This window comes from Nicotiana tomentosiformis, chromosome 2 (genome assembly GCF_000390325.3).
Source record: "Nicotiana tomentosiformis chromosome 2, ASM39032v3, whole genome shotgun sequence".
Taxonomy (NCBI): domain Eukaryota; kingdom Viridiplantae; phylum Streptophyta; class Magnoliopsida; order Solanales; family Solanaceae; genus Nicotiana; species Nicotiana tomentosiformis.
The window spans coordinates 180,339,334-180,411,422 of record NC_090813.1 but is presented as its reverse complement, the minus strand read 5'-3'; the positions used below and the strand labels follow the sequence as shown (position 1 = coordinate 180,411,422).

Below are 72,089 nucleotides of genomic sequence, written 5' to 3'. Positions count from 1 at the left end.
TTTTTAATTCCCATCCGAAATTTGTTTTAAAAAATAATAATAATAATAATATAAAAATTTTATTTATTTTCGGTTTTTAATTCATTTTATTTAAAAATAAAGATAAAATAATAATAAAAATAATACTAATAGTAATAATTGACCTTTTAAATTATTAATAATTTTCTCTCTCTCTCTCTCTCTCTCTCTATATATATATATATATATATATATATATATATATATATATATATATAAGTGTAACAAAGCTAAAAAATATATATTAAATTCTGAAAATATTTACATTGTAGAAAGTGATAAAAATTCAAATATAGTCAAAAATTGGGTGCTCACAGCGGTACCATCCCATATACTCATGCTCACCTTTCATACGGTCAGGTAGAGGGGGTGGCAGAATCAGGTCATGCCGTTGGTCCCAAATATCGATCTGCGCCTCTAGCCATGCCACATATGTCTGGTCAACCATGGAACGATCATCCCACTGGTAATGTGTGATATGCCAAGCGGGCGGTGGCGGTACAAGATGCAGGCGACCAAACTGGCGAAGTACTCGCTCGGTGGCATGATGCTCGACAATATCGAGACACATCAACGGGACGGAAGAGCTCCACATAATTCGGCCGATCAAGCAATAATCGGGAAACCAGCTATTAGCTCCTCGCTATATGGCTTCCAAATGAACTATTAAGTAAAAACAGGAAATGTGAGTATACACAACACATATAAAGCCAGGCCAAGTAAACTTAGGTATACATTTACCTGTGCGCCCTCCAGCAAATCCAACAAATCCCTGCAATAGGGGAGATTATGTCGAGCCTCATACTCCCGTCCATATCCCCGCCTATCAACCCACCTCCTAGCTAAAGGGAGAAACGAAGGTGGTGCATCCATAGCTAAGGGTGGTAGAGGTGGTTGCAACTGCAGGAACCGCTCCCAGGCCCAAACCTAATATATAACGTGGACGTAAAATTTAAGGTATATTCTTACTAGGTATGTTATAATGAAGAGAGTATTCGACTATGTTTTCACCTGCAGTAGCGGCAAAAATCCTGCAACGTATCGCTGGATGCCCATGCTCGCCCGATACATCTGCCTGTACAAGTAACCGAGAACAGCAGAACCCCACCTGTAATGATGTAAATCATTTAGCCGCTCAAGATGATGAAGAAATATCAAGCTGACTAGGTTCCCTAAAGTGTTCGGGAACAAAACCCCTCCAAACATAAGCAGCATCAGCAACCTCGTGTACCGGTGAATATGAAGCTCCGGTATATCATCTGTGATGTCAGCGTGCATCACCTCCAAATGCTATTGGACGGGCGTCAACTGTAGACGACTAGCCCCAATCAATACAGTCTCATCCGATGGTTGGAAACCGGTGAGCCGCTGCAGCATCTCCAGGTACTGCAAACCCGTATACTCTTTGATGGCATTCGGTAAAGCAACAGGGTGTCCATCAACGGGATGCCCATACAGGACCTCCACGTCCTGAAGCGTGATAGTGGCCTCGCCAATGGACAAATAAAATGTATGCGTCTCCGGTCGTCACCGCTCTATCAGGGTCGTAATCAACGACCAATCCAGCTGCAGCCGGCCGATCTCCACAATCCTATAAAAACCCGTATCCTGGAGGCGTCTGACTATACGGGGATGGAGAGGGTGGGCCCTACGAAAGTCCCACATATCATCTACTCTCCTGGCGCGGAACGTCTGGGCCAGTAACTGTCCCTCCCATATGTAGGACGACATATGCTCGCCCTGTAGCAGCAGTAGCTCTAGCGTGGCACGTCTGGGATTCAAAGGCAGAACCTTCATGTCGGCTACTGTAAATTGAACAATATTAATTACATTATTTTACTTTAATATGTTAGTTTTATTATTTTATATGTTTGTTTGTTACTTACCTATTTTTTACTATAATAAAATTAAATAATTAATTTTTATAATCATACAAGATTTAATTATTAAATATTCACATATGGGTTCCGGGCTCAATATTTGAGGCCCAGTAGTACCAAGGTATCCTGAATTCTTGTGTTCGTGATGAGAAAATTTTCCCGATTTGTTATTTTAAATGTTAGTTTATTATTTATATGTTAGTTTAATATATTATATGTTAGTTTTATTAAATTATATATTAGTTTTATTATTTTATATGTTAGTTTTATTATTATATATTTTTGTTTATGGCTCACTTATTTTTTACTATAATAAAATTAAATAATTATTTTTCATAATTATACAAGATTTAATTATTAAATATTCATATAACAATACTTATTCCGGGAAATATTATTATTTTTTCATGTTATTTTCTTACGATCGTTGACTAGAATTGGACAGAGTTTGTGTTTGAACTATTAGCTTTTTTGACATATTTTTGGGTATAAGAGATACTTAAATGATTAATTTCAATAAGTACAAGGATACTACGCTAAATGGCACTACAATTTACTACGCTAAAAGGGCACTACATTACAAATACAAGCACTACATTAGGACACAAGATACCACTAGAGGGAACTAAAGTAACAATTTATATATTCTACTAGTCTTTAAGCAAATAAATAATCTAAACCAGATAAAAATAACAAATAAATTTAATCACAAAACATTCACGAAAATACATATACCACAGTAAAAAGTAACTAACTAACATTTTTTTAACAACAACTAATAATATTTTTTCTAATTTTTTTAGCACACTAATACTATAGTCCGGATAAAAATAACAAATTAGTTAAATCGCAAAACAACATAGAACACATTAAAAACAACTAATATGTATTTTTTATACGAGTTTTAACAAAAACTAAGTCGGAATACCTCGATTTTAAGTTTTTGAAAAATTAAAGATTTGGTGATTTGGAGCCGAAACAAGCAATCCACTCCGAGATAAAGCCTTAGCTAGGATGTGGGACCGAGAATCTATACTTTTTGTGGGATCGGTGGGCTCCACTCGAGTTTTTTTTAATTAAAAATTTTAAAAATGGGGGAGGGGGCGCTGTTTGTATTCTTTAATGGGGGAGGGGGAACGACACTGGTTTGGTGGGGAAGGGGACTGGACACCCTTTTATATGGGTATAGCGCCCTTTATTAAGGCGCTATACTATAACGTCTTAATAAAGAGCGCTATACCTTCTCGCTCATTTCAGGTTCAAATATAACGCCCTTTTAAAGGGCGCTATACTTTAACGGGCAAACGACCGTTAAGGTATAGCGCCCTTAAAAGGGCGTTATATATATTTTGGTCACTATATTTGTTTTTCATACATTTTGGTTCTTTGAGTCCAAAAGAACCACATTGTGGTTCCGGATTCATTTTACTGCTACTATACTTCAAGAATAACACTGTGCTAATCATTTAATTTAGACTGATTTTCTGATTTAGTTTGCCTCTGCCATTTAATTCTTCTTTCTTCTGCCTTCAATTCGGGCTTTGCCTAGTTTGGGCAGTGAAAGTACATTTCAGACCAAAAAGAAAAAGAGACGATACTTGTAACTAAATAAAAAAGAGAATATTTTTGGCATATGAAATAAACAATGATGTATCATTTGTGCAAGTTTAGGTGGGCAAAATCATTTTTTTGTGCCAGTGAAAGACATCAGCTATTTGGCGTGAAATATTCATTTTATGGCTCTAAGTTTTGATGGATAAAATTACTTGTACCCATGCCGTTGAAAGATAATGTATATTTAGTGAATTAGTCAAAATACGCCCACAAAACTAACCATATACTCCATCTATTTCAATTTATGTTAACCTATTTTTTTTTGGTCCGTTCAAAAAAGAATGACACATTTCTGAATTTGGAAATAATTTAGCTTAAACTTATCATTTTACCCTTAATGAGAAACTTTTATAACCACACAAATACTCTGAACCCCTTTTTGACTTGTTTAGGACCACAAATTTCAAAAGTCTTTAATTTTTCTTAAACTCCGTGCCTAATAAAACAAATTCACATTAATAAAAACGAAGGTAGTTCTTAATAAAATAATCAAAATACGGGCGAGCTATGAAAAAGAAGCAGCTAATGGTCAAAGGGTGATTCCGGAAGATATCAAATTTCTATGCTGATTTGCTTGTTACCTAATTCAATTCTTGTCTCTACTATTTGAAATCTCCTTAACGTAATGAGGTTTACCGAAGATTAGCTGGAAATTAGTGGCAGTTAACTTTTGAAAAGATGTTCCCAAAGCAAGGGAAAATGGCCAAATACACCCATATACCTTTCAAATACTATCTACATTTAACCTCTATTATACTATCCGGCCAACTAACTCTACCGTTATACTATCCGGCAAAATTTACCCCTACTATCAGCAAACTATTAAATATTACCCTTTGATATGTTAGTTAATCCAAAATCTTTCGATTTTCTTTTATTTAAATCACTTGTTATTCTTCTTGTTCCACTATTTTCAGAAATTAGTATTGATATGAATGCTAAAAATACTGGACTACATAAATTATTCATGAATATTTTTAATTGCCAATGCACCCACTTTTTTTCTTGTGATAATGAATTTGGAATTGGTTTAAAATTTGCTGATGGTGAAAATAAATTTGACCGAATAGTATAATGATAGAGATAAATTTAGCTGAATAGTATAAGAGAGGTTAGATGTAGACAGTGTACAAAAATAAAGAATATATTTGGCCTTTTCCCAAAGTAAACCTTTTTTTCTTTTTTTTTTTTAAAACAAGTCTTGGGATGCGAAAAAAGTGAAAATGATGCTGAACTTTCAATGAAACAACCTTATTGGACAGATAAATATCTTGAAATCGGAGGTTGTTTCAAGGAAATTACAATAACAATAGTATAGAAAAGCTTCACCACATATTCAGGTTCAGGCTAAGCAGTTCGAGGTGTTTGTTTGGGCCACCATTTCTACTTGTACAAAAGCTGTTAATGACTTGAAAACCATTTATTTTTTGTCTTTTCAAAATATATGAAAATTGACAAGTAATTGTTAACTTCGTTTTATATAGTGGTGTTCCATCGAAAATGTAATATAATAAGATTTGATACATAACTTAAACTTATATTTTTTTGGTAATTAAATTTTTATTACCACGTGAAAATATTTACAAGTATAAACAGAAAAGCTCCTAAGTTTGGACAGAAGGCCCCAAACTCAGTATACTACTCATTCTACCTATCTTCATTCATGCTATGGGTAAAAATTGAAATGTTTCATTTCTTTCCTCAATCTACTCTGCCTATTGCCTATGCAATGTACTTCTTGGATTATTTGCCTAGTGATGTCTTCACTACATCTCCTCTCCTGCTTAAAAATCCTTCGATTCCTTTCCATCCACAGTTGGTATACAGCTCCTGCAATGCTCATTCTATAAATCACAGCTTTTGGTCCCTTGCCTGTGACATGTTTTGTGGCCCACTCAGCCTCCTCATCCCACCCATATATCCGTCTTGTAGTCCCCTGCCATGCTAGTAATTTCTCCCATGTGTCTGTTGAAAATGTACACGCAAAGAAGAGATGTTGATGACTTTCCATCTCTTGATCACACAAGGGATATACTTGGTTTACTTGTATCCCCCACTTACACAGTCTGTCTTTGGTATACAACCTTTCCTGTAATGCTAGATATAATATGAAACTCCATTTTGGGCAGCCTTTGTTATTACATATCAATCTTCTCCAGCTTTCTTTTGGGAAGTCCCCTCGCAATTGATTGTATAGGACTCTGATGGAAAATGTACCTGTCATTAGTACCTTTTCAGTTTCCAAACCAGCTTCAACCAGGTATTTTGCTGCATGTAATATCTTCTTAACTATCCAAGAAGCTTGCTTCGCATCCACTGACCAAGTAACCCTCCCTTTTATGTAGTAGACATGTACCCATCGAATCCATAATTTATCCTTCTTTTTGCATACATTCCATAAGTGCTTTAGCAATGCTGCTTTATTCCACACACTAAGATCAATAATGTTTAAGCCCCCTTTTGATTTAGGTCTGCAAAATTTATCCCATGCCACCAAAGCTTTCTTACTTGCATTAGCATCACCTGTCCAAAGAAATTTCCTGCAGATAGCTTCAATTGAACGAATGACTTTCTTTGGCAGGGAAAAAATCTGTGACCAGAAGGATTGTATAGCTATCAGTACACTCTTTATCAACTGCAATCTTCCTGCATAGCTTAAGAACTTCACAGTCCATTGCTTAACTTGTAAGGCCCCGGAAATTTTTTCTAACGATTTAATATTTTAAAGTACGCCAACGGTATTTGGGAATAACGTGTTAGAGTATTAAAGGAGACCCATGTGATAGAATCACATTATTTCGAAATAAAAAGTATATGTTTAAGGTATGTTGAAACATACTAAGGAATTTTGTGAATGGAAAGAATTCGTGTGGAACAAGTAGGATACATTAAGTGGAAAGGATGTCTCAATTTGCACAAGATCCTACTCCAAACGTATGCTGGTATCAAACTATAACAACTTATGAGGTGATCTATCTCTAAAATTAAAGCCCTTTGAGTCTAGTTTCTAACGCTTCAAACCGTTCATCATTCGGACATTCCTACAAGACGTTATGATCAAACACCCAAAGGCTGTCCTGTAGCTCGCTACAGAGCTCGCAAGGCCAGGTGTAATACCAGGCTTTAGACTGGCGAGGCCAGGCCTGTCGCGCTCTAAGATCAGGCTTTAGCCTAGCGAGGCCAGGTCTGTAGCCTGGTCAGAAATTTTTGGAGTATCCATCCTTCTATTGTTATAACCCGACCCAACTTCGATAAATAAGCCTTGAAGCTCATTTTGGAGCAAAGATCCGATATCTTTAGAGAGAAGTGAGAGTGTTCTAGAGAGAAGAAGAAGCTCAAGTACTTTGTTCATCAAGATCTTGTCCAAGCCTTGAAATCCAACAAGAAATCCCTCAAGTTCTTCATCTAAGAGGTAAGGTTCCATACCCTAGTTTTTAATTTCGAATTTGGCTAAAAGATGGTCGATTTGGAGTATGATTCTTGGGTGTGAGAGTATTATTTATACATTCATCAATAAATTTTATGGGGAGATTGTTGAGCTCAAATGGGTAAACATTAGGTTGTGAAGTGAGAGATACCTTATGGAAGAATCTTGTAACCAATTTTCATATATATTGTTAGATAAAATGCTCAAGTGAGTTGAGACCATGGATATCTTCCTAATAATGGTTCAATTTTGTTATGTCTCAAAACAGATTGGGATTGCTAGAATTTTCAGAATGTTGTAGTAATTTAAGGAAAGCTCAAAGCAAGGTATGTTGGCTAAACACTTCTCTTAGAATTGAATCCTACGATATTCATGTAAATTATGTAAGTCCCGAGTGATTCATTATGAAACTGGCTATTCCTAGTAAGATTGGGTTGAAAGATATATATTCAACAAGCATCCCAAATGCTTTATTCATGTTATGTTACCAATTGAGGATGTGTTAAAATATGGGTTGTGCATTAATAATGTTTCGACTTTAAGTCAAGTTCAAATGAAGGCTAATATGCCAAATTTTGTGAAATATCTTTATGTGCCTTAGACTCTAAATTGCTCATATATGTACCTAAAGTCTGGATTGGAAATGTATTATTGTTGATAGCCTATAAAGGTGGTTGGAAATGAAATAAGTGAATTGGGATATAAAGTGTGGCCAATGTGCAAGAGTGAAAGTTATACTTGTGGCCAATGGTGCCAATGAAATGATGTGAGAAAGGTTATGAAATGAGTCTCGACTCAAATGTTTTAAAATGACTTCGAAAATAGAATTGCCTAAAAGCTTTTGTACTCAAGTCATGCCATAAGTGGATGTTTTAACAAATACTATGCATTGTGAGTATTTCCAACGTGTTTTGCGTCCTTACATATTCGTGAGTGGAAATTATGTATCGCCCCTTGTGGGGAAAAATGTGTCAAGAATAAATGGTGTGTTATTTGCTGATGATTTAAACTTGCACATCAATTGCCAATCATTTTACTCCACTTCTCAGAAAGAAATCTATGGTGCTTAAATTGGTCATTTCAAATGAACTTAAAGTTGTGATTTCCGGAATATTATATGTATGTTGATATTTATGATGATGATACATGAAAGGGAAGAAATAAAAGTGTGGAATAACAAATATGGCCACCGTGCCTTGAATAAAGAATCTTATGAATGGCCAAAAGAGCCAAAGAAATATTGTTGTTATTATTGGTCGAAAATACTAGTGGAGATTTATACAATGTAGAAGATGATGAGGTAAATACATTTGTACCTATATTATTTTTGTGAATTATTCCCCTTATTTGGGATGAGATTGATGTGATAAAATTATTCCCCTTATTTAGGATGAGATTGATGTGATAAAATTATTCCTCTTAATTGAGATTGATTGATATAAAAAGGTTGATGTCTCGAATAAGACAGCCTAGCCGATCGGGTCGTGATCGGATACCATATCGCACACATGGAAATTGTAATTGAAATTGAGATTTTGGTCGATGCCTTCAAATAAGATAGCCTAGCTGATCGGGTCATGATCGGACTCTGTGTTAACGGCGGTGGTACTGATATTAAGAGTAATTTTGATTGATGTCTTCAAATAAGACAGCCTAGCCGATCGGGTCATGATCGAACTCCGTGTTAACGACGGTGGTACTGATATTAAGAGTAATTTTGATTGATGTCTTCAAATAAGACAGCCTAGCCAATCGGGTCGTGATCGGACTCCGTATTAAATACGGTGATACTAATATTAAGAGTAATTTTGGTTGATGTCTTCAAATAAGACAGCCTAGCCGATCGGGTCGTGATCGGACTCCGTGTTAAAGACGGTGATACTGATATTGAGAGTAATTGTGGTTGATGTCTCTAATGAGATAGCCTAGCCGATCGGATCGTGATCAGACTCCGTACTTAGAATATGGTGGTACTGGTATTGCGAATAATGGTATTGTGGATAATGGTATATCGATGCTAAATAAATCTCCCAATGTGAGATATGGAAATTAATTTGAACACTGTCTTGATCCTAAATTGAGGTTTAATATTGATTAAGGTTTTCATTGATATTATGATAATCTTGTTTGTATAATTTTCATTATATTGAGTGGGTGTTTAGTTATACATACTAGTACTATTCGACAGTACTAACGTCTCTTTTGCCGGGGGCGCTGCATCTTTCAATAGATGCGGGTGGTTCCACAGCATGAGACATTGATCAGTGATAGCAGTGCACCTTCTTCCCAGCTGACTTGGTGAGCCCCACTTCATCCCGGGGTCATATATCTTTTGTACCTTGTGTATTTTGTTTGAGGTATAGCCGGGACCTTATTGCCGGCATTATCATTGTACTCTTATTTAACCATAGAGGCTCCGTAGACATAATGTGGGTTGTGTATTGGTGCTGGAAAAGTCAAAATATATATATTTTATGTTGTGGTTGTATTACTGTCCAATTGAGACTTTAAAAATGATGAAACTATTGGAAATGAATTGGTATTGTAGACGTGAATACCTTTTGTCTAATTTAGGAAAATATGCATTATCTCCATTCGTGGATGAGTTTGGATAGAATGAAATCTAACAGGCTTGCTCGGTCGGGTTCACTCGGTTGAGCGCCGGTTGCGCTCCTCGATTTTGGGGCGTGCCAAACTTAGTATTAGAGCCTAAGGTTTTAAAGTATCCTAGGATATCTCGGAGCTGTGTCTAGTAGAGTCCTTCTTATCGGTGTGTTGTCGACCACATCTATACGTTGGAGGCTACTTGGACATTTAGGAATAATACCTTTCTTTGATATTCTGAATCGTGCGATGAAACTGGTTGTGCAACTGTTCTTCCTCCAACTTGTGTGTTGAGGTTCAAGGTAAGTTTAAATGCTCTTTTGGTTTATTCCAAGTAATGTTGTCATGTGACATGACGAAGGGGAAAAGGCCTGAATATTAAACAGATGGCACATGTATCATGTTGAATGAATAGTATGACCATACGAGACAAGTATATAGTACCACGAGCATACTTTATATGAGAAGAGTACTAGAAGTGATTACCCACCTCCAAAGAGGCTTTGACGTGATAAATGAGACCTAAGTTTAACTAGTATAAGTGGATAGTGTGGGAACCATGGGTATGATTATAATATGTAGATTTGTTACATAGGCACGTGATATATGAAAGGCATGGCCTGGGGAGTAATGATAAATGTGTACGTCTTTCACGGGAGACAAGAAGTTATGAAATGAGAGTCAATTGAACCCACAATGAGAAGACCCTAGCACTATGAATATTATAAAAATCCCAGGAATGTGCGAAGTGGTGTTACACTCCAAAAAGGATATTGACACGAGGGATTTGGATCCCAAGCCTTTGTGGCTGAATACGAGTAGAGAACTTATGAGGTTAATACCATGGGGACTTAAATCTCCCTAATAGTCAATCATATACAGGAGGACTAGAGATGTGAAACATGTCTCCCTCAAATTTCTATATTCAAGACGTGTCAAAATGTGAATCATTCACCCCAAGTGGGGGGAGGGGGGGCATGGTGAGGCTACTTAAGCTCGATAAAACGAGAGTAGGGCCATATAGCTATAATGTTTTGGATATTTTGTTGAAGACATGTGTAGTATAGAAAAGTGGTAAGGGGTAACGTGATTCTCTTATATGGTATGCAAATGATAAACCACTAGTACGAAAATAATGTGGAAGGTTAGGAAATGTAAATTCTTCGTACGTGGCAATATACATGACAAGGTCAATGATACTAGAAACTAAGAGTAAGGTTTGCAAAAGGGTTTTATACTTGTTAGAGAGTCAGGGACAATGGAACCAAAGGAAGTACTACAGATCAAATGTGAAAGGCTTGCGAGTTCTTAGAATGAGTTAATCACGGATTTGCGATTTAGCTAAAGTTCCAAGTCTTTAAGAAAGACAGAATGAGTGGGAGAGATAAATGTGATGTTATAATAACCCAAGAGTGCATCGGGACTTGATGGAGAGTCTCTTAAGAATCTTACAAGAAAGGAAGTGTTAAGTGATACACGAATGAACACACTTTCCCACGGATATCCCAACAAGTGCGAGAGGCGAGCATGATGAATTACCAACTAAGGGAAAAGACCACGTAACATATGGAAGAACGAATGGTTATTCACTAACTAGGAAGAATGAGGCGAGAAGAGTTGGAAAAGAATGAGCAAGATGGTTATCGCAAAATAATTTGTATCAGAATGATAGACTCGCCTAGAGCACAAGTGTTAATAGAAGCTATACATGATCAACTGTAATGGAGTCAACTTGAGTAATACTGAATATCAACTAAAAGGATATATAGGGAGTTCATGTCTACATATTACATTGGAAAGTGAGACTACTAGTGATGAAGTGGTAGTGTGATAAACTCAACAAACCAGGCACAATGATACTACGAGTTCATGGGAGGCAAACACGTGTGTGGCACAATAAGGTTGGCAACTATGAATTAAGGGAAAAATGGGATGGGAGTGAATATTCCAGTAACAAAGGAAATATAGTACCAACATATTGTCTAGACCAAAGGGGAAATGCTCGAAATAGATTAAGAGAGGATGAATACTTGTTACAAACCAAACATATTTAATATGATAGCTCTTACGTTGCAATACCAGGAAACACTATTGGTGACTACAATACTGGAAATAAGGTGAGTTACTCGTCGAGGATGGAATCGGGTGGACTAAGTCCTACACTTATAAGGAAAACAAGAAGGCGTCGTTGAAGAATTTAGGAGGATCTCAAGTTTTAGAAAAGGCCATGTTCGGGCCAATGATTTTTGTTGAAGTAAATATATATGAAGGGTGTTGATATGTGTTTTGGGAAGTATTTCACAGTAAAGAGGGATAGTGAGAATGTTCACGAGGGAAGTAGAGTGATTTCTTAAAATCCTATAAGACTTATAAGGAGAAAAAGGGTGGCTAAGAAAGGTATGAGAACGATGTTACTTCACATATTGAGGCAATGCCATGCAAGTTGATGTTATCAGGGTGTGTGCGCAAGCTAGTAGATGTTATTCATTTGAAACAGATGGTCCCATAAGAAAACTGACCTAGTAATGGGAAAATTTTGTAGAACTCAATTCCTAGGAGGTCATATGAAAGAGAAATTTGATATAGATGTTCCACTAATGATGAAATATGGCAAGATATTCATTTATGCCTCTAGGCAACTCTGTGCCTCATGTGTCGAATCAATGATGTCATCATAATGATTAACAATGTAAGTACTATTGGTAGTAACCTTCATGTCTCTTAGGATATAACCTCCTAAAATTCCGTGCTCAGTACCTTGATGGATTTTTGAATAGTTTTAGCCAATCTTGAACCTCGTTGTTCATAATTATAGAAACTAGTGGGGGTTGAAGGCTCAAACATGTCAAAGAAGCATCATCATCCAGTGATCAAATACAATGAATAGGAAGTTTTATGCTCATATTCAAGCTAGCACATCTTAGAGTGATTATTGGAGGTCTCCAAAGGTTTAGTTTGGGTGTTTGGCGTAGGGATTTAGAGTTGAAGAAAGTGAACGAGCTATTCTAAAGATTTTCTCTATGAATATATTGGGTGAATTGTTAAGGAAGGTAAAGTATGTGTAGTCACATTAGGCCTTATGAAATCTTGAAGGAAATAGGCCAAACTAAGAGTATGATGTATGTAATATTGAGATTAATGTTGTTGATATATATATTTCTATGCTTTGTCGAGTTATGGAAGTGATGTTAGGGTGGTTTTGGTGTTACTCTGGCAGGTGGTTAGGCCCAAATACAGGAGAGACTCTGTCGAAATTTCTGAAAAATAATTTGGGAGTTAGTCAATTTGGGGACTTGAGGTATGTGAGAAAAGAGATAAATTATGTTAAATGTTTGTGACGGACACTACTCATTCGAGGACGAATGATCCTAAGCTGGGGAGAATGTAAGGCCCCAGAAAATTTTTCTAACGATTTAATATTTTAAAGTACGCCAACGGTATTTGGGAAAAACGTGTTAGAGTATTAAAGGAGACCCATGGGATAGAACAATATTATTTCGAAATGAAAAGTATATGTTTAAGGTGTGTTGAAACATACTAAGGAGTTTTGTGAATGGAAAGAATTCGTGTGGAACAAGTAGGATACATTAAGTGGAAAGGATGTCTCAATTTGCACAAGATCCTACTTCAAATGTATGTTGCTACCAAACTATAATGACTTATGAGGTGATCTAACTATCAAATTAAAGCCCTTTGAGTCTAGTTTCTAACGCTTCAAACCATTCACCATTCGGACATTCCTACAAGACGTTATGATCAAACACCCAAAGGCTGTTCGGTAGCTCACTACAGAGCTCGTGAGGCCAGGTGTAAGACCAGGCTTTAGCCTGGCGAGCCCAGGTGTAATACCAGGATTTAGCTTGGCGAGGCCAGGTCTGTAGCTTGGTCCGGAATTTTTGGAGTATCTATCCTTCTATTGTTATAACCCGACCCAACTTCGATAAATAAGCCTTGAAGCTCATTTTGGAGCAAAAATATGATATTTTTAGAGAGAAGTGAGAGTGTTGTAGAGAGAGGAAGAAGCTCAAGTACTTTGTTCATCAAGATCTTGTCCAAGCCTTGAAATCCAACAAAAAATCCCTCAAGTTCTTCATCTAAGAGGTAAGGTTCCATACCCTAGTTTTCAATTTCGAATTTGGGTAAAACATGGTTGATTTGGAGTATGATTCTTGGGTGTGAGAGTATTATTTATACATTCATGTACCAATAAGTTTTATGGGGAGATTGTTGAGCTCAAATGGGTAAAGATTGGGTTTTGAAGTGAGAGAAACCTTATGGAAGAATCTTGTAACCAATTTTCACATATATTGTTCGATAAAATGCTCAAATGAGCTGAGACCATGAATATCTTCCTAATAATGGTTCAATTTTGTTATGTCTCAAAATAGATTGGGATAGCTAGAATTTTCTGAACGTTGTAGTAATTTAAGGAAAGCTCAAAGCAAGGTATGTTGGCTAAACTCTTCTCTTAGAATTGAATCCCACGATATTCATGTAAATTATATAAGTCCCGAGTGATTCATTATGAAACTGGCTATTCCAAGTAAGGTTGGGTTGAAAGATATATGTTCAACAAGCATCCCAAATGCTTTATTCATGTTATGTTACCAATTGAGTATGTGTTAAAATATGGGTTGTGCATTAATAATGTTTCAACTTTAAGTCAAGTTCAAATGAAGGCTAATATGCCAAATTTTATGAAATATCTCTATGTGCCTTAGACTCTAAATTGCTCATATGTGTACCTAAAGTCTAGATTGGAAATGTATTATTGTTGATAGCCTATAAAGGTGATTGGAAATGAAATAAGTGAATTGTCATATAAAGTGTGGCGAATATGCAAGAGTGAAAGTTGTATTTGTTGCCAATGGTGCCAATGAAATGAAATGATGTGAGAAAGGTTATGAAATGAGTCTCGACTCAAATGTTTTAAAATGACTTCGAAAATAGAATCGCCTAAAAGATTTCGTACTCAAGTCATGCCATAAGAGGATGTTTTAACAAATACTATGCTTTGTGAGTATTTCCAACGTGTTTTGCGTCCTTACATATTCGTGAGTGGAAATTGTGTATCGCCCCTTGTGGGAAAAAATATATCAAGAATAAATGGTGTGTTATTTGGTGATGATTTAAACTTACACATCAATTGCCAATCATTTTACTCCACTTCTCGGAAAGAAATCTATGGTGCTTAAATTGATCATTTCAAATGAACTTAAAGTTGTGATTTCCGGAATATTATATGTATGTTGATATTTATGATGATGATACATGAAAGGGAAAAAATAAAAGTGTGGAATAACAAATATGGCCACCGTGCCTTGAATAAAGAATCTTGTGAATGGCCAAAAGAGCCAAGGAATTATTGTTGTTATTATTGGTTGAAAATACTAGTGGAGATTTATACAATGTGGAAGATGATGAGGTAAATACATTTGTACCTATGTTATTTTGGTGAATTATTTTCCTTATTTGGGATGAGATTGATGTGATAAAATTATTCCTCTTAATTGGGATAAGATTGATTGATATAAAAGGGTTGATGTCTCGAATAAGACATCCTAGCCGATCGGGTCGTGATTGGACACCATGTCGCACACATGATGGTGATTGTGCTGAAAATTATTATTGAAATTGATATTTTGGTTGATGTCTTCAAATAAGATAGTCTAGCTTATCGGGTCGTGATCGGACTCCGTGTTAACGGCGGTGGTACTGATATTAAGAGTAATTTTGATTGATGTCTTCAAATAAGACAGCCTAGCCGATCGGGTCGTGATCGGACTCCGTGTTAACAACGGTGGTACTGATATTAAGAGTAAATTTGATTGATGTCTTCAAATAAGACAGCCTAGCCGATCGGGTCGTGATCGGACTCCGTATTAAATACGATGGTACTGATATTAAGAGTAATTTTGGTTGATGTCTTCAAATAAGACAGCCTAGCCGATCGGGTCATGATCGGACTCCGTGTTAAAGACGGTGGTACTGATATTGGGAGTAATTGTGGTTGATATCTCTAATGAGATAGCCTAGCCGATCGGGTCGTGATCGGACTCTGTACTGAGAATATAGTGGTACTGGTATTGTGAATAATGGTATTGTGGACAATGGTATATCGATGCTAAATAAATCTCCCAATATGAGATATGGAAATTAATTTGAACACTGTCTTGATCCTAAATTGAGGTTTGATATTGATTAAGGTTTTCATTAATATTATGATAATCTTGTTTGTATTATTTGTCATTCTATTGAGAGGGTGTTTAGTTATACATACTAGTGCTATTCGATAGTATTAACATCCCTTTTGCCGGGAGCGCTGCATCTTTCAATGGATGCAAGTGGTTCCACAATAGGAGACATTGATCAGTGATAGCAGTGCACCTTCTTCCCAGCTGACTTGGTGAGCCCCACTTCCTCCCGGGGTCATGTATCTTTGTACCTTGTGTATTCTGTTTGAGGTATAGGCGGGGCCTTATTGCCGGCATTATCATTGTACTCTTATTTATCCATAAAGGTTCCATAGACATAGTCTGGGTTGTGTATTGGTACTGGAAAAGTCAATATATATATATATATATATATATATATATATATATATATATATATATATATATATATATATATATAATGTTGTGGTTGTATTACTGTCCAATTGAGACTTTAAAAATGACGAAACTATTGGAAATGAATTGGTATTGTAGACGTGAACACCTTTTGTCTAATTTAGGAAAATATGCATTATCTCTATTCGTGGATGAGTTTGGGTAGAATAAAATCTAACAGACTTGCTCGGTCGGGCTCACTCGGTTGAGCATCGGTCGCGCTCCTCGGTTTTGGGGCATGATATAACTCTCCCCAGCATTTTATCCAGTAGAGGTTGACATTGATTAACTGACAATCTTTTTGAACTCAAAGGTACTCATAAGTATCGAAAAGGTAGTTCACCTATTGTAAAGCCAATTTTCTGAATGATCTCTTGCTGCACAGCTATTGAAACTCCGCCAAAATACACACAACTTTTGCTTTGATTTGCAACAAGACCTGAAGCTTTTGAGAAACTCTGGAAACATTCATATAACAATTGTATGGATATCACATCCCCTCGACAGAACAAGAGTAAATCATCTGCAAAACTGAGCTGAATGATTCTCAATTTTTCACACCTAGGATGGTAGTTAAAGTCAGGCTGCTCTTTCAGCTTTTTTAGAGTCCTAGTCAAGTATTCCATTGCTAAAACAAACAGTAATGGTGACATTGGATCGCCTTGTCTTACCCCTCTCTTAGCTGCAAATGGTAAAGTAGGACTTCCATTGATATTTATGGAATATGACACAGTTCTAATACACTCCATAATCCACCCTATAAACTCTTTGGGAAAGCATAGCCCTACAAGCACTTGTTCCAGAAATACCCAGTCAAGGAAGTCATATGCTTTTTGCATGTCGATCTTGATCATACATCTAGGTGAAATCCCTTTCCTACCATATCCCTTTATCAACTCATGGCTAAGTAATATGTTATCTGTCAAGACTCTTCCAGGAACAAAAGCTGCTTGGCTTTCATCTACCAAAGTATTCATCACTTGCATCAATCTACCAGTCAACATTTTGGAGATAATCCTGTACAGATCGAAAAGGTAGTTCACCTATTGTAAAGCCAATTTTCTGAATGATCTCTTGCTGTACAGCTATTGAAACTCCACCAAAATACACACAACTTTTGCTTTGATTTGCAACAAGACCTGAAGCTTTTGAGAAACTCTGGAAACATTCATATAACAATTGTATGGATATCACATCCCCTCGACAGAACAAGAGTAAATCATCTGCAAAACTGAGCTGAATGATTCTCAATTTTTCACACCTAGGATGGTAGTTAAAGTCAGGCTGGTCTTTCAGCTTTTTCAGAATCCTAGTCAAGTATTCCATTGCTAAAACAAACAGTAATGGTGACATTGGATCGCCTTGTCTTACCCCTCTCTTAGCTGCAAATGGTAAAGTAGGACTTCCATTAATATTTATAGAATATGACACAGTTCTAATACACTCCATAATCCACCCTATAAACTCTTTGGTAAAGCATAGCCCTACAAGCACTTGTTCCAGAAATACCCAGTCAAGGAAGTCATATGCTTTTTGCATGTCGATCTTGATCATACATCTAGGTGAAATCCCTTTCCTACCATATCCCTTTATCAACTCATGGCTAAGTAATATGTTATCTGTCAAGACTCTTCCAGGAACAAAAGCTGCCTGGCTTTCATCTACCAAAGTATTCATCACTTGCATCAATCTACCAGTCAACATTTTGGAGATAATCTTGTACAGAATGGTGCAGCATGAAATTGGCATGTATTCTCTAATTGAAGTTGGATTCTTGACTTTGGGTATTAAAGTCACTGCTGTAATGTTGATTGGTTTAAACATTTTTCCTGTATTGAAGAAATCCAGAATTGCACTTACAATCTCTTCACTAGTAATATGCCATGATTCTTTGAAAAAATATGAATTAAAACCATCCCCTCCAGATGCCTTCATGTCATTAATGCCCTTCAATGCTTGAATTACATCCTCTTTTGTAAAAGGAGTTATAAGCTGCATCTGTTGACTTCTTGTAAGGACTGCTCCATTCCTTATCCATCCAGGGTGAATAGCAGGTACACTTTGATTTGCAGTTCCTAATAATTTTTTATAAAACCCAACCACTTCTGCTTCAATCTTCTTTGGATTTGTCATCACATCACCATTACTGTCTATGAGTTTTGTTATCTGATTCTGCACCTTCCTGCCCTTGATGCTAGCAAAGAAATAAGCACTATTTGTATCTCCCAATTACAGCCATTGTACTCTTGATTTCTGTTTATAGATGGATTCCTCAATTTTATCCCATTTCTCAAGTTGTAACAGAAGGTATTTTTCCTCTTCAAACAAACTACTTGGGGTATTAGAAATCTTCATTTTCCTTGTATGTCTTTCAGCTTTTCTCTGATAGTTCTAATCTTCTCTGCAACATTCATAAATTCCTTTGTATTTAACTGTTTCAAAGCTGATCTTACATTTTTTAAATTTTTCCATATAGCTTCCATACTTCCTTCATGCAGTCCCCAGTTATCCTCAACAATCTTCCCAAAATCCGGGTGATCTGCCATACAATTGTAAAATTTGAAAGGCCGCTTCGTTTTATCACAGCTTCCCTCTACCTCAATACCCAATAGAGAGAGATCAGAGAATAGAGAATTCATTATATGCACTTGTAGAGGAGGCATATTGATCATCCAGTTGTCATTTACAATTGCCCTATCAATTCTACAATAAACATGGCCATTTGTCCATGTATATGACTTGCCAACTATTGGTAGCTCTGTCAAACTACAGTCTTCCATCAAAGCTCTGAAATTTTTTATTTCATGGTTTTGCACTTCTCTACCAAGGACTCTATCTTCAGCCCCCAAAATTGCATTGAAATCCCCCATTATCAACCAAGGTCCCATGATTTTCCCCTCCATGTCCCTAAGCATATCCCATAGAGATTTCCTATCTTGCACATTATGTAGCCCATACACTGCTAAAAATTGAAACTCCTTATTGCTATGCAGAACTTTAATAGTTCCATGAAAGATCTAGGCAGATCTCTCCATAACTGTGTAACTTAGAACATTTAGATTCCAAATTACCCATATTCTCCCCTCACATGAAGTTGACACATTATGACACCACTTCCACCCCGGTAGAATCTTCTTTATAATCTTATCAGCTTTTGCTTCATGAATTCTATGCTCACTTATTGCTATCATATTCACCTTATTTTCCTTCATAAACACCCTTAACTCCTTGTGCTTAAACACTTTGTTGAAACCCCTTACATTCTATGTGATTATCATATTGATATTGTGGTATTATTTTGTGGTAACACCTCTACTTGAACTATATTCAGCTATTCCATTTCCTCTTAGATTTTGCTCTTGCCATGCTTCTACTAATGTATTAAACCCATTCAGAACTGTGATGTGCTGCCCAGATATTGGTAATTTCTACCCTTTTGCTGCTGATTTACTCTTCACTTGTTGCCACATATCTCCACCCTCCATCGTTTGATCTTTTACGCTTTGGGTCTCATTATTCTTTACTAGTATGTCCTTTTGATGTAGGTTTTGTATTTTACTTTCAATGTTAATAGGCTTCCATTCTGTCCTCTGCCTTGAGATTTTCATGTGTTGTTGTTGGCCTATCTTCGTCTCCACCCCTGCTATATGGACCTGCTGTTGTTGACAATTATGGCCAATTTGCATACATCTTGAGCAATAAGTTGGCTTCCAGTCATACCATACTTCCTACTCAATCATTTTGCCTTTTGGATCTTTAATTTTGGTTACATTTGGGAGCTCCTTGGTTACATCTATCTCTACCAGAAACCGTGCACATGAAATTCTCTCTGCATTCGAGGTACATGCATCAACATATATGGGTTGGCCTAAACCACTCCCAATTCTGCTCAACGCATTTGCACTCCAACAACTCAAAGGTAGGTTAGGCAATTTTATCCAAATGGAAATTGTTTTCAGATCTTCAGCATCAAAATCAAAATCAGCAGTCTAGGCCTTGATAATGTGTAACAACCCGACTTGTCATTTTAAGAATATATGCCTCGTTCAGTGACTTAAGGTCTCGAGTAGCTTTGCAATATGTATTATGACCCACGGGTATGGTCGAGTTTGATTTACTGAAGATTCGGAATTAAATTAAAAGAACAATCCTTATTTAGAAGCTTAAATTGAAAGAGTTGATCGGAGAGTTGACATTTGAGCAAATGACTCTGGAATGGAATTTTGATGTTGTCAATAGCTCCGTATGGTGATTATGGACTTAGGAGCATGTCCGAAAAATTATTTGGAGGTCTGTAGTGGAATTAGGCTTGAAATGGCGAAAGATAAAATTTTGAAAAGTTTGACCGGGGGGTTGACTTTTTGATATCGGGGACGGAATCCGATTCTAAAAATTTGGAATAGGTCATTTATGTCATTTATGACTTGTGTGCAAAATTTGATATCATTCCAAATTGATTTGACGTGTTTCGGCACAAGATATAGAATTTGAAAGTTTAAAGTTCATAGATTTTTTATTTGAAGTGCGATTCATCGTTTTGATGTTGTTCGATGCAATTTGAGGCCTCGGGCAAGTTCTTAATGTGTTATGGGACTGGTTGGTATGTTTGGTTGAGGTCCCGGGGGCCTCGGATGTGTTTCGGGATGGTTTCAGATCATTTGGAATTGTTTTGGAATTGCTGATTCTGGAGTCTGGTTTCCTTCTTCGCGAACGCGAAGGAAGTCCCGCGTTCGCGAAGAAGAAATTTTGGGGGTGCTGGATTTGACCTTCGCGAACACGAAGCAGTGGACACGAACGCGAGGCAAGGTCTGGTCAAGCTTACACGAATGCGATGTAGTGGTCGCGAACGCGAAAAAGGTAGGGGAGCCGGGACCTTGAGCCATTAACCCTTCGCGAACGCGAAGCTGTGAATGGTCAGGCTTTCGCGAACGTGACACTGGTCACGCGAACGCGAAGAATAAAAGCCTGGGCAGTGAGTTTAAGTTCTGAAAATGGGACTTCGTCCCATTTTCTATTTTTGACGGATTGGAGCTCGGGATGAGGCGATTTTGGGAGATTTTTAGAGGAAACAACGGGGTAAGTGTTCCTAACTCAATATTGGTTAAATTACCCGAATCCATTGTTGTTTTTAACATTTAATCGGTGAATTAAATTGGAAAAATTGTGAAAACCCTCTTGGTTCAATTTAAGATTTGGAGGTCGAGTTGTTATCGGAATTGGATAAAATTGGTATGGTGGAACTTGTATCGGAATGGGCATTCATATTTTGTAACTTTTGTCGAGTTCTGGGACATGGGCCCCACTGGCGATTTTTGGGTTAAATTTTGAATTTTTGTTGAAAATTTGTATTTTCATATTGAATTTATTCCTATAATTTGTGTTGATTGAATCTAATTAATTATGACTAGATTCGAGTCGATCGGAGTCGGAAAATAGAGGAAAGGGCATACTACTTGACTGATTGAGCGCAGTTGAGGTAAGTGTCTTGCTTAGCCTCGAGTGGGGGAAATACCCCTTAGTCATTGAGTATTATGTGCAAATTGTGTAAATTGAAAATCATGTACGCGAGATGATGAGTACGTACTTGGTTTATATGTGCAAATTTCGTTGATTAAAATCCTTAGACGCCCTTATATATTAAGTTGGAAATTATTGGCACTTATTAAAACCTCTATTTGTGCACATTATGGCTGAGCCACGGGCTCCTTATTGTGGAAAATGATGTATTGTTGGTTTCCGTAGCAAGTTAAAATATTTGAGCACTTGATGAGCCATTTATGATATGTGAGCACTTAAGGTGCAGTTGTTGAAGTCATATTTTCTTTGGGACTACGGAACGGTATTCCGGGAGATCCCCCTGCCCTGCATATTTACTTTGGGACTACAGAACGGTATTCCGGGAGATCCCCCTCCCTTGAATATTTACTTTGGGACTACGGAACGGTATTCCGGGAGATCCCCCTGCCCTGTATATTTACTTTAAAACTACGGAACGGTATTCTGAGAGATCCCCTTGCCCTGCATATTTACTTTAGGACTACAGAACGGTATTCCGGGAGATCCCCCTGCCCTACATATTTAGTTTGGGACTACGGAACGGTATTCCTGGAGATCCCCATGCCCTGCATATTTACTTTGGGACTACAAAACGGTATTCCGGGAGATCCCCCCTGTCTTGCATATTTACTTTTGGGACTACGAGGCGGTACCTCGGGAATGCCCTTTGTTGATATTTTTCTATGGATGCACTTGCCTTTGGTTATTTTGTTTTTCCGTGATATGTAAATTCTTGTGTTCTTCCGTGATGTATTATTTGATTTTATTGTGTGTTTGTATTCCTTGTTGTAATGTGTTGGCTTTGGCTCTTGTACGAGACTCTGAGGATTTGTGTTTCTAGTTTTTACAAATTTTTATGGTGAAGTTGTTTTGAATAAAAGAAATTGTTGTACGCTTTCATTCTTATAAGTTTCACATCCAAATCAGCAACTATCAGGTGTTTCGTTTTTATTAAAATGTTATTTTCTCCGCCCAAATGATTTCTAAAATAAATTCATTTTTTTGTTGATTTTCTACTTTATTTAAGAATTTTAAACTTACCTTATTGGGAATAAATTGATCATGTGGATTTTATATACCAATATTATTGGCACGTGAGTAGTCCATACAGTTGTGATAGAAATATGGGCACGAGGTGCCGTGAAAAAATAAAGGTGGGTTGAGACCCGTATTTGATGATTATGAAATGAGGTGTCGTAGGGTGACTTTTAAATTGAAGAATTATATTTTTAAAGATATTTATTTGAAAGAGTTTTATATTCGAAGGATACTTATTTGAAGAAATATATATTTGGAGGGTATTTTATTTGAAGGGTTATTATGTGAAAGACTTGTTTAATAAATTATACTTGTGTTCTTTCTTATTTGTCGGATTAATAATTGTGGTGTTCTTGTTGCCTTACTGTTTATATCACAGCTATTTGTTCTCGATTATTTTAGTATGACACAGGTTATTTTACTAGTGAGTATCTCGAATGTACCTCGTCACTACTCCACTGAGGTTAGTCTTGATACTTACTGGGCACCACTGTGGTGTGCTCATTCTACACTTCTGTACATTTTTGTGCCGATCCAGGTATTGTTCGTTAGTAGTTGTGCGGGTCGTTGCTGTGGAGACTCAAGGTAAACCTGCTATTGCGTTCGCAAGCTTCGGAGTCACTTTCAAGTTTTTATTTTGCACTTTTTATTCTTATTTCTGGACAGTTGTATTTAGAAGATTTCTAGCAAACACTTTGTAGATCTTATGACTTGTACTACCAGGTTTTGGGACTCGTAAAGTTTAAGATATTTCTATTTCAAATTGTTAGATGTTGCTTCAATTAATGTTAGGCTTACCTAGTCCCTAAGACTAGGTGCCATCACGACATCTGTGGTGGCATTTTGGGTCGTGACAAGTTGGTATCAGAGCTTTAGGTTCATAGGTGCTACGAGTCATAAGCGAGTTTAGTAGAGTCTTGCGGATCGGTACAGAGACATCTGTACTTATCTTCGAGAGGTTACGGAATTATTAGGATAATCTCACTTCTTTTATTCCATCGTGCGAGTTCATTGATCTTGAAGTTTGAACTTTTATCATTCCATGCTCTCACAGATGGTGAGGACACGAGCTGCAGTTGCTGATAATGTTACCCCTGGAGCGGATGTCTCTATGGGCAGAGGCCGATGAGGAGCACGTGTCGCTGCCATAGTAACTCTAGAGCAGCAAGTTCACATTGGTCAGGTTCCGGGTATAGTACCAAGTACAACCTATTATTCTGGTTCGGTCTGAGGTCAGGCCTGAGGCATCAGAAAAAGAACAAAAGAGACTTGAAAGGTTTAAAAGGTATAGTCTACCTACTTTCAGTGGCACAACTACCGAGGATGCCCAGGGATTTCTAGAAAATTATCACCGTATTCTCCGCACCGTGGGTATTGTGGAGGTGAGCAGAGTTGAATTTACTATATTTCAACTGTCAGGCACAACATATCAGTGGAGGAAAATCTATGAAGAAGGTAGACCAGCCGATGCAATGCCACCAACTTGGGCTCAATTTTCGGAAATGTTCTTGAAAGAGTTTGTTCCCCAGACTCTCCGAGATGTGTGGGGCACAGAGTTTGAACGGTTACGTCAGGGCACTATGACATCATCAGAATATGCTATCAGGTTCAGTAAGTTAGCCCGTCATGCACCTATCTTAGTTCCTACAATTAGAGAACGGGTCCGCAGATTCATTGAGGGGCTCGATTATGATATTAAAATATGCATGGCTCAAGAGTTGCAAACTGATACTCCATTTCAACAAGTAGTGGAGACTACAAGGAAGATTGAGGGTGTTTTAGGCGAGGAAAAGGAGTCTAAAGAGGCCAAAAGGTCTAGAAGATTTGGAGGGTTCAATGGAATTTACTCTTCAGCTAGGACCCATTATAGCGGAGGCTCGAGCAGTCAGCCAGATCAGTCCGCACATCAGATTACTCGGAGTGCTCCAATTTTACAGTGCACCACCGATACGAGATTCTTACAGTGGGTATTCCAGTTATCCGGCAAGACTCAGTACGAGCAGTCGCGACCTCATAGGGGTTGTTATGAGTGTGGTGATACTAGGCATATCATGAGAGATTGTCCCAGACTTGGAAGGGGTGGATTTTATAAGAACACTCCAGCTACAAGCTTTATTCTAGCTGATACTCCACGTGCACAGTCAGCTAGAGGTGGAGGATAGGAGGGTAGTGGGCACCTAAGAGGTGGAGGCCCGACTCATTGATATAATCGCTATGATTTGGCTGAGGCCAACACACCAGATGGTGTTGTCACATGTACGATCCTGATTCTATTATAAAAGGATATTTTCCTTAAATTGATTCGATTATGAATATTGAGGCGAGTCATCCTATTATGCTCCACTTATGGGTGAGCTTCGAAAATTTATGACCCACTTATATGTTTATCCCTGTTCGGAGATTTGAAGGTGTGAGCCCGTGTGTGTCATTTATTTTTGTACATCATTGAGGGTTATAAGTCCAAAAGCAATTTTTTGTTATTCATTACAGTGGGTTTAATATGTTTCGGAATAATTGATTCCAATTTTTATGAATTATATGCCCTACCGGTATGAGGGTTCATTATGTGTTGTGAAACCTGTTTATGAAATATATTGAAAAGAAGAAAGAAAGGAAATTGAAAATTTCAGTTGGCCCAATGTGCAAAATACTTGTGATTCAGAGTTGAGGATGGGATCCTCGCATTTTTATATGATGTGAAATATTTAAAGCGGGCTACAAGCCATGGTGGAATTTATATAAGGACGAGGTCCTTGTGGTGAAATATTTATTAGTTTAAATTCTCCCTTTGTGAAATTTAATTTGTACAATAGTATTAATAGGGAGTCATGCATGTTAGGCTTATTTGATAATTCTTTTATATTTTCTGTTCATATTCAGCTATTTTCGTGTTGTAAACATTGAGTTTTAGCCTATGAGGTGAGTGTACATATGGCGTTGAATGTGACTCATTAATCAGAGTAAGTAATCATGAGGTCTTCATGCCTCACATTCTGTTGTCAGTGTTGTGAAAATTTGAAATGAGGTGGTGGTTAGTATGAGATTAATTGATGATGCTGAAATTAATTATGAACAGTTTTTAAGACCAGAGATGTGGTGATGAGCATACATATGATATGCTTCATGTCCTGATATCATTATGGTAATGCAGTGCTTGTGATGCCAAAATTAGTGTTATTGATATATACCCTGTAGTATTTTGTTGGGTTGTGGATGTGTCGTTAGGAGTTGTTTTGGTGTTACTCTGGCAGGTGGATAGGCCTATTTACAGGGGAGACTCTGCCAAAATTTCTGAAAAATTTGGGAGTTAGTAAAATTTGGGGGAGTGAGATTCGCAAAAGGAGAGATAAGTTATGTTATGTGTTTGGGGGCGAATGATCCTAAGCGGGGGAGAATGTAACACCCTAGAAATTTTTAAGTATGTCAACACTATCAAGAAAGTTGATGTGTGCGTAGGCACGAATTGCTATAGCCAGTTGAGACTAATACCGTGCGTTGTCGTGAAAAAATATCAGGACTTTTGAAAATGTTTGGAGTGTCAGAAATTGGTCTTAAAGTTTACAAATATGGATAAAAGAAATAATCTCAATTGAGATGGAGTTGTCGATCTTATCTCAAATGCGGTAACGGGGGATCAACCGTGAGTATATGTGTAAAAGTAAAATCATCAATTTGGTAACCTCAGAATAATTCATAGCACGTTCGAGGACGAACGTTTGTTTAAGAGGTAGAGAATATAACAACCCGACTTGTCATTTTAAGAATTTATGTCCCGTTCAGTGACTTAAGGTCTCGAGTATCTTCGCAATATGTATTATGACCCGCGGGTGTGGTCGAGTTTGATTTACTGAAGATTCGGAATTAAATTAAAAGAACAATCCTTATTTAGAAGCTTAAATGGAAAGAGTTGACCGGAGAGTTGACTTTTGAGCAAACGTCTCCGGAATGGAATTTTGATGTTGTCAATAGCTCCGTATGGTGGTTATGGACTTAGGAGCGTGTCCGAAAAATTATTTGGAGGTCTGTAGTGGAATTAGGCTTGAAATGGCGAAAGATGAAATTTTGGAAAGTTTGACCAGGGGGTTAACTTTTTGATATTGAGGACGGAATCCGATTTTGGAAATTTGAAATGGGTCCGTTATGTCATTTATGACTTGTGTGCAAAATTTAAAGTCATTCCGAATTGATTTGACGTGTTTCGGCACAAGATATAGAATTTGAAAGTTCAAAGTTCATAGATTTTTGATTTGAAGTGAGATTCGTCGTTTTGATGTTGTTCGATGCGATTTGAGTCCTCGAGCAAGTTCTTAATGTGTTATGGGACTGGTTGGTATGATTGGTTGAGGTCCCGGGGGCCTCAGGTGTGTTTCGGGGTGGTTTCAGATCATTTGGAGTTGTTTTGGAACTGCTGATTATGGAGTCTGGTTTCCTTCTTTGCGAACGCGAAGGAAGTCCCGCGTTCACGAAGAAGAAATTTTGGGGGTGCTGGATTTGACCTTCGAGAACGTGAAGCAGTGGATACGAACGCGAGGCAAGGTCTGGTCAAACTTACGCGAACGCGAAGCTTGGACTGCGAACGCAAAGAAGGAGGTCAGTTGGCTACCGCAAACGCGAGAGCTTGAACGCAAACACGATGCTGTGCATGGTTAGGCTTTCGCGAACGCGGAGAAGAAAAGTCTGGGCAGTGAGTTTAAGTTCTGAAAATGGGACTTCGTCCCATTTGCTATTTTTGACGGATTAGAGCTCGGGATGATGCTATATTTGGGATATTTTCAGAGGAAATAACGGGGGTAAGTGTTCTTAACTCAATATTGGTTTAGTTACCCGAATCCAAGGTTGTTTTTAACATTTAATCGGTGAATTAAGTTGGAAACATTGTGAAAACCCTCTTGGTTCAATTTAAGATTTGGAGGTCGAGATGTTATCGGAATTGGATAAAATTGGTATGGTTGAACTCGTATCCGAATAAGCGTTCATATGTTGTAATATTTGCCGGGTTCCGAAATGTGAGCCCCACGGGCGATTTTTGGGTTTAATTTTGGATTTTTGTCGAAAATTTATATTTTCATATGGAATTTATTCCTATAATTTGTATTGATTGAATCTAATTAATTATGACTAGATTCGAGTCGATTTGAGTCGGAAAATCGAAGAGAGGGCATACTACTTGACTGATTGAGCGTAGTTGAGGTAAGTGTCTTGCTTAACCTCGAGTGGGGGAAATACCCTTTAGTCATTGAGTATTATGTGCAAATTGTATAAATTGAAAATCATGTACGCGAGATGACGAGTACGTACTTGGTTTATATGTGCAAATTTCGTTGATTAAAATCCTTAGACGCCCTTATATATTAAGTTGGAAATTATTGGCACTTATTAAATCCTCTATTTGTCATGCCTAGCTCCCTATTTGTTGAAATTGTTTTTCTATGATTATTTGATGTGATTGCCACCTTGAATTTATGTGAAATATTATTTTTTGAGTTGTTCACTCCCGGATATTTTTGTTAAGATTTTTGTGCACATTATGGTCGAGCCATGGGCTCCTTATTGTGAAAAATAATGTATTGTTGGTTTCCGTAGCAAGTTGAAATATTTGAGCACTTGATGAGCCATTTATGATATGTGAGCACTTGATGTGCAGTTGTTGAAATCATATTTACTTTGAGACTACGAAATGATATTCCGGGAGATCCCCCTGCCCCGCATATTTACTTTGGGACTACAGAACGGTATTCCGGGAGATCCCCTTGCCGTTCATATTTACTTTAGGACTACAGAACGGTATTCCGGGAGATCCCCCTGCCCTGCATATTTACTTTGGGACTACGGAACGGTATTCCTGGAGATCCCCATGCCCTGCATATTTACTTTGGGACTACAGAACGGTATTCCGGGAGATCCCCCCTGTCTTGCATATTTACTTTTGGGACTACGAGGCGATACCTCGGGAGTGCCCTTTGTTGATGTTTTTCTATGGATGCACTTGCCTTTGGTTATTTTATTTTTCCGTGATATGTAAATTCTTGTGTTCTTCCGTGATGTATTATTTGATTTTATTGTGTGTTTGTATTCCTAGTTGTAATGTGTTGGCTTTGGGTCTTGTACGAGACTCTGGGGATTTGTGTTTCTAGTTTTTACTAATTTTTAAGGTTAAGTTATTTTGAATAAAAGAAATTATTGTACGCTTTAATTCTTATAAGTTTCACATCCAAATCAGCAACTATCAGGTGTTTCGTTTTTATTGAAATATTATTTTCTCCGCCCAAATAATTTCAAAAATAAATTCATTCTTTTGTTGATTTCCTACTTGATTTAAAAATTTTAAACTTACCTTATTGAGAATAAATTGATCATGTGGATCTTATATACATTGATATTATTGGCACGTGAGTAGTCCGTGCAGTTGTGATAGAAATATGGGCACGAGGTGCCATGGAAATATAAAGGTGGGTTGAGACCCGTATTTGATGATTATGAAATGAGGTGTGGTAGGGTGACTTTTAAATTGAAGAATTATATTTTTAAAGATATTTATTTGAAAAAATTTTATATTCGAAGGATACTTATTTGAAGAAATATATATTTGGAGGGTATTTTATTTGAAGGGTTATTATGTGAAATACTTGTTTAATTAGTTGTACTTGTGTTCTTTCTTATTTGTCGGAGTAATAATTCTGGTGTTCTTGCTGCCTTACTGTTTATATCATTTCTATTTGTTCTCGATTATTTTAGTATGACACATGTTATTTGACGAGTGAGTGTCTGGACTGTACCTTGTCACTACTCCACTGAAGTTAGTCTTGATACTTACTGGGCGCCACTGTGGTGTGCTCATTCTACACTTCTGCATATTTTTGTGCAGATCTGGGTATTGTTCGTTAGTAGCTACGCGGGTCGTTGCTGTAGAGACTCAAGGTAAACCTGCTGCTGCGTTCGCAGGCTTCGGAGTCACCTTCAAGTTTTTATTTTTCACTGTTTATTCTTATTTCTGGACAGTTGTAATTAGAAACTTTCTAGCAAACACTCTGTAGAGCTTATGACTTGTACTACCGGATTTTGAGAATGGTAAAGTTTAAGATATTTCTATTTCAAATTGTTAGATGTTATTTAAATAATGTTATTTCAATTAATGTTAGGCTTACCTAGTCCCTAAGACTAGGTGCCATCACGACGTCTATGGTGGGATTTTGAGTCATGACATAATGACTGGTCGATAGTTCAACATATGAGGCCCTGAGTACATCACCAAATTTCTTTCTTCCAAACATGAAAAATTGATCACAAAATACCCTGCATTGTGGTAAATTACTTTTGGTTTTGCTGAGAAATTCCCCTGTGTTGCTAGAAATCTCTCCATAGCCCCAATTGTAGGTGAACCACCAATAACATATGTTATTGTAGCATATTTCCATTTGTCAATCTCACTATCTATATCCTCTTGTACCAATTCCACAATCATCTCACCCTCAACAATTGTAGTAGGTATATAAGTCAGATCCATACCTCGCGCTGCCATTTTTTTTCTCCTCAAATAGCGCCGACCATGCCTTCCTTGCTGGTTGTTCTGGTTCCAGTTGTAATTTACGCTGTGCACCTCCATTCTGATCTACTGTTTCATTGACTTTGTCACTTTGATCTTGCTTCGATTGTGGATTTGCAACCTTAGTCTACTTCTGCCCTGGTTCCTTTGAGCTTAGATCAGTCTGCATGTGTACCAGAGTTATCCATGTAGTTGCTGGGGTTTTGATACCTTCACTGCGCACACGTAGGGTTGGCCAAATCTCCAAATTAGTTGTTGCATGTTCCTTTCCTTTAGTGCCTGTAATTTTCTCAATCATTTTCCTTGCATTAGTGGCGTTATTACTCTCATTGACCCTTATTTTGGTCGATAAGCTAGAAGCGTTGCCTTCGGTTGCTAGGGGCTTTGGTGTTACCATACGTAAAGGTTCTGAGATCCTTCCTTCCATGGAGTTGCTGTCTTCCTCTATCAGTTGTTTTGTAGCTTTGCACGGCCGACCTCGTGCTCTTCCCATTTCCGATGAGCGCAGATTAGCATTTCATGCTAAACGTGTGCCGAGAGAGACGAATTCTTAATATCTAGTAAGAGACGAATTCAGAATTTTAAGTCTATAGATTCTAAATTCTAAAATAGATAATTTACTTAGGTTATATACACAGTAAGTAGATATCTTAGCGCAAACACAATGATCTTCATTATTGTTATTTCCATTCTTTTAAAAGCTCCACTGAAGGGTTGGGATGGTTAAAATTGTTTTACTCTTAATTAAGAGTCTCGAATTTGAGCTCCAAATGTGAGCGTTGAACACCTCTCGATGAACCTACCTAGCACGAATTGAACTAATCGGGTAAGTGAATTTTAGATACCGAAAGTCTCGACCAATTTTTTTATAAGTAAACCATTACATTAAAGGGCAGCCCGATGCACAAAGTATCCTGCAATCATGCAGGTCGAGAAAAGGGCCGCATCCAATAGGTGTGATGTAGACAATCTAACCTAATGCAAACATTAGTGATTGCTTTCACGATTCAAACTCGTGACCTAAGGTTACACGGAAATAACCTTACCGTTACTTCAAAACCTTTTGTAAGTAAGCCATTCAAGGTAAAAACAAAAATGTTGAGGGGGTAACGTGTACATAAGAGGTTCCCAATTTTGCATCTTTACAATTGAAAAGAGTAAGATGTACGTTGAAGAAGAAGTGGGGCCTAATTCCAATTAAGCCCAAGAAAGTTGAAATGTGAAATGGGGTGCAGTCCTTTTCTTTGAATAGAGAGTTTTAATGGAGTGTTTTGACTAAAGAATTACTCCTATGAAGTTATTTTCATACGCATGACAAAATAGGCTTTGGATCCCTTCAATATACAGTTGGATTTTTGCGCGTGAAATTTGACTCTACTTTTGTTTGCCTACTCAGTCAATAGTTTCTGTACTCTCACCATTTTTTTTATTATTAAATAAGATTTACAAAATATCAGAAAATCTTTTGTATGAACCCAAAACTCTGAATAATTTACACAGATCTTGCTAAAATCGACCTTGTAGTCAACCATATGATGGAGATATTATACAGTAAACAACAGTTTTTTGGCTTCTGCTTCTAGAAATGTCAAGGTTGTCAATTGCTTTCATATGGTATTTTTTTCCATGTGATTGAGAAATTGGGAAGATTGAACTTTATCCATTATAATGTATTAATTTTACAAAACAACATTATATCATGCTACTGTAATTTTTAATACTATAATAATAAAATTATTAAACTTTACCCATATATGGAGATTGAACTTTATACATTAGAATTATAAATTCACAAAATTAATTTTGTCACGCTAAAGTAATTAAGCTTTATTTATTATAATAATAAATTTATAAAATTATTTTTTGTCAAACTACAGTAACTGAATTTTATCTACTATAACAATAAAGTCACTAAACTATTTGTTGTCACATTAAAGTGATTGAATTTAACCCATTATAACAGTTTAACAGTAAAGTCAATATTTTTACATATTATAACAATAAAGTCATAATTTTTTTATCACATTAAAATGGATAAACTTTCAAGGAAATGGAAAAATTGACGAGAATGTCGCACATCGTATTGGAGCGGAATGAATAAAATGGAGTCTTAGATCCGATCTTCTATATGATAAGAATGTGCCACACAGAATACCGAGGACATGACCATTTAGGAGGGTGTGAAGGTCGAGATTTAAGGTAGAAGGTTAGTGAGCAGACGTGAGTTTTTCGTGTCCATATCAGTAGTATTAGTGTTAGTCTCGTACTTTCTTATTTTTAGATTTCTATTACAACCTGTTATTTCTTTTGCTTCGACTTTTTTGCTATCTTGCTGTCATTAATTCATGTTGCTACTGCTTCTTTTTTCATCTGTCATTGAACCGTGTAGGGGTGGATATCGGTCGGTTCGGGTCGATTTTGTAGAATTTCGGTTCAGTTTATTCGATTTTTGGTTTGTGATTTTAATAACCAAATCCGAACCATAATAACTTCGGTTCGGTTTGGTTTGTTCATGTTCGGTTCGGTATAATCGGTTCGATTTTTCGATTTCAAACCATGGAAAAAATAGAACGAAACAACGAAAATATATTACTTGTTGACAGAAAAAGACAAAAGAAATAAGAAATCTCATCAAATACATAAAAAAGATAAGAATCTTTGTGCAAGAGTTATGGATACACTTAAAACGAATACCAAAAATACATTTGACAGTTCGAAAATTCTTTTACGAATTCAATGAACAATTAAACATATTTGAATCGTTGTATATTTATCTTTCCCTCTTCATGGGATTTATCTTGATTTAACTTTATTTTTTTCTCACCCTCTCTCGATCGCTACTTCTTCTAATGAGTCATTAAGTTCAAACAAGTACTTATGTTATTCTTTGCTATTGTACTGTTCATGTTGTTGTATAATGACTTATGAAATGACGGTCTAACAGCATAAAAAAATTACACCTTAATATAGATGAAAGAAAAAAAAGTTTAATTTGTAGGAGCGCCAACCGAATTACAAGACTTAAAGGAGCCCCTCATATGTTTTTACATTTGTTCTCTCTACACCTATGATATTATTTTTATCATATACAAGTTGTTTGTAGTATGATTCTTATGCTTGGTTGTTTTATTATAAACAGTCTATACCCTATGTTTCCTTTTATAAACATATCTCATTTAATAATAGTTAACGTAATTAACGGTAAGGGACTAAGAGTAAAAAAATAGGTAAAAAAATTTGGTTTTTCGGTTTAACCGAAAACTGAACCGTTAAAATCGATTACCGAACCGAACACCAAACTTTTTAAAACTATAAACCAAAACCGACCGATAAACCAAAATTTTCGGTTCGGTCGGTTTTTTCGGTTCGGTCGGTATTATACCCACCCCTAGAGCCGGGTATCTTTTAGAAACAACATATCTATCTGCTCAAGATAGGGATAACGTATGTGATGTTAGGCTAAAAATCCATATTTTTGCATGTAATTTACCTTGCATTATACCTCAATCTTGTTAACTTTGGTGTAAATATTTGTGACTCGAGCTTAATAATGATGTTTATATGTGTAGGAGTCAATTTGAAGTGATTTGGTAAGTTTGCATGCAAAGTGAAGTAAAAACGGAAGAATTTTGAGAGAGTATGAGTTTGGTGCCCAGGTTGGAGCCAAGCACCAACCAAAACGCCAAAGGTAGAATAGTAAAAAATTTCGGCGTCTTGATTGGCGCCAATTGAGACGGCTAAGGCGAATTTTATCCTATTTTGGGTAGGACTTGGTAGTTTCGACCCTACACTCCCCAACATGTATAAAATGGGCTAAACCTATTTCTTGGAGGATATACATTATTGGGGAGGAAAAAGGCGACTGGAACACTTAGAAACATCGAATCCCAAGAGTTTTTCTCTTCCATTCTTCCTTAATCTATATTTTCATGCTTTCAATTATTATCATGATTGTTAGTATGGTTATGCGTAGAAAAACCTTCCCATCTAGAGTTTGATGGAACCTCTTGAAGGATGATTTTTTCAGTGCGTTTAATATGAATTTGCCATTTACTTTTCTCTACTTGTTCAACTATATGATTATTGTGGTTGATTGAAGGGCCCTCAATTGATTGTGCCTATTTAGTATGTATTGCTTGGAAAATGGTACATATTTAGGTAGTTGTTGACCAACATCACTCCTAACGTATATGAAAAATCAATACGGAGGGTTTAAAGGTGGGATTAGGAATAACGAAACCTTGGTGCGATCTTAGTGAGCGGTAAACTAGTGCTAGCTAGCGTAGTTCAGAAGAATACGTCTAGTAAATTATTGTATTTGCTCGGAAGAGAATTACGACACCCAAAGTGCTCATGATCTGTAGAGAATATCTAGGTGAATTTATATGAGATGTGGCGGGGAGGATTCCGACGAGAGGGAAAATCGTAACCTTAGACCTTTCCAATCTTGTCTACAACATTTGCCTTGTTAGTATTAAAATTACAGTTTTTTAATTACCTTGCCTTTAGTTAGTAAACACTCAAACCATTATTTAATATTTCTGAAGGTTAATTACTTGAATTCGTCCGAATCTAGTGGTTATAATTAGTAGGTTAATTCTCTGTGGGATTTGACTCTGAACTTGTAAACCGGATTATATTTGCAATGACCGCTAGACCTCTTAGGAGGCATAGTTGGGCGTGATCAAATTTTGGCGTCGTTGCCGGGGAGTTAACGCTGTTATTAATTACAGCTAGAAGAATTGCTAGGATTCTTAGTTTAATCAATTTTCTTCATTTTAAATTAATTATATTGAAATCCTAATATTTGTAGTCTTGGGTATTACAGGTGCATGCCTAAAAACTCTTCAAGAACTGGTGAATTGTTTGAAGCATTATCGGATCCTGAGAAAGCTTTCAAGGCATTAAATCGTGCAAACAAGAAGGACAAACGACAACAGAACTCAACAGAACGAATTGAACTAGACATGGGTGATGTCATAGATGACCAAAACAACCAAAACAATGTGAATGATCCGAGCAATCAGGGTGCGGCACCTCTTATGCTAGAAGCGACCTTGTATGATTTGGCACAACCCACCGCTGAAAATCTGGCAACCGCAATTGCAGTCCCTCAGATACAAGAGGAGTCATTTAAAATCACAAACAACATGCTACATCTGTTGCAGAACAAGGGACTATTCTCCGGGTCTTACATTGAAGATCCACAACAGCATCTGAAAAACTTTTTGTCAATTAGTGTCACTCAAAGGCAACCGAATGTGACACCGGAAGCAATCAGACTGTTATTGTTTCCATTCTCAGTGACTGAAGAAGCTTAGACTTGGTTCAATTCGCTCCCCATAAACTCAATCACCACTTGGGAGGAATTAGTCAAGCAGTTTTTGAACAAGTTCTACCCACCAAATAAGACTGCCAAGCAAGTTGATGAGATATTGAGCTTCAGGCAGAAACCAACTGAAACACTACAAGAAATGCGAGAGAGGTTCAAGGGGATGCTGGTTAAGTGTCCACATCATGGCATTCTAGATCAGATGTTGGGACAAAGGTTTTACAAGGGATTGGCAGATAGCTTGAAGGCCAACGTTGATGCTTCAGTAGGTGGAGCATTTTTTAGCAAATCATTTAGAGAGTGTAAGGTCTTGCTAGATAAAATGGCTCAAAACTCAGGATGGATGACAATAGACATTATAATCACCCCTGTAGTTCACTCAGTGGCTTTGGACCCAAACAATTCTATAGCCAAGAATATGGCCACTCTGATGATGCAAATGAGTAGCCTCACCAAGAAGATTGATGAATCAGGCCAGAAGCAGGTACACATAGTTGACACGACTAATGAGGGATTATGTACACCATGCATTAACCAACCGTATGTGTGCTCGTGGAGTGGTGAAAGTGACATCCATAACTAACAGGAAAATATGAACTATGTGGGCAACTATGGAGGAAAGAGGCAAGGTGGTCAGAATTGGGGGCAGCAGAACCAGCAGTATAGACCAGCACAACAACAGTACAATAATAGCAACAATCCTGGAGTTATGTGACCACAGGGTCAAGTTGTGCCTTACCAAAGGCAACAGGGATACAATCAGCAAAATCAACAGCTAGCTTATCAACAGCCTCAATAACAGCAGATAGTGAGACAAGGTGATGGGTTATCTGAAATTAAAGGAATGCTTCAAGAATTGATTGGGTCCAATGGAAAAATGCAAGAGAAGTTTGAAGCACACGACTCAACGATAAAAGGCATTGAGATTCAATTAGGGAAGATATCGATGGCGCTGAATAATCGCCCCCAAGGGACATTACATGCACACACACACATTTCAATCCAAAAGAGCAGGGTCCAAAGAAGCTTATGGCAGTGAGTCTAAGAAATGGTAGAGATCTTGATCTAGAGCAAGAAATTGCTCGCGAAAGCTGACCAACTGAGATACTTTTGCAAGTACCAATTGAGGTGGATAATTCAACAGAGTTAATAGAGGTAACGGTAAAACATGCACAAGAGGACCAAACAAAGAAAAAGAGGTTGTAAAGGAGACTGATAAAGTGCAAGAGAAGGCATTAGAAAAAAGTGCCCGAGCAGGATATAACTCAAGTCACAGGAAGGAAGCGACCTCTAACATCCTTCCAGTAAAGGTTGGCTAAATATCATAAGGATGAGCAGTACAAAAAATTCATGGAAATATTGAAGCAAATTCAGGTAAACATTCCTCTAATTGATGCTTTGAGGGAGATGCTCGGTTATGCAAAAATGATGAAGGACTTGATGTCACACAAGTTTGACTTTCAAGACTTGGTAACTGTGACATTGACTCAGACCTGTAGTGCCGTTGTGACAAGACCTATAGTTGAGAGGCTATCCGACCCTAGAAGCTTCACAATTCCATGCACCATAGGTAGCTATGCATTCGCCAAAGCATTGTGTGACTTGGGGGCGAGCATAAATATGATGCCATTAGCTATCTATAAAAAGTTAGGCATTGGAAGAGCAAGGCCCATATCCATGTTACTACAGCTAGCTGACTGAACAGTGAAAAGGCCATCTGGTATACTTGACAATGTACTTGTGCAAGTTAGAAAGTTTGTGTTTCCGGCAGATTTTGTCATTCTAGACTGCCAGGTTGATGAGGAGATTCCCATAATTTTGGGAAGGCTGTTCTTTGCCACAGGAAGAGCTCTGATTGAATGTGAAACCGGGGAGCTGAAAATGAGGCTAAATAACGAAGTAATAACATTTAATGTGAAAAAGTCTATGCGGCGACCCAGCGAGTTTGTAAATTGCTCTTTGATAGAAGTTGTGGATGTGATCATGGAGGAAGATGATGAGGCACTTAATGCAAAAGACCCTCTTGCATTCTGCCTCATGAACTTAGAGGAGGTAAATGGTGAAGACTTAGCGGAGTGGGTGTTCGCTCTTGAAGGCCAAGGGTACTGGAAAAGAGAGCTCGAATTCAAGTTTTTACACTTAGAAGAAAGAAAGACTCCTCCAGCTAAGCCATCGATCGAAGAGCCACCACAGTTGGAATTGAAACCGCTACCATCTCACTTAAGGTATGTTTTCTTGGGACCTAACTTGACTTTACCTGTTATTATCTCATCTAATTTGTTAGATGTGCAGGCAGAATAGTTTCTGCAGGTGTTAATAGAGTGCAAAACTACAATTGGTTGGACCATTGCAGATATTAAGGGTATCAACCCAGCCTTCTGTATGCATAAGAATTTACTGGAAGATGGGCACAAACCTTCCATAGAACATCAAAGAAGGTTGAACCCCAACATGAAAGAAGTCGTGAAAAAGGAGGTGATCAAGTGGTTAGATGCGGGAATTATTTTCCCCATCTCTGACAGCAACTGGGTTAGCCCAGTTCAGTGTGTGCCAAAGAAAGGTAGAATGACTGTGGTGCAAAATGAGAACAACAAGCTGATCTCAACAAGAACAGTCACGGGATGGCGGATTTGTATGGACTACAGAAGATTGAACATGGCCACCCGAAAAGACAATTTTCCCTTTCCGTCCATTGATTAGATGCTAGATAGATTGGCAAGGAGGTACCACTTTTGCTTTTTGGATGGATTCTTGGGGTATAATTAGATCTCTATTTCCCCGGAGGATAGAGAGAAAATGTCATTCACCTGTCCATATGGTATCTACGCTTTTCGGAGAATGCCGTTTGGCCTATGCAATGCACCTGCCACATTCCAATGGTACATGATGGCCATCTTCCTAGATATGGTAGAGGAAATAATGGAAGTCTTCATGGATTATTTCTCAATGGTGGGAAACTCATTCGATGAATTCCTTAGGAATCTGAAAAGAGTGCTGAAGATATGTATGGAGACTAATCTGGTGCTAAACTGGGAAAAGTGCCATTTCATAGTACATGAAGGTATAGTCTTGGGGCACCTAGTTTCAAGTAAGGGCATTGAGGTGGATCGTGCAAAGGTTGATGTAATAGAAAAGTTACCACCACCCACTTCCGTCAAGGCAATAAGAAGTTTCCTTGGCCACGCCGGTTTCTACAGACAGTTTATAAAAGATTTTTCCAAAATTGCTAACCCTTTTGTGTAAACAGCTTGAAAAAGATCTCCCTTTTGTGTTTTCTGATGAATGCAGGGTAGCTTTTATGGAATTGAAGAAAAGTTTAGTGACTGCACCTATCATAGTGGCACCTGACTGGGGGCAATCTTTTGAGCTGATGTGTGATGCAAGCGACTATGCTGTGGGAACAGTTCTTGGGCAGCGAAAAGATAAAGTTATGCATCCAATCTACTATGAACCTTGATTGGTGCCCAACTAAATTACACAGTGGCCGAGAAAGAGATGTTAGCAGTGGTGTTCGCATTTGACAAATTCAGGTCATACCTGATAGGCTCGAAGGTAATTGTGTATACTGACCATGCTGCTCTCAGGTACCTAATTGAGAAGGAGTCAAAACCACGCCTGATTCGATGGGTGCTACTACTGCAAGAATTTGACTTGGAAATCCATGACCGAAAGGAAACAGAGAACCAAGTGGCTGATCATTTGTCTAGGCTGGAAGGAGCAGAGAAGAAGGTTGAGGTGGAGGAGATTGTGGGAACTTTCCCTGATGAACAACTGTTGGCTACGAGCCTTAAGATAGCGCCATGGTATGCAGATATTGCAAACTACCTGGCGAGCGGTATTGTCCCCTATGACCTATCCTCTATACAAAAGAAAAAGTTCTTCCGTGATTGTCGTATGTACTTTTGGGATGAGCCTTATCTGTTCAAGATTTGTGTTGACAACATGATCCAGAGATATATTCCCTAGATAGACCAATCTTCGATTTTGTAGGCTTATCACACATCCCAATATGGTGGCCATTTCGGGGGAGTAAGGACAGCTGCGAAAGTGTTGGAGTCAGGCTTCTACTGGCCGACATTGTTCAAAGGTGCACACTTCTGGGTGAAGGGTTGTGATGAATGGCAACGAACCGGGAATATTTCCCGCCGACATGAGATGCCCATGAACCCAATTCAGGAGGTGGAAGTGTTTGATGTATGGGGAATCAATTTCATGGGGCCTTTTGTGAGCTCATATGGCAACAAGTACATACTCGTAGTTGTGGACTATGTGTCAAAATGGGTGGAAGCTGTGGCACTCCCTACAAATGATGCAAATGGAGTCATTATTTTTTTGAGAAAGAATATATTCACCCGGTTTGGCAGTCCAAGGGCAATAATTAGTGATGAAGGCACTCACTTATGGAACTGAGCCTTCGCAAAGATGTTAGAAAAATATAGTGTGCGCCACAATGTTGCCACCCCATATCACCCACAAATGAGTGGGCAAATGGAAGTTTCGAACAAAGAGATAAAGAGCGTTTTGACAAAATCCGTGAATGCTACAAGAACAGATTGGGCGAGAAAGTTAGATGATGCAATCTGGGCCTATCATACTACTTTCAAAACTCCAATTGTCATATCGCCGTATAAATTGGTGTTTGGGAAGGCGTGTCACTTACCCGTGGAGTTGGAGCATAGAGCTTTGTGGGTATTGATGCAGCTGAATCTCGATATGGAAGTTGTGGGTACAAGTAAAGTCATAGAGTTGCATGAGATTGATGAGTTTCGCTACCATACTTTTGAGAGCACAAGACTATACAAGGAGAGAATGAATATGATGCATGACAAAAATATTCTTGAGCGGAGTTTTAAACCTGGAGATGTGGTATTGCTATACAATTCGAGATTGAAGCTGTTTCCGGGCAAGTTGAAGCCAAGATGATCAGGACCATTTCATGTGGTAGAGATGCATCTTGCCGGAGCCGTAGAAATTACATTAGAAGATGTCTTCCGCAAGTTTAAAGTTAACGAGCAAAGGCTAAAACATTATCAAGGCATGGTTGAGGAATATAAAGCGATCTCGACCATGTACTTGAAGGATCCTTGATAAAGGGATGGCCTGAGTCGTGCCGCGACGTTAAATCAGACACTTCGAGGGAGGCAACCTATTGTAATGCTATAATTTGTCATGCCGCGACGTTAAATCAAGCGCTTGTTGGGAGGCAACCCAATTTTTTTTGTTTTTGTCTAGTTGTCATTTAGTTTAATTTTTTTTTTAAAAAAAATAATAAAAAATTCAGCAGCAGTTCAGCGCTCAGCTAGGCGCTAGGCGACAATGAAAACAACAAAGGCATAAAAGTCACGCACGCTGCTGTTTTCTTGAGCGCTAGACACGGATGAAAACGGCCAGGAGCATTGGAAATAAATCCATTGAAAGGAAGCAAAAGAAAATCAGATGGTTGGAACTAAGTGTGAGGTGCCCGCACAAAGGATCATGCTTGGGAGAAGTCTGAGTATCCCATGAGCTGCTAATGCTTCGGCCTTTGGCCTACCAGGGAGTTTCTTTCACTTTCTTGTTATTTATGGTGTGCATTAGGGACAATGCACAATTTTAAGTGTGGGGTGAAGAAATTGTCTTGGTGATTTTCTATGATATTTTAGTCGTGTTAGTTTGACTAAAAAAAATAAAAATAAATTGGACTTTTTCCGATGATGGATCTCTTGGACAACTTTCTTGAGGGATTAAGGTCCAATGAAAAATTCCAATTTTTTATTTATTTATTATTGTTAGTTAGTCATAGGTAGATAATAATCCCCCTTGGTTTTTCTTTTGGTATCGGTTCTTTTCCAAGGGATGTAACTTGAACCGGGTAGTTTGTTTTTTTATTTTTTTAGGAAACCGAGGGAAGAAAAATTGAGTGTCCTATAGGCCTTTTAACCTATTTGATGCTAACATAGTTAGACCGTATCATGTAAATTATCTTCCTAACATGTTTTAATGATAATTGATGCCGTGAAAGATTGAATAGCTTGTCTGTGATGCTTTCTCTCAGTTACTTGACTCATTTTTCATGTAGTGCTTTATTGCTTAATATTTCTTGACTTTGTGATTACTTGCCTAAACTTGAGAGTTGGAATGGAATCGTACCGATTGGAGTCATGTGCATTGTGTGATGTGAGATGTTGATTACATTCTGTGCTATCAAGTGTTTGTCTAGAACTTGCCCTGTGTGTTAGTCGAAGCGAAATAAGTAAGCTTTATGAGTCTAGGAGATGATGTAGGCATTCCTTTGATTGTCCATTGAGATATTATGACACCATAAATAAAATTATCCTTAGATAGCCCATTTGAGACTATAAGCCTTTTCTTTGGCACCCACATTACAAGCCAATTCCCATTTTGTTCTTAGTTAAATCTTGTTAAACCTTTACCTCCGAAAGTACTTAAGTCGCTAGAAGAGTAAGGTGAGAGTTGGGATAGATTTTGAGTGGAACCATAGAAAGGCCAAAAGGTGAGTGCATAGGTAGAGAGTGCTTATTGGCGACGAGTCGATATTTGAGGTTGGGTTGTTATGGGTAGGTTGTTTGAGTGTTTTTAATTGGTCAATAATATTCCGGCATGCGAAAGTTGGGAAAGGTATGAATGCGTATGCAAGGGCTCAATTGTTGGTATCAACCATGGTCATAAGTGTAATATGTTGGATTGCCAAATGTTCCTCCATTGTATGATGTCTTGCATGCATTGTTTGGTTAGCAATGTTTTAGGTTGCTCGAGGACGAGCAAAAGCTTAAGTGTGGGGTGGTGATGTTAGGCTAAAAATCCATATTTTCGCATGTAATTTGCCTTGCATTATACCTCAATCTTGTTAACTTTGGTGTAAATATTTGTGACTCGAGCTTAATAATGATTGTGAGCACCTAATTTTTGACCATGTTTGATTTTTTTCTCGCTCATCTCACTTTTCACTTCATCTTTCCCACTCCACTTTTTCTTGTCCCCACGCTTGTCCCCCATGCTTGTCCCCCACTCACAAACCCCATACCCCATTTTCAGCTATTAAAACACACATATAACACACAAAAAAGAGGAAGACAAATCTGAAAAAAACAAAGATAGAGGGAACAAAAATGGAGCTCCTTTCCTCTTCTTCTTTCTAACCACACTCCATCTTCTTCCACACAAAAAAAAACCTTCATTAAACCCCCACCAAAATGCAGCTCTGAAAACTACCTTTTTCCTCAACGAAAACATCTCAAAATCGGCACCAAATCCCAGCTGCAACACCCCCAAAAAACCACCAAAACGCGCAGTTTTTCTCCTTCCAAAATGACCTCAACCAGCCCCAAGACGATGCCATGTAGCAGCAACAATTTTCAGTCGATATCAATGCCAAACTCTCCACCTTTTTTCCACCAAAATCAGTAGTGGATCTTTGTCCAAAGATCATTCGAAACTCGCTCTGTTTTCCAGCCTAAAGTCCAGCAAAAAACTGCCATGAAATTGCCTTGAAACCAACAGCTTTTCCTCCCCGAAATCCAGGAGATCCTAACCAAAATGGAATAGATCGAGTGAAGTTTTCTGAAAGTTCGTTCGAGTTAGAAGTTTTTAGGTCAAGGTCCTGTTCTCGTTTCCGGTGCCGGCGCTTTGTCGGGCTTCGGTTCCCTCTGCATTTTCGCTTGTTGAAAGTTTTCAATCAATTTTGGAAAAGAAATTCTCCAAGGTGTATTTCAATTCAATTATGTGTATTTAATCCACTAAATACCTCAAGCTTTGTTGTTTGATTGTTTGTCCAGTTAATGAATAGCTTCTTCTTATTTAAGCTTTCAAATGCATGTTTGGAGGGGTTTACTAGATGCTCATGGAATTTTGCTTCAACTACTAATGTTAATTGTTTATTGACCAATGACGTGAATAGGCTGTTAGTTAATTTGATTTTTTAGAAGTTGAATAAGTTATGATTTATAATTGATTTGGGATTATTGTAGGTGACATTGTTTCAATAAGTTATTAATCGTGTACACGTACACGTGACATGATTTTAGCACACTAAATAAAATGGATTCACAGACACATGGTTCGTTATCGTTACAAAATAATTTCCATAAATCTAATCAAGCAATAAAAGCAGACATAGGTAAAACATGGAAGCCAATAAATCACAGTTTATTCAAAATTAATTCAAGCCAAGTTGTAATCAATAAAGCGATCGTGCTAGAACCACGGGACTCGGGGAATGCCTTACACCTTCTCCCCGGTTAACAGAATTCCTTACCCGAACTTTATTTTCGCAGACCAATAATAATAGAGTCAAATCTTCCTTTGACTAGAGATTCAAATAAAGGGTGACTTGGAACACCCAAAAAATCAACTCCAAGTGGTGACTCTGTAAATAAAATAATCCCTATTCAAGTTTGTCACTTTAATTGGAAAAACTCTTTAACTCACAATCCATAAAATACATATCTTTTGTGGGGTATAAAAGAGGTGTGACAGCTCTGGCGACTCTGCTGGGGAATTTCAAGAGTTTGAGCTTGTACATTGACTTTATTTCGCTTTATTAATTTTTGTATATAATGTGATTTATTTGGGCCTAATGTCCTATTTGTCCGTTTTTATCGCTTTGATATTGTTGAACTGTACATATAAACTGTCTTCTCTCGCACCCCTCTAAGTCTTCTTGAAATTATATTGGGCATTTGCTTGACATAGCCCACTTTCCTTGAGATAGCCGAGGTGCTTGCCACTCAGTGAAGGATTTTAGTCACACATGTTTTAGGTGGGGAGCACTACCAGCTAAGCCGGAAAGCAATCCTATCGGTACGCTGACCCTCCTAGGCTCGAGTTGTCCGCTCGAGTAAGCCAGTCTAGATACCTTTTCCAGCAGGATTCAAATCTAGAATAACATAGCCTCATGCCAGATCCCTAGTAGGAATGTTTGTTTGCATCACGTGCATTTGACTTTGGGGACTTAACACAGGGGTTGAGTCCGTCTAGGGCAGGTGTACCCAATATGAAAGACCATCCTGATGCATTTTTACGTGTTTCTTATGCATATGTTTGCTTCGGCTTGCATGATGACAGACTTCTAGAATAGGGAAAGGAAATTAAATAAAAAAAATCAAGAAAGAGGTAGGACAGAAAATTTACCCGATTTCTAAAAAATCCAGGTATTTGAAAACCCCAAAACTATGCCATAATTTTGAAAATAAAAAGATAAAGAAAAGTCATTTCAAAATAAGCCAATGTTTTCAAAAGTCATATGTTTTTTTGTTGTGTCAAAACTGACTGAACTACGCGGGTCTGATTCACACCGGATATGAGAAACGTAGGCAAACCTCATAGGTTTCGACCCCAATTTTCAAAAATCCAAAAAAATATTTTTTCTTTATTTCATTCTTTAGAAGTCTTTCTTTGAGACGTCAAATCCAAAATTCCAAAAATATTTTCTTCCTTTTAAAAAAAAAAGTATTTCTTCCAAAATTCAAAAAATCAAAATCAAAATCCAAAAACTATTTTTTGTCTTTTTAAATTTACAAAAAAAAAAAATGAAAATCCAAAATATTTTCTTTCTGTTTTTAAAAAAGTATTTCTTTCGAAGATTCCAAAAAAAAAAAAGCAAAAAAAAAAATTTATCTTTCTTTAAAAGTTTTCTTTCAACAAAAAAACAAAATTCCAAAAAACAAATCCGAAATATTTTCCTTGTTAACAGCTTTTATGGGATTATTTGTATATGAGTAAAAAAAAAGAGTTAGTTTATTTTACTTTATTCCTGATTTTACCGAACTATGCGGGTCTGATTCTCATTTGAAAAGAAAATCAAATCAAAACCCAAAAAAATATTTTCTTTCTTTTGAAATTTACAAAAAAAAATAATCAAAATTCAAAAATATTTCTTTCTTCTTTATAAGTCTTTCTTTCACCAATTCCAAAAGACAATTGAAAAAAAATTGAATTTTTTTTTCTTTGCTAGGAGATTTTGTCGGATTAATTGTATATTAAAAAAGAAGAAGTTAGTTTATCTATTTTATTTCTAATATCCCGAACTACGCAAGATCTGATTCATGCGGAATCATGATACGTAGGCAATCCCCATCGGATTCGATCATTGCATCAAATAAACTGAGTGAAAAAAAAGAGAAGAAAGAAAAGGAAAGAAAAGAGTGACAAAAATAACAAAGAAAACAAAAAAAAAGAAAAAAAAGAAAGAAAGAAAAAGTGAACAAATCCAAAAAGAGAACTCTATGTCTAGTTTGACAAAACGGCGGAAAGTTTCCATGAATATGTTGTCAAATGGCACGAATAAGCCGACAGGGCAAAACCTCAAATGGACGAAGTAGAAATGGTTACGGTCTTCCAACAGGCCAAAGAGGCGGACTACTTCCAGAATATTATGTCCGCTATGGGTAAGTCGTTCGCTGAGGCTATCAAAATTGAGGAGATGGTAGAAAATAGGTTGAAAACGGGCCGAATCTTGAGTTATGCTACCTTTAAGGCCACATCACAAGCCGCTCAAAATGGTTCGTAGGGTTTGATGAATAGAAATTGGAGAGAAGAGGGAGCCATGATGGCTTCGGGCTCGAGTGGGCTCGCAGGTCATTCAACTAATCATATATTCTTCCTAAGGTCCCACAACATTATTATCCCCATCAAGATGTTGCTTATGCCGTAGCACCGCCTCCATATGCGGTGATGAACGCGCAACCTTACACCCGGCCACAACGGTATACACAAAACTGAGCTCCACCTCCTAGAAATGCTCGTCCCTACCAAGCTCCATATAATCCCCAACCTAATATTCCCCGATACAATCCTTGCCCAAGAGAGCCCCTCAGAAGGAATCAGTTCACCCATATTGGTGAATCATACTCTAGCTTGTTCCAAAAGCTAGTCAGGCTAGGTTTGCTGCAGCTAGTGGCCCCGAACCGGCCAAACCCAGAGTCCCCCTCGCACCGAGCTGGTGCTAGATGTGAATACCACTCTGGAGTGGTGGGACATGATACTGAAGATTTTTGGACTCTCAAAAGAGCAGTGGAAGACCTCATCAAAGTCAAGGCAATAGTTCTTCAGGACCAGGAGGCTCATGCTGTGACAAACAATCCCTTGCCTGCTCATAACACAGGGCCAATAGTCGGAATGATTTGTGAAGATGAGGAATTTGATCTGGCACGGAAGGCCATTGCAGCCATTGCCGAGACACAAGAAAAGCCAAAAAACAGTCGCCAAACCTGAAAGTCCCCCATCAGACGGGAGACTCGGTAGCTAGTCTTGCTATCCTTTCTGTATCCATATTATTTTAGGGTGTAATCCGGATGTTTTACATTATTGTCTTACTTTCCGATGAAAACCCTTCTATCTTTAAAATTCAAAAAGGAAAAAAACAAAATTTTAAAAAAACAATAATCAATTAATAATTCATTGTCTAGGAATGTCTCTTTACTTAATCTTGTCACCTTTCTTATTCTCTTTTTAGTTCTGTTAATGCAGATTTTAATAACATGACATGCTTGCAGACTTCATGCCCAGATCCTAAAACGTCATCAGACCTCGAAATAATGAATCAAGAAGTAGAATGTGTTGAAAATAATGCTTGTGAGAAAATAAGCAAAGAATTGGAACACTAGGCCTAAACCAAGATCCAAATGAAATTGAAAGAAGTTGCAATTGCCTCTCTTTGGATCATTGTTGAAGCTGAGATTGAGGATAAAGATTGGGTCAAGAACCGATTTGGAAAAATTGACTATGATTGATTAAAAAGGTATGACCGCAGTTTGCCACGGGTAGTTGTACCAACAAAGAATGGCCCGTACCTACAACAAGAAGGTGCGGCCCAGAAAGTTCGAAGGAAATGTCTCCGAGACAACTGTCTATACAAATTGGAAAGGTCCATACATTGTAACAAGATTACTGCCAAAAGTGAGCGTTGTATTTGGGAGATATCTTCGACACAACTGTCTATACAGACACGGTCAAAAGGTATTATGTTTGACCCTTTTACGCATCTTTAATGTTCTCTGATTGGGATGACGAAGGCTTTCATTCTCGCTATCCAAACACTATCAACCTTTTGCAAACCCTCTTGAGCCGGTTAATTTTCTTTGATTACCCTCTTTGGATCCTGGAAGTTTTATGAAAAAAAAGAGAAAAGAAAATGAAAAAAAGAAAAGAAAAAAAAACAAAAGAAAATCAAAACAAAGTGAATTGAACTACGTTCGACTTGATTCTGAAAGGATACGTAGGTAGTCTCTCTCTGGGGTTCAGCCACACCAAAATAAAAATCCACATTCCCCCAAAATAATTGAAACTGGGGCAGATGTTACATTGGTTCGGCGACGGTTTCTCCTGAAAGGTTCCAAAGTTGTAATTCAATTCAAATACTTTTACCCAAATCCTTTTCAAGTCCTTCCGATCAATCAACGAGAATATTCAAGAATTATAGGATACAATTACTTGGATCTAATACAACCAAATGAGAGAAATAAAATGAGAGAGTCTTATTGGTGAAAATCCTCATGGGCACCGTAAGGCATTGGTGAGTAAAGAAACTAAAATGAGAGAGTCTTTTTAGTGAAAACTCTCAAGGAGTACTATAAGGAGATGGTGATAAGATCAATTGGTGAAAACCGGCAAAAGGCGCCACTGATCGAAAAGAGGATCCTCACAGCCACTTGACACAGACCTGGGCAAGGTTTCTCAATTTCGAGGCAAAAGTTGTGATGAGTTTTTGAGAGTCAGACGGTTTAAAAGATCAGGCATCCAGTCCAAAAGGCATGTCATGTTCATTTAAGTCTGCATGTACTCCAGATAAGTCCTTCTTTCCTTTCCCCAAAAGGGATACCTCTTGTCTAAATTCATTATCCATTCCATTGTTTGTTGTTCTTTGAATCTCTTTCGGTCTAACTCTGTTCCAAAACTAAGGCAAATAAAGGATGGCAAGACTGATTTACAAGGCTTTTGTTTGATACAAGCTAATTCAAGAGGTGCCCATCCTCAGCAGGGGCATCAAGTCATCCCAATATGGCCATGGTGGCTGATGCTTTGAAATAAAAAACTCTCAAAAGGAGGAAATCGAATTGAAAGTGCCTACAAGGGCAAAATGAAGTTTAAAAGGTTAAGTCTCAAGTGGCTAACCGTTTTGGAAAATTTTGAAAAGCCAAAGGTTCCCCAAAGCTCTGAAATTGAAAGTTTTGGGAAGAAAGAAGTCGAAAGTGAATTGCCACAAATTCAAAAGAAAGTTGAAAAGGTTAAGTCCCACGCGACCAACCATCATGTAAAATTTTGAAAAGTCAAAGGTTCTTTGGGGCCAGAAATGCAAGTGGTATTCAGGAAACATCTAGCGGCAGGTTGAAATCATCATAAAAAAAAGATGGGCACAAAGCCAAGCTGCCAAAGACATCAAGGCCACACCCGACCACCAATTTTAAAACTCACAATTTTTCTTTATTTTGAAGCAAGAAGAAAGCAGTGTAGAATGGCGATTCTTAAAGGACGAATGTCACCAAAGGTAAGTTTCCGCAAAATCTCCATTTTCTCTTATTTTCAGCATCCATCACTATTTTTCATACAGATCATTTTGGTAGCTTAACCCAGGCAGAACCTTTTCGCATAGGGGGATCCAGCTCATAGTTCCGAGTAGAAGTACTCTTCGCTCAGGATGTTTTACGTAGCATAACCCAGGTAGAACTTTTTCGCCTAGGGGGATACATCTCATAGTTCCGGGTATAAGTACTCTTCGCTCAGGATGTTTTACGTAGCTTAACCCAAGTAGAACCTTTTCGCCTAGGGGGATCTAGCTCATAGTTTTCGGGTAGAAGTACTCTTCGCTCAGGATATTTTTCGTAGCTTAACCCAGGTAGAACCTTTTCGCCTAGGGGGATCCAGCTCATAGTTCCGGGTAGAAGTACTCTTCATTCAGGTTGTTTTACGTCTTAACCCAGGTATAACCTTTTCGTCTAGGGGGATCCATCTCACAGTTTCGAGTAGAAGTAATCTTCACCCAGGTTGTTTTACGTAGCTTAACCCAGGTAGAACCTTTTTCACCTAGGGGATCTAAATGATATTTCCGCATAGAAGTAGTATTCGCCCAGGCTAATTTTTTGTAGTTTAACCCAGGTAGAATCTTTTTGCCAAGGGGGATCCAACTCGTAGTTCTGAGTAGATGTACTTTTTGCTCAGGATGTTTTACATAGCTTAACCCAGGTAGAACATTTTAGCCTAGAGGGATCCAGCTCATAGTTTCGGGTAGAAGTACTCTTCACCCAGGTTATTTTACGTAGCTTAACCCAGGTAGAACCTTTTCCCCTAGGGGGATTCAACTCATAGTTGCGGGTAGAAGTACTCTTCGCCCATGCTATTTTTCGTAGCTTAACCCAGGTAAAACCTTTTCGCTTAGGAGGATCCAGCTCATAGTTTCCGGGTTAAAGTACTCTTCGCTTAGGTTGTTTTATGTAGCTTAACCCAGGTAGAACCTTTTAGCCTAAGGGGATCCATCTCATAGTTCCGGGTATAAGTACTCTTCGCTCAGGATGTTTTACGTAGCTTATCCCAAGTAGAACCTTTTCACCTAGGGGGATCCAGCTAATAGTTTTCGGGTAGAAGTACTCTTCGCTCAGGATGTTTTTTGTAGCTTAGCCCAGTTAGAACCTTTTCGCCTAGGGGGATCCAGCTCATAGTTCCGGGTAGAAGTACTCTTCGTTCAGGTTGTTTTACGTAGCTTAACCCAGGTATAACCTTTTCGCCTAGGGGGATCCAGCTCACAGTTCCGAGTAGAAGTAATCTTCACCCAGGTTGTTTTACGTAGCTTAACCCCGGTAGAACCTTTTTCACCTAGGGGGATCTAGCTCATATTTCCGCATAGAAGTAGTATTCGCCTAGGCTTATTTTTTGTAGCTTAACCCAGGTAGAATCTTTTTGCCAAGGGGGATCCAACTCGTAGTTCCGAGTAGATGTACGTTTTGCTCAGGATGTTTTACATAGCTTAACCCAGGTAGAACATTTTAGCCTAGAGGCATCCAGCTCATAGTTCCGGGTAGAAGTACTCTTCGCCCAGGTTGTTTTACGTAGCTTAACTCAGGTAGAACCTTTTCGCCTAGTGGGATTCAACTCATAGTTGCGGGTAGAAGTACTCTTCGCCCATTCTGTTTTTCGTAGCTTAACCTAGGTAAAATCTTTTCGCCTAGGGGGATCCAGCTCATAGTTTTCAGGTAAAAGTACTCTTCGCTCAGGATGTTTTACTTAGCTTAACCCAAGTAGAACCTGTTCGCCTAGGGGGATCCATCTCATAGTCTCTGGGTAGAAGTACTCTTCACTCAGGATGTTTTACGTAGCTTAACCTAGGTAGAACCTTTTCGCCTAGGAGGATCCATCTCATAGTTTCCGGGTAGAAGTACTCTTCGCTCCGGTTGTTTTAGGTAGCTTAATCTAGGTAGAACCTTTTTGCATAGGGGGATCCAGCACATAGTTTTCGGGTAGAATTACTCTTCGCTCATATTGTTTTACATAGCTTAACAGAGGTAGAACCTTTTAGCATAGAGGAATCCAGCTCATAGTTCCGGGCAGAAGTACTCTTCGCTCAGGTTGTTTTTCGTAGCTTAACCCAGGTAGAACCTATTCGCCTAGGGGATCCAGCTCATAATTCTGGGTAGAAGTACTCTTCGCCCAGGCTGTTTTTCATAACTTAACCCAGGTAGAACCATTTCACCTAGGGGGATCCAGCTCATAGTTTTTGGGTAGAAGTACTCTTCACTCAGGATGTTTTACGTAGATTAACCCAGGTAGAACCTTTTCGCCTAGGGAGATCCAGGTCATAGTTTCCAGGTAGAAGTACTCTTCGCTCAGGTTGTTTTACGTAGTTTAACCCAGGTAGAACCTTTTCGCCTAGGGGGATCCAGCTCATAGTTTCTGGGTAGAACTACTCTTCGCTCAGGATGTTTTTCGTAGCTTGTCCTAGGTAGAACATTTTTGCCTAGAGGGATCCAGCTCATAATTTCGAGTAGAAGTACTCTTCGCCTAGATTATTTTTACGAAGCTTAACCTAGGTTCAACCTTTAAGCATAGAGGGATCCAGCTCATAATTCTGAGTAGAAGTACTCTTCGCCCAGGTTGTTTTTCATTACTTAACCCAGGTAGAACCTTTTCGCCTAGGGGGATCCAGCTCATAGTTTTTGGGTAGAAGTACTCTTCACTCAGGATGTTTTACGTAGCTTAACCCAAGTAGAACCTTTTCACCTAGGGAGATCCAGGTCATAGTTTCTAGGAAGAAGTACCCTTCGCTCAGGTTGTTTTACGTAGCTTAACCCAGTTAGAACATTTTCGCCTAGGGGGATCCAACTCATAGTTTCTGGGTAGAAGTACTCTTCGCTCAGGATGTTTTACATAGCTTGACCCAGGTAGAATGTTTTTGCCTAGAGGGATCCAGCTCATAATTCCGGGTTGAATTACTCTTCGCCTCGATTGTTTTTACGTAGCTTAACCTAGGTAGAACCCTTTCTCCTAGGGGGATCCAACTCATAGTATCTAGGTAGAAGTACTCTTCGCCCAAGTTATTTTACGTAGCTTAACCTATGTAGAACCTTTTAGCCATGGGGATCCAGCTCATAGTTCCGGGTAGAAGTACTCTTCGCCCAGGCTATTTTTCGGAGATTAACCCAGGTAGAACCTTTTCCCCTAGGGGGATTTAACTCATAGTTCCGGGTAGAAGTACTCTTCGCCCATGCTGTTTTTTGTAGCTCAACCCAGGTAGAACCTTTTCGCCTAGGGGGATCCAGCTCATAGTGTCCGGGTAGAAGTACTCTTCGCTCAGGTTGTTTTACGTAGCTTAACCCCCGTAGAACCTTTTCGCCTAGGGGGATCCAGCTCATAGTTCTGGGTAGAAGTACTCTTCGCTCAGGATGTTTTAAGTAGCTTGACTCAGTTAGAACATTTTTGCTTAGAGGGATCCAGCTCATATTTTTACTTAGAAGTACTTTTCGCCTAGATTGTTTTTACGTTGCTTAACCCAGGTAGAACCTTTTTGCCTAGGGGGATCCAGCTCATAGTTTTCGGGTAGAAGTACACTTCGCTCAAGTTATTTTATGTAGCTTAACCTAGTTAGAACCTTTTTGCATAAGGGGATCCAGCTTATAGTTCCGGGTGAAAGTACTCTTCGCCTAGGTTGTTTTTACGTAGCTTAACCCAGGTAGAACCTTTTCTCCTAGGGGGATCCAGCTCATATATTCGGGTAGAAGTACTCTTCGCTCAGGTTGTTTTACGTAGCTTAACCTAGGTAGAACCTTTTTGCATAGGGGGATCCAGCACTTAGTTTCCGGGTAGAAGTACTCTTCTCTCATATTGTTTTACATAGCGTAACGCAGGTAGAACCTTTTAGCATAGAGGGATCCAGCTCATAATTCCGGGTAGAAGTACTCTTCGCCCAGGCTATTTTTTGTAGGTTATCCCAGGTAGAACCTGTTCGCCTAGGGGGATCCAGTTAATAGTTTCTGGGTAGAAGTACTCTTCACTCAGGATCTTTTACGTAGCTTAACCCAGGTAGAACCTTCTCGCCTAGGGGGATCCAGCTCTTAGTTTCTTGGTAGAAGTACTCTTCACTCAGGTTGTTTTACGTAGCTTAACCTAGGTAGAACCTTTTTGCATAGGGGAATCCAGCACATAGTTTTAGGGTAGAAGTACTCTTCGCTCATATTGTTTTACGTAGCTTAACGCCGGTAGAACCTTTTAGCATAGAGGGATCCAGCTCATAGTTCCGGGTAGAAGTAATCTTCGCTGAGGTTGTTTTTCGTAGCTTAACCCAGGTAGAACCTATTCGCCTAGGGGATCTAGCTCATAATTCCGGGTAGAAGTACTCTTCGCCCAGGCTGTCTTTCATAGCTTAACTCAGGTTGAACCTTTTCGCCTAGGGGGATCCAACTCATAGTTTCTGGGTAGAAGTGCTCTTCACTCAGGATGTTTTACGTAGCTTAACCCAAGTAGAACCTTTTCGCCTAGGGGGATCCAGCTCATAGTTTTTGGGTAGAAGTACTCTTCGCTCAGGATGTCTTACGTAGCTTGACCCAAGAAGAACATTTTTGCCTAGAGGGATCCAGCTTATAATTCCGGGTAGAAGTACTCTTCGCCTAGATTTCTTTTACGTAGCTTAACCTAGGTAGAACCCTTTCGCCTAGGGGGATCCAACTCATAGTATCTAGGTAGAAGTACTCTTCGCCCAAGTTGTTTTACGTAGCTTAACCCATGTAGGGATCCAACTCATAGTTTCGGGTAGAAGTACTCTTTGGCCAGGCTATTTTTCGTAGCTTAACCCAGGTAGAACCCTTTCCCCTAGGGGGATTCAACTTATAGTTCCGGGTAGAAGTACTCTTCGCCCATGCTGTTTTTTGTAGCTTAACCCAGGTAGAACCTTTCCGCCTAGGGGGATCCAGCTCATAGTGTCCGGGTAGAAGTACTCTTCGCTCAGGTTGTTTTACGTAGCTTAACCCCCGTAGAACCTTTTCGCCTAGGGGGATCCAGCTCATAGTTCTGGGTAGAAGTACTCTTCGCTCAGGATGTTTTAAGTAGCTTGACCCAGTTAGAACATTTTTGCTTAGAGGGATCCAGCTCATATTTTCAGTTAGAAGTACTTTTCGCCTAGATTGTTTTTACGTTGCTTAACCCAGGTAGAACCTTTTTGCCTAGGGGGATCCAGCTCATAGTTTTCGGGTAGAAGTACACTTCGCTCAAGTTGTTTTATGTAGCTTAACCTAGTTAGAACCTTTTTGCATAAGGGGATCCAGCTTATAGTTCCGGGTAAAAGTACTCTTCGCCTAGGTTGTTTTTACGTAGCTTAACCCAGGTAGAACCTTTTCTCCTAGGGGGATCCAGCTCATATATTCGGGTAGAAGTACTCTTCGCTCAGGTTGTTTTACGTAGCTTAACCTAGGTAGAACTTTTTGCATAGGGGGATCCAGCACTTAGTTTCTGGGTAGAAGTACTCTTCTCTCATATTGTTTTACATAGCATAACGCAGGTAGAACCTTTTAGCATAGAGGGATCCAGCTCATAATTCCGGGTAGAAGTACTCTTCGCCCAGGCTATTTTTTGTAGGTTATCCCAGGTAGAACCTGTTCGCCTAGGGGGATCCAGTTAATAGTTTTTGGGTAGAAGTACTCTTCACTCAGGATCTTTTACGTAGCTTAACTCAGGTAGAACCTTCTCGCCTAGGGGGATCCAGCTCTTAGTTTCTTGGTAGAAGTACTCTTCACTCAGGTTGTTTTACGTAGCTTAACCTAGGTAGAACCTTTTTGCATAGGGGAATCCAGCACAGAGTTTCCGGGTAGAAGTACTCTTCGCTCATATTGTTTTACGTAGCTTAACGCCGGTAGAACCTTTTAGCACAGAGGGATCCAGCTCATAGTTCCGGGTAGAAGTAATCTTCGCTGAGGCTGTTTTTCGTAGCTTAACCCAGGTAGAACCTATTCGCCTAGGGGATCTACCTCATAATTCCGGGTAGAAGTACTCTTCGCCAAGGCTGTCTTTCATAGCTTAACTCAGGTAGAACCTTTTCGCCTAGGGGGATCCAACTCATAGTTTCTGGGTAGAAGTGCTCTTCACTCAGGATGTTTTACGTAGCTTAACCCAAGTAGAACCTTTTCGCCTAGGGGGATCCAGCTCATAGTTTTTGGGTAGAAGTACTCTTCGCTCAGGATGTTTTACGTAGCTTGACCCAAGAAGAACGTTTTTGCCTAGAGGGATCCAGCTTATAATTCCGGGTAGAAGTACTCTTCGCCTAGATTGCTTTTACGTAGCTTAACCTAGGTAGAACCCTTTCGCCTAGGGGGATCCAACTCATAGTATCTAGGTAGAAGTACTCTTCGCCCAAGTTGTTTTACGTAGCTTAACCCATGTAGAACCTTTTAGCCTAGGGGGATCCAGCTCATAGTTCCGGGTAGAAGTACTCTTTGGCCAGGCTATTTTTCTTAGCTTAACCCAGGTAGAACCCTTTCCCCTAGGGGGATTCAACTTATAGTTCCGGGTAGAAGTACTCTTCGCCCATGCTGTTTTTTGTAGCTCAACCCAGGTAGAACCTTTTCGCCTAGGGGGATCCAGCTCATAGTGTCCGGGTAGAAGTACTCTTCGCTCAGGTTGTTTTACGTAGCTTAACCCCCGTAGAACCTTTTCGCCTAGGGGGATCCAGCTCATAGTTCTGGGTAGAAGTACTCTTCGCTCAGGATGTTTTAAGTAGCTTGACCCACTTAGAACATTTTTGCTTAGAGGGATCCAGCTCATATTTTCAGTTAGAAGTACTTTTCGCCTAGATTGTTTTTACGTTGCTTAACCCAGGTAGAACCTTTTTGCCTATGGGGATCCAGCTCATAGTTTTCGGGTAGAAGTACACTTCGCTCAAGTTGTTTTATGTAGCTTAAGCTAGTTAGAACCTTTTTGCATAAGGGGATCCAGCTTATAGTTCCGGGTAAAAGTACTCTTCGCCTAGGTTGTTTTTACGTAGCTTAACCCAGGTAGAACCTTTTCTCCTAGGGGGATCCAGCTCATATATTCGGGTAGAAGTACTCTTCGCTCAGGTTGTTTTACGTAGCTTAACCTAGGTAGAACCTTTTTGCATAGGGGGATCCAGCACTTATTTTCCTGGTAGAAGTACTCTTCTCTCATATTGTTTTACATAGCGTAACGCAGGTAGAACCTTTTAGCATAGAGGGATCCAGCTCATAATTCCGGGTAGAAGTACTCTTCGCCCAGGCTATTTTTTGTAGGTTATCCCAGGTAGAACCTGTTCGCCTAGGGGGATCCAGTTAATAGTTTCTGGGTAGAAGTACTCTTCACTCAGGATCTTTTACGTAGCTTAACCCAGGTAGAACCTTCTCGCCTAGGGGGATCCAGCTCTTAGTTTCTTGGTAGAAGTACTCTTCACTCAGGTTATTTTACGTAGCTTAACCTAGGTAGAACCTTTTTGCATAAGGGAATCCAGCACATAGTTTCCGGGTAGAAGTACTCTTCGCTCATATTGTTTTACGTAGCTTAACGCCGGTAGAACCTTTTAGCATAGAGGGATCCAGCTCATAGTTCCGGGTAGAAGTAATCTTTGCTGAGGTTGTTTTTCGTAGCTTAACCCAGGTAGAACCTATTCGCCTAGGGGATCTAGCTCATAATTTTGGGTAGAAGTACTCTTCGCCCAGGCTGTCTTTCATATCTTAACTCAGGTAGAACCTTTTCGCCTAGGGGGATCCAACTCATAGTTTCTGGGTAGAAGTGCTATTTACTCAGGATGTTTTACGTAGCTTAACCCAAGTAGAACCTTTTCGCCTAGGGGGATCCAGCTCATAGTTTTTGGGTAGAAGTACTCTTCGCTCAGGATGTTTTACGTAGCTTGACCCAAGAAGAACGTTTTTGCCTAGAGAGATCCAACTTATAATTCCGGGTAGAAGTACTCTTCGCCTAGATTGCTTTTACGTAGCTTAACCTAGGTAGAACCATTTCGCCTAGGGGGATCCAACTCATAGTATCTAGGTAGAAGTACTCTTCGCCCAAGTTGTTTTACGTAGCTTAACCCATGTAGAACCTTTTAGCCTAGGGGGATCCAGCTCATAGTTCCGGGTAGAAGTACTCTTTGGCCAGGCTATTTTTCTTAGCTTAACCCAGGTAGAACCCTTTCCCCTAGGGGGATTCAACTTATAGTTCCGGGTAGAAGTACTCTTCGCCCATGCTGTTTTTTGTAGCTCAACCCAGGTAGAACCTTTTCGCCTAGGGGGATCCAGCTCATAGTGTCCGGGTAGAAGTACTCTTCGCTCAGGTTGTTTTACGTAGCTTAACCCCCGTAGAACCTTTTCGCCTAGGGGGATCCAGCTCATAGTTCTGGGTAGAAGTACTCTTCGCTCAGGATGTTTTAAGTAGCTTGACCCAGTTAGAACATTTTTGCTTAGAGGGATCCAGCTCATATTTTCAGTTAGAAGTACTTTTCGCCTAGATTGTTTTTACGTTGCTTAACCCAGGTAGAACCTTTTTGCCTATGGGGATCCAGCTCATAGTTTTCGGGTAGAAGTACACTTCGCTCAAGTTGTTTTATGTAGCTTAAGCTAGTTAGAACCTTTTTGCATAAGGGGATCCAGCTTATAGTTCCGGGTAAAAGTACTCTTCGCCTAGGTTGTTTTTACGTAGCTTAACCCAGGTAGAACCTTTTCTCCTAGGGGGATCCAACTCATATATTCGGGTAGAAGTACTCTTCGCTCAGGTTGTTTTACGTAGCTTAACCTAGGTAGAACTTTTTGCATAGGGGGATCCAGCACTTAGTTTCCGGGTAGAAGTACTCTTCTCTCATATTGTTTTACATAGCGTAACGCAGGTAGAACCTTTTAGCATAGAGGGATCCAGCTCATAATTCCGGGTAGAAGTACTCTTCGCCCAGGATATTTTTTGTAGGTTATCCCAGGTAGAACCTGTTCGCCTAGGGGGATCCAGTTAATAGTTTTTGGGTAGAAGTACTCTTCACTCAGGATCTTTTACGTAGCTTAACTCAGGTAGAACCTTCTCGCCTAGGGGGATCCAGCTCTTAGTTTCTTGGTAGAAGTACTCTTCACTCAGGTTGTTTTACGTAGCTTAACCTAGGTAGAACCTTTTTGCATAGGGGAATCCAGCACAGAGTTTCCGGGTAGAAGTACTCTTCGCTCATATTGTTTTACGTAGCTTAACGCCGGTAGAACCTTTTAGCACAGAGGGATCCAGCTCATAGTTCCGGGTAGAAGTAATCTTCGCTGAGGCTGTTTTTCGTAGCTTAACCCAGGTAGAACCTATTCGCCTAGGGGATCTACCTCATAATTCCGGGTAGAAGTACTCTTCGCCAAGGCTGTCTTTCATAGCTTAACTCAGGTAGAACCTTTTCGCCTAGGGGGATCCAACTCATAGTTTCTGGGTAGAAGTGCTCTTCACTCAGGATGTTTTACGTAGCTTAACCCAAGTAGAACCTTTTCGCCTAGGGGGATCCAGCTCATAGTTTTTGGGTAGAAGTACTCTTCGCTCAGGATGTTTTACGTAGCTTGACCCAAGAAGAACGTTTTTGCCTAGAGGGATCCAGCTTATAATTCCGGGTAGAAGTACTCTTCGCCTAGATTGCTTTTACGTAGCTTAACCTAGGTAGAACCCTTTCGCCTAGGGGGATCCAACTCATAGTATCTAGGTAGAAGTACTCTTCGCCCAAGTTGTTTTACGTAGCTTAACCCATGTAGAACCTTTTAGCCTAGGGGGATCCAGCTCATAGTTCCGGGTAGAAGTACTCTTTGGCCAGGCTATTTTTCTTAGCTTAACCCAGGTAGAACCCTTTCCCCTAGGGGGATTCAACTTATAGTTCCGGGTAGAAGTACTCTTCGCCCATGCTGTTTTTTGTAGCTCAACCCAGGTAGAACCTTTTCGCCTAGGGGGATCCAGCTCATAGTGTCCGGGTAGAAGTACTCTTCGCTCAGGTTGTTTTACGTAGCTTAACCCCCGTAGAACCTTTTCGCCTAGGGGGATCCAGCTCATAGTTCTGGGTAGAAGTACTCTTCGCTCAGGATGTTTTAAGTAGCTTGACCCAGTTAGAACATTTTTGCTTAGAGGGATCCAGCTCATATTTTCAGTTAGAAGTACTTTTCGCCTAGATTGTTTTTACGTTGCTTAACCCAGGTAGAACCTTTTTGCCTATGGGGATCCAGCTCATAGTTTTCGGGTAGAAGTACACTTCGCTCAAGTTGTTTTATGTAGCTTAAGCTAGTTAGAACCTTTTTGCATAAGGGGATCCAGCTTATAGTTCCGGGTAAAAGTACTCTTCGCCTAGGTTGTTTTTACGTAGCTTAACTGAGGTAGAACCTTTTCTCCTAGGGGGATCCAGCTCATATATTCGGGTAGAAGTACTCTTCGCTCAGGTTGTTTTACGTAGCTTAACCTAGGTAGAACCTTTTTGCATAGGGGGATCCAGCACTTAGTTTCCGGGTAGAAGTACTCTTCTCTCATATTGTTTTACATAGCGTAACGCAGGTAGAACCTTTTAGCATAGAGGGATCCAGCTCATAATTCCGGGTAGAAGTACTCTTCGCCCAGGCTATTTTTTGTAGGTTATCCCAGGTAGAACCTGTTCGCCTAGGGGGATCCAGTTAATAGTTTCTGGGTAGAAGTAGTCTTCACTCAGGATCTTTTACGTAGCTTAACCCAGGTAGAACCTTCTCGCCTAGGGGGATCCAGCTCTTAGTTTCTTGGTAGAAGTACTCTTCACTCAGGTTATTTTACGTAGCTTAACCTAGGTAGAACCTTTTTGCATAAGGGAATCCAGCACATAGTTTCCGGGTAGAAGTACTCTTCGCTCATATTGTTTTACGTAGCTTAACGCCGGTAGAACCTTTTAGCATAGAGGGATCCAGCTCATAGTTCCGGATAGAAGTAATCTTTGCTGAGGTTGTTTTTCGTAGCTTAACCCAGGTAGAACCTATTCGCCTAGGGGATCTAGCTCATAATTTCGGGTAGAAGTACTCTTCGCCCAGGCTGTCTTTCATAGCTTAACTCAGGTAGAACCTTTTCGCCTAGGGGGATCCAACTCATAGTTTCTGGGTAGAAGTGCTATTTACTCAGGATGTTTTACGTAGCTTAACCCACGTAGAACCTTTTCGCCTAGGGGGATCCAGCTCATAGTTTTTGGGTAGAAGTACTCTTCGCTCAGGATGTTTTACGTAGCTTGACCCAAGAAGAACGTTTTTGCCTAGAGGGATCCAGCTTATAATTCCGGGTAGAAGTACTCTTCGCCTAGATTGCTTTTACGTAGCTTAACCTAAGTAGAACCCTTTCGCCTTGGGGGATCCAACTCATAGTATCTAGGTAGAAGTACTCTTCGCCCAAGTTGTTTTACGTAGCTTAACCCATGTAGAACCTTTTAGCCTAGGGGGATCCAGCTCTTAGTTCCGGGTAGAAGTACTCTTTGGCCAGGCTATTTTTCGTAGCTTAACCCAGGTAGAACCCTTTCCCCTAGGGGGATTCAACTTATAGTTCCGGGTAGAAGTACTCTTCGCCCATGCTGTTTTTTGTAGCTCAACCCAGGTAGAACCTTTTCGCCTAGGGGGATCCAGCTCATAGTGTCCGGGTAGAAGTACTCTTTGCTCAGGTTGTTTTACGTAGCTTAACCCATGTATAACCTTTTCGCCTAGGGGGATCCAGTTCATAGTTCCGGGTAGAAGTACTCTTCGATCTGGTTATTTTTCGTTTCTTAACCCAGGTAGAACCTGTTCGTCTAGGGGGATCCAGCTCATAGTTTCTGGGTAGAAGTACTCTTCACTAAGGATGTTTTACTTAGCTTAACCCAGGTATAACCTTTTTGCCTAGGGGGATCCATCTCATAGTTTCCGGGTAGAAGTACTCTTCGCTCCGGTTGTTTTACGTAGAATAACCTAGGTAGAACCTTTTTACATAGGGGGGATCCAGCAAACAATTTCCGGGTAGAAGTACTCTTCGCTCATATTGTTTTACATAGCTTAACCCAGGTAGAATCTTTTCACCTTGGTGCATCCAGCTCATATATCCGGGTAGAAGTACTCTTTGCTCAGGGTGTTTTATGTAGCTTAACCTAGGTAGAACCTTTTTGCATAGGGGGAGCCAGCACATAGTTTTTGGGTAGAAGTACTCTTTGCTCATATTTTTTTACGTAGCTTAACGCAGGTAGAACCTTTTAGCATAAAGTATCCAGCTCATAATTTCGGGTAGAAGTACTCTTCGCGCAGGCTGTTTTGTGTAGGTTATCTCAGGTAGAACCTGTTCGCCTAGGGGGATCCAGCTCATAGTTTCTGGGTAGAAGTACTCTTCACTCAGGATCTTTTACGTAGCTTAACCCAGGTAGAACCTTTTCGCCTAGGGGGATCCAGCTCATAGTTTCTGGGTAGAAGTACTCTTCGCTCAGGTTGTTTTACGTAACTTAAACCAGGTAGAACCCTTTCGCCTAGGGGGATCCAACTCATAGTATCTAGGTAGAAGTACTCTTTGCCCAAGTTGTTTTACGTAGCTTAACCCATGTAGAACCTTTTAGCCTAGGGGGATCCAGCTCATAGTTCCGGGTAGAAGTACTCTTCGCCCAGGCTATTTTTCGTAGCTTAACCGAGGTAGAACCTTTTCCCCTAGGGTGATTCAACTCATAGTTCCAGGTAGAAGTACTCTTTGCCAATGTTGTTTTTTGTAGCTTAACCCAGGTAGAACCTTTTCGCCTAGGGGGATCCAGCTCATAGTGTCCGGGTAGAAGTACTCTGCGCTCAGGTTGTTTTACGTAGCTTAACCCCGGTAGAACCTTTTCGCCTAGGGGGATCCAGCTCATAGTTCCGGGTAGAAGTACTCTTCGTCCTGTCTATTTTTCGTAGCTTAACCCAGGTAGAACCTGTTCGCCTAGGGGGATCCAGCTCATAGTTTCTGGGTAGAAGTACTCTTCACTCAGGATGTTTTACGTAGCTTAACCCATATAGAACCTTTTCGCCTAGGGGGATCCATCTCATAGTTTCCGGGTAGAAGTACTCTTCGCTCCGGTTGTTTTACGTAGCATTACCTAGGTAGAACCTTTTTGCATAGGGGGATCCAGCACATAGTTTCCGGGTAGAAGTACTCTTCGCTCAGGATGTTTTACGTAGCTTAACCTAGGTAGAACCTTTTTGCATAGGGGGATCCAGCACATAGTTTCCGGGTAGAAGTACTCTTCGCTCAGGATGTTTTACGTAGCTTAACGCAGGTAGAACCTTTTAGCATAGAGGGATCCAGCTCATAATTCCGGGTAGAAGTACTTTTCGCCCAGGCTATTTTTCGTAGGTTATCCCAGGTAGAACCTGTTCGCCTAGGGGGATCCAGCTCATAGTTTCTGGGTAGAAGTACTCTTCACTCAGGATCTTTTACGTAGCTTAACTCAGGAAGAACTTTTTCGCCTAGGGTGATCCAGCTCATAGTTTCTGGGTAGAAGTACTCTTCGCTCAGGATGTTTTAAGTAGCTTGACCCAGGTAGAACGTTTTTGCCTAGAGGGATCAATCTCATAATTCCGAGTAGAAGTACTCTTCGCCTAGATTGTTTTTACGTAGCTTAACCTTTGTAGAACCCTTTCGCCTAGGGGTATCCAACTAATAGTATCTAGGTAGAAGTACTCTTCGCCCAAGTTGTTTTACGTAGCTTAACCCATGTAGAACTTTTTAGCCTAAGGGGATCCTGCTCATAGTTCCGGGTAAAAGTACTCTTCGCCCGGGCTGTTTTTCTTAGCTTAACCCTGGTAGAAGCTTTTCGCCTAGGGGATCCAGGTCATAGTTTCCGGGTAGAAGTACTCTTCGCTCAGGTTGTTTTACGTAGCTTAACGCTGGTAGAACTTTTTCGCCTAAGGGGATCCAGCTCATAGTTTTTGGGTAGAAGTGCTCTTCGCTCAGGATGTTTTACGTAGCTTGACCCAGGTAGAACGTTTTTGCCTAGAGGGATCAAGCTCATAATTCCAGGTAGAAGTACTCTTCGCCTAGATTGCTCTTACGCAGCTTAACCTAGGTAGAACCCTTTCGCCTAGGGTGATCCAACTCATAGTATCTAGGTATAAGTACTCTTTGCCCAAGTTGTTTTACGTAGCTTAACCCATGTAGAACCTTTTAGCCTAGGGGGATCCAGCTCATAGTTCCGGGGAGAAGTACTCTTCGCCCAGGCTGTTTTTCATAGCTTAACCCAGGTAGAACCTTTTCCCCTAGGGGGATTCAACTCATAGTTTCGGGTAGAAGTACTCTTCGCCCATGTTGTTTTTTATAGCTTAACCCAGGTAGAAAGTTTTCGCCTAGGGGGATCCAGCTCATAATGTCCAGGTAGAAGTACTCTTTGCTCAGGTTGTTTTACGTAGCTTAACCCCGGTAGAACCTTTTCGCCTAGGGGGATCCAGCTCATAGTTTCGGGTAGAAGTACTCTTCGCTTAGGATGTTTTAAGTAGCTTAACCTAGTTAGAACCTTTTCGCTTAGAGGGATCCAGCTCAAATTTTCAGGTAGAAGTACTCTTCGCCTAGATTGTTTTTACGTTGCTTAACCTAGGTAGAACCTTTTCGCCTTGGGGTTCCAGCTCATAGTTTCCGGGTAGAAGTACACTTCGCTCAAGTTGTTTTATATAGCTTAACCTAGGTAGAACCTTTTTGCATAAGGAGATCCAGCTTATTGTTTCGGGTTAAAGTACTCTTCGCCCAGGCTATTTTTACGTAGCTTAACCCAGGTAGAACCTTTTTGCCTAGGGGGATCCAGCTCATATATCCGGGTAGAAGTACTCTTTGCTCAGGTAGTTTTACGTAGCTTAACCTAGGTAGAACCTTTTTGCATAGGGGGATCCAGCACATAGTTTCCGGGTAGAAGTACTCTTCGCTCATATTGTTTTACGTAGCTTAACGCAGGTAGAACCTTTTAGCATAGAAGGATCCAGCTCATCATTCCGGGTAGAAGTACTCTTCGCCCAGGCTGTTTTTCAAAGCTTAACCCAGGTAGAACCTTTTCGCCCAGGGGGATCCAGCTCATAGTTTTTGGGTAGAAGTACTTTTCACTCAAGAATTTTTACGTAGCTTAACCCCGGTAGAACCTTTTTGCCTAGGGGGATCCAGCTCATAGTTCCGGGTAGAAGTACTTTTCGCTCAGGATGTTTTAAGTAGCTTGACCCAGTGAGAACCTTTTTGCTTAGAGGGATCCAGCTCATATTTTCAGGTAGAAGTACTCTTCGACTAGATTGTTTTATGTTGCTTAACTCAGGTAGAACCTTTTCACCTAAGGGGATCCAGCTCATAGTTTCCAGGTAGAAGTACACTTCGCTCAAGTTGTTTTATGTAGCTTAACCTAGGTAGAACCTTTTTGCATAAGGGGATCCAACTTATTGTTCCGGGTAAAAGTACTCTTCGCCTAGGCTATTTTTACGTAGCTTAACCCAGGTAGAACCTTTTCGCCTAGGGGGATCCATCTCATAGTTTCTGGGTAGAAGTACTCTTCGCTCCGGTTGTTTTACGTAGCTTAACCTAGGTAGAACGTTATTGCATAGGGGGATCCAGCACATAGTTTCCGGGTAGAAGTACTCCTCGCTCATATTGTTTTACGTAGCTTAACATAGGTAGAATCTTTTAGCATAGAGGGAACCAGCTCATAATTCCGGGTAGAAGTACTCTTTGCCCACGCTGTTTTTCATACCTTAACCCAGGTAGAACCGTTTCGCCTAGGGGGATCCAGCTCATAGTTTTTGGGTAGAAGTACTTTTCACTCAGGATGTTTTACGTAGCTTAACCCAGGTAGAACCTTTTCGCCTAGGAGGATCCAGGTCATAGTTTCCGGGTAGAAGTACTCTTCGCTCAGGTTGTTTTACGTAGCTTAACCCATGTAAAACCTTTTAGCCTAGGGGGATCCAGCTCATAGTTCCGGGTAGAAGTACTCTTTGCCTAGGCTGTTTTTCGTAGCTTAACCCAGGTTGAACCTTTTCCCCTAGGGGGATTCAGCTCATAGTTCCGGGTAGAAGTACTTTTCGCCGATGCTGTTCTTTGTAGCTTAACCCAGGTAGAACCTTTTCGCCTAGGGGGATCCAGCTCATAGTGTCTGGGTAGAAGTACACTTCGCTTAGGTTGTTTTACGTAGCTTAACCCCAGTAGAACATTTTCGTCTAGGGGGATCCAGCTCATAGTTTCGGGTAGAAGTTCTCTACACTCAGGATGTTTTACGTAGCTTGACCCAGTTAGAACCTTTTCGCTTAGAGGGATCCAGCTCATATTTTCAGGTAGAAGTACTCTTCGCTTAGATTGTTTTTATGTTGCTTAACCCAAGTAGAACCTTTTCCCCTAGGGGGATCCAACTCATAGTTTCCGGGTAGAAGTACTCTTCGCTCAAGTTGTTTTACGTAGCTTAACCTAGGTAGAACCTTTTTGCATAAGGGGATCTAGCTTATAGTTCCGGGTAGAAGTACTATTCACCCAAGTTGTTTTTACGTATCTTAACCCAGGTAGAACTTTTTCGCCTAGGGGGATCCAGCTCAAATATCTGGGTAGAAGTACTCTTCACACTGGTTGTTTTTTATAGCTTAAACCAGGTAGAACCTTTTCGCCTAGGGGGATCTAGCTCACAGTTTTCGGGTAGAAGTATTCTTCGCTCAGGTTGTTTTACGTAGCTTAACCTAGGTAGAACCTTTTAGCATAGCGGGATCCCGATCATAGTTTCCGGGTAGAAGTACTCTTCGCTCAGGTTGTTTTACGTAGCTTAACCCAGGTAGAACCTTTTCGCATAGGGGGATCCAGCTCATAATTTAGGGTAGAAGAACTCTTTGACCAGGCTGTTTTTCGTAGCTTAACCCAGGTAGAACCTTTTTGCCTAGGGGGATCCAGCTCATAGTTTCTGGGTAGAAGTACTCTTCACTCATGATGTTTTACGTAGCTTAACCCAGGTAGAACCTTTTCGCCTAGGGGGATCCAGCTCATAGTTTTCGGGTAGAAGTACTCTTCGCTCAGGTTGTTTTACATAGCTAAATTAGGTAAAACCTTTTTGCATAGGGGGATCCAACTCATAGTTTTCGGGTAGAAGTACTTTTCGCTCATATTGTTTTACGTAGCTTAACCCAGGTAGAACCTTTTAGCATAGAGGGATCCGGCTCATTGTTCCGGGTATAAGTACTATTCGCTCATAATTTCGGGTAGAAGTACGTTTCGCCCAGGCTATTTTTCATAGCTTAACCCAGGTAGAATCTTTTTACCTAGGGGGATCCATCTCATAGTTCCTGGGTAGAAGTACTCTTCACTCAGGATATTTTACGTAGCTTAACCCATGTAGAACCTTTTCGCCTAGGGGAATCCAGCTCATAGTTTCCGGGTAGAAGTATTTTTCGCTCAGGTTGTTTTATGTATCTAAACACAGGTAGAACCTTTTCGCCTAGGGGGATCCAGCTCATAGTTCCGGGTAGAAGTACTCTTCGCTCAGGATGTTTTACGTAGCTTGACCCAGGTAGAACGTTTTCGCCTAGAGAGATCCAGCTTAGATTTTCGGGTAGAAGTACTCTTTGCCTAGATTGTTTTTACGTAGCTTAACTTAGGTAGAACCCTTTCGCCTAGGAGGATCCAACTCATAGTTTCTGGGAAGAAGTACTCTTCGCCCAAGTTGTTTTACGTAGCTTAACCCATGTAGAAACTTTTAGCCTAGGGGGATTCAGCCCATAGTTCCGCGTAGAAGTACTCTTCCCCATGTATTTTTTCGTAGCTTAACCCAGGTAGAACCTTTTTGCCTAAGGGGATCCAGCTCATAGTGTCCGTGTAGAAGTACTCTTCGCCCATGCTGTTTTTCATAGCTTAACCCAGGTAGAACCTTTTCGCCTAAGGGGATCCAGCTCATAGTGTCCGGGTAGAAGTACTCTTCGCTCAGGATGTTTTACGTAGCTTGACCCAGGTAGAACGTTTTCGCCTAGAGGGATCCAGCTCATATTTTCGGGTAAAAGTACTCTTCGCCTAGATTGTTTTTACGTAGCTTAACTTAGGTAGAACCCTTTCGCCTAGGGGGATCCAACTCATAGTTTTTGGGAAGAAGTACTCTTCGCCCAAGTTGTTTTACGTAGCTTAACCCATGTAGAAACTTTTAGCCTAGGGGGATTCAGCCCATAGTTCCGCGTAGAAATACTCTTCCCCCTGTATTTTTTCGTAGCTTAACCCAGGTAGAACCTTTTTGCCTAGGGGGATCCAGCTCATAGTTTCTGGGTAGAAGTACTCTTCACTCATGATGTTTTACGTAGCTTAACCCAGGTAGAACCTTTTCGCCTAGGGGGATCCAGCTCATAGTTTTCGGGTAGAAGTACTCTTCGCTCAGGTTGTTTTACATAGCTAAATTAGGTAGAACCTTTTTGCATAGGGGGATCCAACTCATAGTTTCCGGGTAGAAGTACTTTTCGCTCATATTGTTTTACGTAGCTTAACCCAGGTAGAACCTTTTAGCATAGAGGGATCCGGCTCATTGTTCCGGGTATAAGTACTATTCGCTCATAATTTCGGGTAGAAGTACGTTTCGCCCAAGCTATTTTTCATAGCTTAACCCAGGTAGAATCTTTTTACCTAGGGGGATCCAGCTCATAGTTCCTGGGTAGAAGTACTCTTCACTCAGGATATTTTACGTAGCTTAACCCATATATAACCTTTTCGCCTAGGGGAATCCAGCTCATAGTTTCCGGGTAGAAGTACTTTTCGTTCAGGTTGTTTTATGTATCTAAACACAGGTAGAACCTTTTCGCCTAGGGGGATCCAACTCATAGTTCCGGGTAGAAGTACTCTTCGCTCAGGATGTTTTACGTAGCTTGACCCAGGTAGAACGTTATCGCCTAGAGGGATCCAGCTCATATTTTCGGGTAGAAGTACTCTTCGCCTAGATTGTTTTTACGTAGCTTAACTTAGGTAGAACCCTTTCGCCTAGGGGGATCCAACTCATAGTTTCTGGGAAGAAGTACTCTTCGCCCAAGTTGTTTTACGTAGCTTAACCCATGTAGAAACTTTTAGCCTAGGGGGATTCAGCCCATAGTTCCGCGTAGAAGTACTCTTCCCCATGTATGTTTTCGTAGCTTAACCCAGGTAGAACCTTTTCGCCTAAGGGGATCCAGCTCATAGTGTCCGTGTAGAAGTACTCTTCGCCCATGCTGTTTTTCGTAGCTTAACCCAGGTAGAACCTTTTCGCCTAAGGGGATCTAGCTCATAGTGTCCGGGTAAAAGTACTCTTCGCTCAGGTTGTTTTACGTAGCTTAACCCAGGGAGAACCTTTTCACCTAGGGGATCCAACTTATAGTTTCGGGTAGAAGTACTCTTCGCTCGGGCTGTTTTACGTAGCTTGGGCCAATTAGAACCTTTTCGCCTAGGGGGATCCAGTTTATAGTTTCGGGTAGAAGTACTCTTCGCTCAGGCTGTTCTACGTAGCTTAACCCAGGTAGACCCTTTTAGCATAGGGGGATTCAGCTCATAGTTCCGGGTAGAAGTACTCTTCGCTCAGGTAGTTTTTCGTAGCTTAACCCAGGTAGAACCTTTTAGCATAGAGGGATCCAGCTCATAGTTCCGGGTAGAAGTACTCTTCCCTCAGGTTGTTTTTCGTAGCTTAACCTAGGTAGAACCTTTTCGCCTAGGGGGATCCAGCTCATAATTCCGGGTAGAAGTACTCTTCGGCCAGGCTATTTTTCGTAGATTAACCCAGGTAGAACCTTTTCGCCTAGGGGGATCCAGCTCATAATTTCTGGGTAGAAGTACTCTTCGCTCAGGTTGTTTTACGTAGCTTAACCCAGGTAGAACCTTTTAGCATAGAGGGATCCAGCTCATAGTTCCGGGTAGAAGTACTCTTCGCTCAAGTTGTTTTTCGTAGCTAAACCTAGGTAGAACCTTTTCGCCTTAGGGGATCCAGCTCATAATTCCGGGTAGAAGAACTCTTCGACCAGGCAGTTTTTCGTTGTTTAACCCAGGTAGAACCTGTTCGCCTAGGGGGATCCAACTCATAGTTTCTGGGTAGAAGTACTCTTCACTCAGGATGTTTTATATAGCTTAACCCAGGTAGAACCTTTTCGCCTAGGGGGATCCAGCTCATAGTTTCCGGGTAGAAGTACTCTTCGCTCAGGTTGTTTTACGTAGCTTAACCTAGGTAGAATCGTTTTGCATAGGGGGATCCAACACATAGTTTCCGGGTAGAAGTACTCTTCGCTCATATTGTTTTACATAGCTTAACGCAGGTAGAACCTTTTAGCATAGAGGGATCCAGCTCATACTTCCGGGTAGAAGAACTCTTCGCTCAGGTTATTTTTCGTAGCTTAACCCAGGTAGAACCTATTCGTCTAGGGGGATCCAGCTCATAGTTCCGGGTAGAAGTACTCTTCGCTCAGGTTGTTTTACGTAGCTTAACCTAGGTAGAATCATTTTGCATAGGGGGATCCAACACATAGTTTCCGGGTAGAAGTACTCTTCGCTCATATTGTTTTACATAGCTTAACACAGGTAGAACCTTTTAGCATAGAGGGATCCAGCTCATACTTCCGGGTAGAAGAACTCTTCGCTCAGGTTGTTTTTCGTAGCTTAACCCTGGTAGAACCTATTCGCCTAGGGGGATCCAGCTCATAGTTCCGGGTAGAAGTACTCTTCGACCAGGCTATTTTTCATAGCTTGACCCAGGTAAAACCTGTCCGCCTAGGGGGATCCAGCTCATAGTTTCTGGGTAGAAGTACTCTTCACTCAGGATGTTTTACGTAGCTTAACACAGGTAGAACCTTTTCGCCTAGGGGGATCCATCTCAAAGTTTCCGGGTAGAAGTACTCTTCGCTCCGGTCGTTTTACGTAGCTTAACCTAGGTCGAACCTTTTTGCATAGAGGGATCCAGCACATAGTTTCCGGGTAGAAAGACTCTTCGCTCACATTTTTTTACGTAGCTTAACGCAGGTAGAACCTTTTAGCATAGAGAGATCCAGCTCATAGTTCCGGGTAGAAGTACTCTTCGCTCAGGTTATTTTTCGTAGCTTAACCCAGGTAGAACCTATTCACCTAGGGGATCTAGATCATAATCCGAGTAGAAGTACTCTTCGCCCAGGCTGTTTTTCATGGCTTAACCCAGGTAGAACCTTTTCCCCTAGGGGGATCCAGCTCATAGTTTTTGGGTAGAAGTACTCTTCACTCCGGATGTTTTACGTAGCTTAACCCAGGTAGAATCTTTTCGCCTAGGGGGATCCAGGTCATAGTTTTCGGGTAGAAGTACTCTTCGCTTAGATTGTTTTACGTAGCTTAACCCAGGTAGAACCTTTTTGCATAGGGGGATCCATCTCATAGTTTCTGGGTAGAAATACTCTTCGCTTAGGATGTTTTACGTAGCTTGACCTAGGTAGAACGTTTTTTCCTAGATGGATCCATCTCATAATTCCGAGTAGAAGTACTCTTCGCCAAGATTGTTTTTACGTAGCTTAACCTAGGTAGAACCCTTTCGCCTAGGGGGATCCAACTCATAGTATCTAGGTAGAAGTACTCTTCGCCCAAGTTGTTTTACGTAGCTTAACCCATGTCGAACCTTTTAGCCTAGGGGGATCCAGCTCATAGTTCCGGGTAGAAGTACTCTTCGCCCAGGCTGTTTTTCGTAGCCTAACCCAAGTAGAACCTTTTCGCCTAGGGGGATCCAGGTCATAGTTTCCGGGTAGAAGTACTCTTCGCTCAGGTTGTTATACGTAGCTTAACCCTGGTAGAACTTTTTCGCCTAGGGGGATCCTGTTCATAGTTTCTGGGTAGAAATACTCTTCGCTCAAGATTTTTTACATAGCTTGACCCATGTAGAACGTTTTCGCCTAGAGGGATCCAGCTCATAATTCCGGATAGAAGTACTCTTCGCCTAGATTGCTTTTACGTAGCTTAACCTAGGTAGAACCCTTTCGCCTAGGGGGATCCAACTCATAGTAACTAGGTAGATGTACTCTTCGCCCAATTTGTTTTACGTAGCTTAACCCATGTATAACCTTTTAGCCTAGGGGGATCCAGCTCATAGTTTCGGGTAGAAGTACTCTTCGTCCAGGCTATTTTTCGTAGCTTAACCTAGGTAGAACCTTTTCCCCTAAGGGGATTCAACTCATAGTTTCGGGTAGAAGTACTCTTTGCCCATGCTGTTTTTTGTAGCTTAACCCAGGCAGAACCATTTCGCCTAGGGGGATCCAGCTCATAGTGTCCGGGTAGAAGTACTCTTTGCTCATATTGTTTTACGTAGCTTAACGCAGGTAGAACCTTTTAGCATAGAGAGATCCAGCTCATAGTTCGGGGTAGAAGTACTCTTCGCTCAGGTTGTTTTTCGTAGCTTAACCCAGGTAGAACCTATTCGCCTAGGGGATCTAGATCATAATCCGAGTAGAAGTACTCTTCGCCCAGGCTGTTTTTCATGGCTTAACCCAGGTAGAACCTTTTCCCTTAGGGGGATCCAGCTCATAGTTTTTGGGTAGAAGTACTCTTCACTCAGGATGTTTTACGTAGCTTAACCCAGGTAGAATCTTTTCGCCTAGGGGGATCCAGGTCATAGTTTTCGGGTAGAAGTACTCTTCGCTTAGATTGTTTTACATAGCTTAACCCAGGTAGAACCTTTTTGCCTAGGGGGATCCATCTCATAGTTTCTGGGCAGAAATACTCTTCGCTCAGGATGTTTTACGTAGCTTGACCTTGGTAGAACGTTTTTGCCTAGATGGATCCATCTCAAAATTCCGAGTAGAAGTACTCTTGGCCAAGATTGTTTTTACGTAGCTTAACCTAGGTAGAACCCTTTCGCCTAGGGGGATCCAACTCATAGTATCTAGGTAGAAGTACTCTTCGCCCAAGTTGTTTTACGTAGCTTAACCCATGTTGAACCTTTTAACCTAGGGGGATCCAGCTCATAGTTTCGGGTAGAAGTACTCTTCGCCCAGGCTGTTTTTCGTAGCCTAACCCAGGTAGAACCTTTTCGCCTAGGGGGATCCAGCTCATAGTTTCGGGTAGAAGTACTCTTCGTCCAGGCTGTTTTTCGTAGCTTAACCTAGGTAGAACCTTTTCC

General features: G+C 39.9%; 2 protein-coding genes across 2 annotated transcripts; one reads left to right on the top strand and one right to left on the bottom strand.

Moving 5' to 3' along the window:
* Nucleotides 1–18,502: 18,502 nt before the first annotated feature.
* Nucleotides 18,503–30,348, bottom strand: LOC138906191 (uncharacterized). The gene is made up of 2 exons (XM_070194717.1): nucleotides 30,038–30,348; nucleotides 18,503–19,136 (listed from the first exon to the last, which is right to left on the bottom strand). The coding sequence occupies exons 1-2, from the start codon at nucleotides 30,346–30,348 to the stop codon at nucleotides 18,503–18,505; spliced, it is 945 nt and encodes a 314-aa protein (XP_070050818.1).
* A 9,694-nt stretch (nucleotides 30,349–40,042) lies between these two features.
* On the top strand, nucleotides 40,043–40,543 carry LOC138906190 (uncharacterized). Its single transcript, XM_070194715.1, has one exon. The coding sequence runs from the start codon at nucleotides 40,043–40,045 to the stop codon at nucleotides 40,541–40,543; it is 501 nt and encodes a 166-aa protein (XP_070050816.1).
* The last annotated feature ends 31,546 nt before the right edge of the window (nucleotides 40,544–72,089 follow it).

Excerpts from the sequence above, each read along its gene's own strand:
- LOC138906191 (XM_070194717.1), bottom strand. The coding sequence starts at position 30,348 with ATGGAGGTGCACAGCGTAAATTACAACTGGAACCAGAACAACCAGCAA. Across the intron at positions 19,137-30,037 it reads GTAATTTACCACAATGCAGG|CAATAAGGAGTTTCAATTTT; the intron begins GTATTTTGTGAT and ends AGTTCTGCATAG.
- LOC138906190 (XM_070194715.1), top strand. The coding sequence starts at position 40,043 with ATGTTAGAAAAATATAGTGTGCGCCACAATGTTGCCACCCCATATCAC.